Genomic DNA, 58422 nt, shown 5'->3' on the forward strand with positions numbered 1-58422 from the left:
GGGGGGGTACGCTCACTTTCGCTGCAAAGAGCTTAAAGTGAGCGTAACCACTGGATATCGAGGATGGTAGTTACTAAGCTTGATACGTGTATGACGTCACAAAGACAAGTTTATCTGACTAAGTGACTTGGGATAAATACTCGGCATGGTAAAACTATACTTTCTACATAAGACTGAGAAGTACCGGGTTTTGCAACTAAATTGACCTCTGGGGATATTACAGGGATAAATTGTATGACACAACAGATGCTTTTGATCCCTATGATAGGTATTGGGTAGGTTGTTATTCCATGTGTTACCCTGGTAACATCGGGGATGAAGTATTGGGTGTGGAAGAATAGAACAGTTTATCTCTGTAGAAATAAAGAAAATTCCCTGAATACTACACCTCCCGATACAAAACTAAAACTGCTGATAACTCTTCTCCACAGAAACTGTCGCCTTTCTATATTTGATTAACGGTATATAGCACGTTCATGTATTTCGACGATAACGGTTTCTTTTCGGTATAGATATAAATTTTACATCTGGTCTGCCTATGGTCCGCTATCTTACATGTATGTACCCCTTTGTCGCCTACAAATATATTTTCAACTCGGTTTAAAAATGAAGACAACCGGACTTTTAATGGAAAAGTTGCAAATCAACAGTAAGATATAAAACGCGTCGATAGTAGCTCATTTACCATTTGTCACGTGATTAGTTGAATATCAGATATCCCACATGAAACTGGTTGTAGCCTTTGTGTTTGACCTTCGGGGTTGGAATTCATTGTCGTCTCATAACTTAAATATTGAAGTGGGTAGACGGAACAACGTTGTTCGACAGAATAGATCATGGACTCGCTGTGCTTCCGGTGATATAAAAAACTAATTCCACTTCATCCTAAACTGTCCATTATATCAAGACCTGAGATGTAAATATATAACAAGCGATTCCATCACAGAAGTACTAATGTTTTAAAGTTAACGAACTTAGTCACACAGAGCGACTCACACAAATTTGACTCACACAGAGCTACTCACACAGACCGACTCAAACAGAGTGAATCACACAGTGACTCACACAGAACGACTTACTCATAGTGACTTAAATAGAACGACCCACTCAATACGACTTGCACAGACCAACTGTATGTTTCATTAGGGAAGCTGTAGCGATAATATAACATCAATACCCTTATTCAGGTAGTCAGTGATTCATAACTTCGAAAGTAAACACGTGTTAACTACTTTTGCATAAAATTTTGAACACAGACAATAAATAAGGAGTCATACATGTAGGTTGTTCAAATAACATACTGCGCTTTTTATCACGCACACTGGCACGTGCATCTTTGTGGCTGAGTGATACCATGCGCATTGATATCTGTCTTTGTGGCTGAGTGATACCATGCGCACTGATATCTGTCCTTGTGAATCAACGCACACTGCCTGTCTTTGTGGCTGAGTGATACCATGCGCACTGCTATCTGTCTTTGTGAATCAACGCACACTGCCTGTCTTTGTGGCTTGGTGATACCATGCACACTGCCTGTCTTTGTGGCTTGGTGATACCATGCACACCGCTCTCTGTCTTTGTGAATCAACGCACACTGATATCTGTCCTTGAGAATCAACGCACACTGCCTGTCTTTGTGGCTTGGGGATACCATGCACACTGCTCTCTGTCTTTTTAAATAAACGCCCACTGATATCTGTCCTTGTGAATCAACGCACACGGCCGGTCTTTGTGGCTGAGTGATACCATGCGCACTGCTATCTGTCTTTGTGAATCAACGCACACTGATATCTGTCCTTGTGAATCAACGCACACTGCCTGTCTTTGTGAATCAATGCACACTGTCTGTCTTTGAATCAACGCACACTGTCTGTCTTTGTGAATCAACGCACACTGCCTGTTTTTGTGAATCAACCCACACTACCTGTCTTTGTGGCTTATTGATACCACTCACAACCACATATTCCGTTTTCAAAGACCACATCCACCCCGATCCTCCCTACGGAGGAGCGAGTAATCATGTAACAATACATATCATAAACCGGTCTTATCCGACACCCCGTTGGACAGACCATATTAGTCATTCTAGTCGGATAGGTCAAACACAGGTTTAGCTGTAATTAGGAAGTTGTACTTACGTCCCTGACACTCCTCGGCAAACGAAACATACGAAAACGAGGCAAGAATCTATGATTTCAAACTGTAAACAGTTACAAGTTGTTTCCGGTAACAGTTGGAACGGAAATACATACAGCTTACTTAAACCAATTCAGTGTGTGGCATTGGCTACAGGTAGTAGCCGAAGTGATAGACAAAATGTACGTCATATATACGTGATTGGTAGTACGATCGCGTCTTTCACGCCTGGACAGCTATCGCGGGGGGTAACCTTTTGTGAAGCTGTACAGGGGGCAGATCGTACGGCGCTTTAGTGAGTGACGGGTTACTGTCCATAACGTCCATAGACTTCTGGGCATTCTCCAAAAGAAAGGAGCGTGTGATGGCTTGCTTTTTAAGCGGAAGTAGTGGTTTCGTAGGCAAACGTTGTTTAAAAATGTCACCAGCGCGACTCGGTTCCGCTGTAGACGGGGCTCTCGTACTATTATCATCATTGTCGTCGCCCTTTTTGTTAAGCACATCTTCATCAAACAAATATCTAGACGTACGTTTTGGTGGACAAATGAGATCCAGTGAATTCTTGTTTCGTTGTATGATCCTGTTGTATCGTCGACGGTTTTCGCTGATTAGAGCCTTGGCTTTTCTCTCACGCACTTGATCCGGTTTCATGTACTCTACCATGTGTTTGACTTCATGCCGGAGCGCTGTGCCCGAGTAATCATCATCCAGTGCCTTTTGGTAGTCGACGGCGTGCGTCAGGTTGTGTTTCTCCACCACGAGCTTGTATGCCAGAGTGCGTTTTAAGCTGTCCATAATAACTTGACGCTCGCGTTCCCGGCGCCTTAGGTCAATTTCCGCGTGACGATCGAAAAACCTTAATTTGATTCCCTTAAGTCTGTTTTCAACATAATTGAAGGCACGGATCCGCTTCTTGCTCCCCTCAGTCATACGGTTGGTCGCCATAAACCGAGAGTTCTTATTAAAGGCACTATTGTCAGCCATCATCGACAACTTCCGGTTGTGTACTTGCGGCATTCTGGGAAAACACAAATGAAACATTCTTATCATTTTTAAGCAGTAATTACAAATATTTTAGGTACTGTCTGCTACAAATACAGCAAATATAATGGAATGTATTATACTTAATAGTGTTCAGTTGTCATACTTACCGAACAGCCATTGACGTAATAGCTGAAGAATGAAATAGTTTACAGTTTTCTGGTAAGTAAATAGTGTGAAGGAATTTATCAAATTCCTTCGACTTTTTTTATTATTTAACAAGTGCAAAATGTCTGGCTATATGTGTCTGATATAACGTTTACTGTATTTTATAGAAACTAGAATTTTAAAGTGACGAATTCTCCCCCATTCATCAATTGCCTTGGTCTGAGACCCACTTCCTGTGACGTTGGTGACTTGAAGATGGCCACACAGAGCGACAATGACGTCACACACCTGTGAGGTAGCGTCTTAAATCACCTCAAGTTCATATCCGTGCACCCCTGATAATTATCACGTTGTATCCAAAAATCAATTACGACTCCGAGAATTTCATACTCGGGATACATTTGAGAAAATTATTGAAATGTTTAAACCTAAGATACGTATCGGCAAAGGGTTGTACATTTAAATTAGACTTAACGACTTACGTCAGACCGCGAACCACTATTAAAGTCCCATCAATAACGTGATATAACGGTATCAGTCGTCACCTACAAACATCTGCTCGTGTAGGTGTGAACAAGAATTGTGAGCATTGATGTACCAAGATAAGTTTCCCACATAAAGTCATGGAGTTAAAGGTGAACGGAAGTACAATCCTATATACTGTACGGGGGAGAAAGGACGCTGGTTATACTAAACTCGGCCCGACCTTCATTTGCACTAATTTGCTTTTTAAGTGGGCAGTCAAAAAAGGTAATCAAAATAAAATAAAAAATACAGTTAAGATATTAAAGATTAAATTTCTATATTATGAGCAAACACGTAGAGACGCTAATTTCAAAAAGTCTAGCGTTTTTATTAATTACATGTACGACCAATATCGCACAGGGACCTGAGAATATTCTAAGGTCCCTGTGACATGTATTGCTAAAGATTGAGTGTTCTCATTGTTTTTTCTTGGATATGGTTTGATGCTGCTGTTTTTAGAGATATATTTAGTTGTAAGAAGTCTTATTTTACACATGTACATATCTCAATGAAATATCACCACCTAGATACGGTATTATGACTGGCCACTTTATTATTGCGGTACCAGGTTAATCAGCAGATACCAACGGAAAGAAGGAGCAGGGCAGAGAATAAAGAAAATATAGAGGCCTAGATTGTGCAATTTCGTATCTTTTGTTTTCTCACAAACGATACATGTATAACTTCACAAAATGCACATGACGACAACTAAAATTTCGCGTGTTAATTTTATGACGAACATAGATAGTAATTTAAACTACAACTTTTATCCTCGTCAAAAATCAGTTATTAGATTGAAAATGTGGTCAGTTTACGCATTGTGCACTCGCTAGCGATCTCAACGACGGTCATTGTATGCGGTCCGTGACACAGATTATCAAGCTCGCCTTGAACTTAACACACTTACACCATCCAGTCAAATTTACCAGTCTTTGATACTAAGTAATCCAGACACTGTGACATATGATTATCTGGTTACAATCGCTGCCATAGAACATTGGCTTTGTTCTATTGGAGATTGGAGACATTATTCCTAAAAAATGAAATCGAAGCCTTGCAAAAATTAAAAAGATCGGTTTTCATCTTTAGGTATGTCAGTATAAAGGACTTAATGCACGTACTTCGACTATATCAGCAACAGTTTACCCGCTAATTGACAGTTTTTCTAAAGGTTCATAAAATCGAATTAAACTTATTGTTGTCCTGCCGAGTAAATAATACATGTGGTTTAACGGGTACCTATAGCCCCAATGTACGGTTATACGATCTGACACCGAAGTCTATCAGGTTTATAAAGCGATACAAATTCGATATAGATTCCATAAATCATTCCAACACTTTTAGAATTATAATACATATGTATACGTAGATAAACTTCACGGTTTAGTGGTATAAAGATCCGGCATCGTTAATCACTTCTAGACGAAAACTAAACTAAATTATCGATTATATCATGATCCCGGACCCAATGCGCTGCTCTTCGGGCTGATCCCGGGGCCTGTATTGTGATCCCGATACTGTACTCTGATCCAACGTACGCACTCTAGTCCCGGGGACTTCCCTCTTATCCCGGGGCAAGCACTCTTATCCCGGGGCAAGCACTCTGATCATTGGGCCACACTCTGATCCCGGAATTGCACTCCGATCCCTTGACAAGAACTCGAGACTGGTAAAATGTACCACAGGTGATTGTCGTGATAATCCTACTATTATCTTAAATGGCGATAACATTCTTACTTCTAAATTCAACTAGATTTCGTCCAGTATGAAATCCCACCTTTCTATCGAAAAGTAAAGTCAAATATGCCATTGATTTCAATCACGAATCAATCTGAATCTGTTTAGAATTCATAAACTGAACTACATGTACACTTACTCTGCAGTTTGAAACGATCCAAATGTTTTTTTAGAGGAAACTTACTGCTAAACCACGTGGTTATGATGAAGAAAGTTACTACATGTAACGATCAGTGCGGTCCTAATAAGGAAAGTTACTGCTAAACCACGTGCTTCTTATGAGGAAGCTTTCTGTTTGTTCTGCTGAACCACGCAGTTCTGATGAGGAAGCTTTCTGATGAACCACGCGGGTCTGATGAGGAAGCTTTCTGTTTTTTCTGCTGAACCACGCGGCTCTGATGAGGAAGCTTTCTGATGAACCACGCGGTTCTGATGAGGAAGCTTTCTGATGAACCACACGGTTCTGATGAGGAAGCTTTCTGTTTGTTCTGCTGAACCACGCGGTTCTGATGAGGAAGCTTTCTGATGAACCACGCGGTTCTGATGAGGAAACCTGATGAACCACGCGGTTCTGATGAGGAAGCTTTCTGATGAACCACACGGTTCTGATGAGGAAGCTTTCTGCTGAATCACGCGGTTCTGACGAGGAAGCTTTCTGATGAACCACGCGGTTCTGATGAGGAAGCTTTCTGATGAACCATGCGGTTCTGATGAGAAAGCTTTCTGATTAACCACGCGGTTCTGATGAGGAAGCCTTCTGATGAACCACGCGGTTCTGATGAGGAAGCTTTCTGATGAACCACGCGGTTCTGATGAGGATCCTTTCTGATGAACCACGCGGTTCTGATGAATAAGCTTTCTGATGAACCACGCGGTTCTGATGAGGAAGCTTTCTGATGAACCCCGCGGTTCAGATGAGGAAGCTTTCTGATGAATCACGCGGTTCTGACAGGGAAGCTTTCTGATGAACCACGCAGTTCTGATGAGGAAGCTTTCTGATGAACCACACGGTTCTGATGAGGAAGCTTTCTGCTGAATCACGCGGTTCTGACGAGGAAGCTTTCTGATGAACCACGCGGTTCTGATGAGGAAGCTTTCTGATGAATCACGCGGTTCTGATGAGAAAGCCTTCTGATGAACCACGCGGTTCTGATGACGATCCTTTCTGCTGAACCACGCGGTTCTGATGAGTAGGCTTTCTGATGAACCACGCGGTTCTGATTAGGAAGCGTTTGGCTGAACGAAGCAGTTCTGATGAGGAAGCGTTTGGCTGAACCACGTGGTTATGATGGGGCAGCTTTCTTCTTAGGAATGGAGTGTGCTACTGAAATACGTAGTTTTTATATAGCGACTTACACACGAAGAAAGAGGATGATAAGGAAGCTAAAAAGGCTAAGTATTAAACTATGTTTAACTGTCTTTTAATACGAGATAGGTTAGCGTTTATAATACACGAATTATTGCTACTAAAACACATGTTCATGGCTGAAAGGTAGGAATAAAACATGTCTATCGGTCAATATGAAAGGAATTGTTTGGGGCAAAGGAATAGAAAGATCCAATTTTGTTTTATTCGTTGTAACTATTACTTTACCCTTACACATTTAAAGTTAACCCTGCCCAGATTAACGATAATCCCGTATAATGGTATTAAATCTAATAGGCTCCTTCATTGTCACATTACACGCCGGTAACTGTGTGGGTAATAGGGATTACAGGGATTACCAGCTAGACCGGTTATCTGTGTGACACCCCTGTATGTACATATACAGATTATATGTAATATCTCGGTAAGAAAACACATGACCTCAACACGACACAGATCTCCTAACCCGCGCGTCCACACAAGCACGACATGTATTACAGCACTGTAGTGTGTACATTGTATCAAAGTACTTATATCAATCCCATGTAAAATTTATGCCGTTGTTTTAAAAAATCGGTTATCAAAATGGTTAGAAATAAATGAATTACTAGCAGATGAACAGAACGGTTTTAGAAAGAACAGAAGTTGCTTAGACCACCAGTATCTATTATACTCTGTTTTGAATAACAGAAAGATCAAGAAAAAATCCACTATTGTATGTTTTGTTGATATGGAAAAAAATGTGATTGCGTGAACAGGGATCTTTTATGGGCTACGCTAGAACATTGTGGTATAGATGGTTGTTTTTTAAATGCTATCAAATCTTTATATTTTAACTATGAACGTAGAATTAGAATAAATCGTGTTTTAACCCCACCCATGGATATGAAGCAAGGTCTGAAACAAGGTTGTAATGCCTCGCCAACAACTTTTTTCTATGTACATAAATGATTTAGCAAAAGATATTAATGATTTGAAATGCGGTATAGATATTGAATCGTGTATTATCTCCATACTACTGTATGCTGATGACATTGCACTCATTGCCCCCGATAAAAATTCGAAGCAACGGATGCTAGATGTTTTAAATAAATGGTGTAAAAAGTGGAAGATCGAAATTAATCAAGACAAAACTAACATAGTCCATTTTAGAAATAATTCCATCCGTATTAACGATTATAAATTTTCATGTGGTTACATAACAGTAACTTTGAATAGCAAATATAAGTACTTAGGACTTTGGTTTGAGGAACATTTAGATTTGCATTTTGCTGTCAGAGAACTCTGTAAATCTGCTAGTAGAGCACTTACACCTTTATATATAAGATATTCACATGCCGGTGAAATGTCCTATGAAGTATTTAACAAGTTATATAAAACTTTAATTGAGCCGGTTCTTTTTTTATGGGTGTGGATTATGGGGTATAAATAAATACCGACAGGTTTCTGTCATACTACACAAGGCAAGTAGATATTTTCTAGGAGCCTACCGTTGAGCAAGTAACTTAGCACTCAGAGGTGATATGGGATGGCACTCTTGCAATGTAAGTCAAGTTTTAGAAACGACACGTTTATTTTCAAGAATAAAGTAGTATGATGATAAAAGACTCATGAAAAAGGTGCATCTATGGTCCGTTAGTCTGAAAAAATCTTAGGATTCTAGAATTTTGAAAATGATTGATGAGAAAAATTTGAATGAAATTGTAAACTCAACATTTTCTGTTAAACACAAGATTAGAAGAGTGAAAGAAAAAGCTTCTTATTTCAGATGCTGATGAATGGTACGAGTCTATATGGAATGATAGTGGATATATAAATGGTAACAAGTTGAGAACTTACAGAACTTTTAAAACAAATTTAATACCGGGTTCATATGTCAAGCTTGCTAGACAAAAAAGCAAACGAAGAATACTTTTTAATTTTAGAAGTGGCTCTCTACCTCTAGCAGTGTAATTAAGGGTCATAGAACAATGTCAGTGGAAATATGCTAATAAAGCAAAGTGTGAAATTTGACAGGGTTAACACTATATACTGCCGTTTTAATAAAAAAGAACAATGACATAATTATGTTTAAATATGGTTCCCACAGCAGCGCTATTTTTTTCTTTTTTTTCTTTCTGAAATAGTGTTGTGATTGCAAATAACAATGATAATGTTATTCGAGAATAAGTATAAAAATGACATCGAAGATTGACATACAGGAAATGGATAAAAAATAAATGTATATGTACTTTGAGACGAAATGTTTTAACCATTATTAGAACTGAACGTAAACAAATAGAACAATCGCGGTACTGGAACGGCGTCATCGCTCAAAGCATGTTTCAGGGAAAGTCACTATTTTCGTTAAATGCAATGTAAGGACTGTATGTGGTACACGTGCTAACTATTTTGCATTTGAGTTGAGAGAAATTAAATTAATCCCCACATTGGGAGTAAAACAGTAAATCTCCACTCTCTGGGTAATACTCTTAAATGTCAGTTCCCCGACAAAGCCTTAAGAATCTTACAGTAATCACAGTAATGTACAATTATATTGAAATCACAGTTATATAAAATTGTCATATAATCACAGTAATGTACAATTATATTGAAATCACAGTTATATAAAATTGTCATATAATCACAGTAATGTACAATTGTCAGGTGATCACATGTACAGTTATAATGAAATTGCCGTGTATTCACAGGATATAGTAAACATGGTATCGCGTCACAGTTTTGAGAATTCTACTACTCTAACATATTTGCAGTTCTGTAACTTGTATTACAGCTTATTTAGAGACAATTGTTACTGTAATCAGTATACTAAATAATATGGTTAGAGATAACAGGGAATGTAACCAGTAGATAACTTGATTAGAGTTTATAGATACTGTACTGTAAAGCTGTTATCAGTATATACTAGCTTGATAAGAGTTTAAAGGTCACTGTTATCAGTATATACTAGCTTGATTAGAGTTTAAAGGTCACTGTTATCAGTATATACTAGCTTGATTAGAGTTTGAAATTACTAATGAATAATTGTTTCAGTATGCTAATTCGGTTAGAATTTAAATTTAATTGTAATCAGAATATTAACTTGGTTTGAGATTATAATTACTGTAATCAAAATACTTACTTGGTTTGAGATTATAATTACTGTAATCAATATACTTACTTGGTTTGAGATTATAGTTACTGTAATAAATATACTTACTTGGTTAGAGGTTATAGTTACTGTAATCAGTATACTAACTTGGTAAGAGGTTTTAGTTAATGTAATGAGTATACTAACTTGGTTAGGGGTTATAGTTAATGTAATCTGTATACGAACTTGGTTAGAGGTTATAGTTAATGTAATCAGTATACTTACTTGGTTAGAGGTTATAGTTAATGTAATCTGTATACTAACTTGGTTAGAGGTTATAGTTACTGTAATCAGTATACTTACTTGGTTAGAGGTTATAGTTACTGTAATCAGTATACTTAATTGGTTAGAGGTTATAATTACTGTAATCAGTATACTTACTTGGTTAGCGGTTATAGGTATTGTAATCAGTATACTTACTTGGTTAGCGGTTATAGTTACTGTAATCAGTGTACTTACTTGGTTATATGTACTGTAATCAGTATACTAATTTGGTTAGAGGTTAAACTTATTGTAACCAATATAATATACCAACTTGGTTAGCGTTTAAAGGTTATTGTAATCCGTTTACCAACAAGGTTAGATATTTTAATTAAAGTAATCTATATACTAACATGGTTAAAGTTGACAGGTTATTAATATCAGTATACTACCTTAGTTAGGTAATGTAATCAGATATTATAGATTAGATATTATAATAACTGTTATCAGTAATACTAACTTTTGTACAGACCCGTACACGTTCGCTGTTCCACTTTCAGCGTACCGTTTGCGTATCATTTCCGTACTGTTTGGGTAGCACTTGCGTAGCACTTGCGTATCACTTGCGTAGCATTTCCGTAGTACTTCCGTACCATTACCGTAGCATTTCCGTAGCACTTGCGTAGTGTTTCCGTAGCACTTCCGTATCGTTTCCGTAGCACTTGCGTCTACATCTTTCCATTTAAAAAGCATTTGTGAAACGTTCGGTCGAAAATTTTACGGAATATATATTTGTCGAAACGAATTGTAAAAAAAAATCATTATAAACGGCATAACGTGAAAATTATTACAACTATCATAATAGACTGAAGGAAAAAAAACCCACAAAAATGACGGTTTACATATACATGGACGTAACAGCCCTCCTCCCATGGGCCTACTGTGTGTTCCCCACACCAGCAGCTAGGCCTTAGGGGTAATTTAAATAACAGGCATACAGCTGGCCATGTGGTAATGACCTGTCTCATAAACAACTTTAGTGTCCGTTATAAAGGTTGTTAGGGCAACATGAACACCCGCTGACCGATACATTTCTTTCAATATGATATCTATATACCTGAGAAACTAGGCAGTGATAATGCATTGACCATTCACCTGTGGTCACTTTGGATTCTGATGTGCTGTACCTGATCAAGTTCACATTCTGTGATTTCAAGGCAATTAAGTACATGTCAATTAATCCAGTTCATTGTCTATCCATCACGTACAGCTGTATACAGGTAAATCAGTTCAAGGTAAAAACCTACAGGTAAGATACTTTGGCTGTCCCTCGATCAGGAAATGACAGCCCCAGGCACAATTTCATTTCACAACAGTGCCTTAACCAAGGTTAACTAATATTTAACTTGGAATTCCTAATTTAATAAAAAAAAATGTCACTTATTAGGATATTTAACTTCTCACGTAGAAGATTTGTTTTAAACTAATCTATTTTTTTTAAATAATCTATCATGAGTTCTGTTATCAGAGAGCAAGGTTGAATACTAACCCTAATACGTAACAAACATTTCATATCAGATTATTGAAAATGATGATATTTTTCAGTAATCATTAAAAATAATCATTATGAAGATAACTTTATTGTCATCATGTGACTGAGTTCCTGAGAAAATAGAGTGTGATTCCTTGATGTCTAGCAGAGATGTATATATTACAATACGTCTCTGTCTATAGTAAGTTTGTTAACGGAGTGCCCTCTCTGTGTGTGGTAATTATAAAGGTGTCAAAAATCAGTCAAGCGGTTCCGGGCTAGTGTACCTATGAACTTACATGGTTCAATGAAAACGATAATTGACCTTTTACAGCTGACCAATTAGTACCACTTAGCGCCTTTAGCAAGTTACACAGTGGACAGTATATATCAGAGGCTGGGAATAACCTGGCCTAGGGTAAATTTGGAAATATTATATTAACGACAACAAGACTTATTAAAGAAAGAAAGAAAGGTTTATTGATACTTTTAGAGAAGAATGTTTAGAAAAAATAGAATATTCTCAAAAGATTTTTTTATAGATATATTTACGATCATTTTGATCTACAAAACGACCTGCGTAAACACATACAAAAAGAATATCTGAAAGAAATAAAAAAAAAAAAAATCTCCTCATAACTTAAAATTAGAAACAGGCGATATCAAAACATTGAATCGTCGAGTGTGTATGATGTTGAAGACAATGTCATTCTGATTTGTGAGCAATTGAAAACTTATTATATTAAAAAGCCAAGCATATTTAAATTGAAAGGATTATTGAGTGTGAAAAATACAAAAGAAATTAGGGAAATATATAAAATTGCAAATTCGAGAGGAACCTAATTATCAAATATAGGTATAGTTTCACTTGTAATTGTGTTGTGAGTGTGTGTAATGTTGTGTAATGTTATTTTGTATTTTGCACAGTTAATATCACAAATTTTGTTACTTTGTAACTGGTGAGTCGAACAACTCAAAGTAATAAAGAACTTGCACTTGAACCAGGTGATGAGGCAAAATATGAAATATTGTAGCACTTACATGTATTGAGCACAGACAAACAAAATGTTATGTGGTTTTGCTACTCATCTATTGTGGTGTTGTCTGTAAAAAGTCTGACAACGGTCAGAGACGTATACTTTAAGCAAACATTTTCACTTGATTTTGTGTGCGCTACCATTCCCCATCGCCATTTTCACGAAAAATTACTTAATTATGGAGGCTCGTCAATTTGAAATTTCAGGAAAATGTCAGCCTCTTCCCTCAACGCCATAACGTTTTCATGTGGAACGAGAGACAAGAGATTGTGAGCATCCTCACATAGATATGCATATATCCCCCCCCCCCCCCCCCCAAGTGATTTTTTTTTTATAAATGAGTGATAAATGTATCTATTAAATAAACCCCTCCCCCTACCCACACCCATTTACTTTGCTCTACTCTACCATGACTAATTGCTCCTGGAACCTGATTAGGAAGCTATCGCCCTAAGCCCACACCCTCCTTGATCCACAATGTTTGATGTACAAACGGAGAAATACATATTGTAGATATATTGAAGTTTGACTTGATCTCAGTCCCTATGTTATCTGACATCAGACCCCTATACCCTCTGTAGTACACACCCATGGCAGACAGTCATAGTTTCTCCTGTACCAGGATTCAGACAGGTAAGATTTACCTGTAGAAAAGTCAGTATAAATACCTAAACTTTTATGATCGATAAAGAAAACCAATATTCTTATTAATACTAGAGGTACATATCATGAATGTAAAAATTACATACATTTAGTACATATTATTTTTCTTATTCATAATAGTTTCCTACATGCACGAGCTTGCCTTTCAAACTGAAAAAAAATATAATAACTCCCGTAACAATATACACGTACAATGTATACTTAAACAAGAATCAACTACATTTTCATAATAAAATAAAAGATGTATAACAAAAAAACTTGATTATCTGTGAATGAAGTTTAATTAATAGACATGGTATAACATGTTTACATTTCAAATCTCCGATGCATGTGTTTGCATGTACTAATAATTAAGCATGTTATCGGCCTCCAAATCCTACGAAAAATCTAAAAGTGTATGGAAGTATTAAATTAAAGACGATATAAAAAATAGCAATAGAGGTACTGGATCCTTAACACAGTAGTCTGAAATTATACCATTTTTTATCATTATTATTAGGCTTATTCATTATTACGTTTCTCGTTAAAAAAAACGTAACAAGTTTACTTACTGTCAATATTAATTAGTCTTTTGTTCGGTAAGCAGGTGGAAATACTTCTGACCATAACTGATTATTATCTGTGTGTCGCGTTGATCTGTTAGCGTACATCAGGTCTTTGTGATGGATATATTACATGTACCAATATTTGATCGACCTTTATCTTTATAAATCACGAGACATTCCTGTTTGTTTCACACTCGTCCATTATGCAAACGAAATGGCAAAATTTAAATCATTCTTATGTGCCTCGATCCTCGTAGCCTACAGTGTGCTGACGTTTTTTCCTATGCGGGTATGTTCGTTTCGTTTTAGATATTTTATGTGGTTCCGCTTTTTATGTAAACCCGTTCTTGTCACCCGTTTTTAAGCGTCATCCGTAGCACTTCCGTACTGTTTGCGTAACACTTGTCTTCCGTACCGTTTGCGTAGCACTTGCGTACCATTTCCGTACCGTTTGCGTAGCTCTTGCGTACCATTTGCGTAGCACTTCCGTACCGTTTGCGTAGCACTTCCGTACCGTTTGCGTCAAAGATGGAACAGCGAAAGTGTACGGGTCTGCAGCTTACAGATTATTGTAATCAGTATAGCCACAATGTAAGATAGTATAGTTTCTGTATTCAGTTAATTAACTTGGTTAGCTATTATAGTTACTGTATTCAGTTAATTAACTTGGTTATATATTATAGTTACATTGTAATTTAATCAGTATGCTAACTTGGTTAGATATTATAGTTACTGTAATCAGTTTATCAACTTGGTTAGATATCATAGCTAATTTAATCAGTATGCTGACTTGGTAAGATATTATAATTAATTTAATCAGTATTCTAAATTTGTTATAGCCCAAGATTAATTGTTATCAGTATACCACCGTGGTGAAACCTAGTTATTGTAGCATCATTCTGTTATAAGTATCCCAATCCATTAGAGAGTATAGCCATACCCACTTGGTTAGGGATACTAGTTGCTGTAATCAATATACTAGCTTAGCAAGGAGTGATTGGGTTATTGTCATCAATGTAATATGTATACTAACTTGAGCTGTAGCTTCTGTAAGTCCGTGTATATGTTGATGATCCGTCCACTGACCGCTGTCCACCACTCAACTGACAACTCGGACCGATGGATCCTCTGGCCCCTACAAGTCAGTATACAAGGTTAGGTTGCTAGCCGCATCCCTGTCATGGTATAGTAGTAGATGCCAGTATCCGGAAGCCGTGACCTGCTCGGGTCTACCAACTGTAAACACCCAAGTGTCAATACATATACCTTAGGTACACAATGACCAAATACTGGTATTTGTTTCCTTAAGGACATTAAACGGTGATTGAGTGTTACCTACTACAGAACCCGTGGTCGGCGCCCTGTTGTGATTAAGGTGTAGGTCGTAATCCCAATTACAAACACGACCTAGTAATCCATACATCCGATTATACAACTCAACTGTTTATCAAATACCGCTTTATATAACAGATTTTAAAATTGGAAGTCGCCTTCATTGAAAATAGTCAAATGTTTTGTATTCGCCGAGGAATGTTGAGTGCACGGATCATTATGGATATTTTCCAAATATACCGAATTAAAACTCGTATTTGGGTCAGCTATATATCGACAGTAACATCACCCGAGCGTGACGTGGACCTGCTTCTCACATAATTAAATTTTATTTATTGAAAACACACGGAATTAATGTTCATATCATATTCCTGTCGGTTCTGTCAGCGCGAGAAAACAAACTTATACCAACTGAATTAATTTAAACATATTGTGACACGTTAATACCGAGTTGTTTCAGTCAAACATAACAAAAACCGTATCTCCTAATAATTTGAAATTTGAATAATTTGAAGATTCATCTACATAAACGACGTCTGTTAAACGTCATATATATTCTGAGAAAAACAGCTATCGAACCCCCTCATAATCACCCTACCTTAAATTGTAAATAATTAAGAGAATATAAGAGACACGTCTTATGACATGTAACAAGAGAATTAGGATCATCCATTGGTCAGTTACCATTAATCGTTACGTTTGGTTGAATGATGCACACCTTGTGGTGTGCAAATAGGGAATGTCCAATATAATTGACCCCGGGTGTAACGATCTCGCGACCGCAGTGACACGCCCCCTCAACTTCCGGTAAGCCGATACAATGTATATATATACCATTTACAGTATCAATATGTTTACCGATAACCTCGCGTTAAGGACATGATATCAATGACTCTCGACGAACCTCCCCGAATGTCGCCGTGTATGTCGGTACTGGGGAATCGGGCACAAAGATATATCAATCGATTAGTCATACCAATGTTGGTGACAAAGACTTTCTATGAAGTTAATGAACTATTTACTGTCCTTGGAGTACATTGCCTGTTTATAATGGACCGGGGCTGTACAGAGTTAATGAATATTATGTAGGATTTCCGTTTATAATAATATTATTCCATTTAAATGTCATATTATATTGATTAGTCTAAACGTACAGGTAAAATTACAGGTATGACCCTGATCATGATCTGTTAATACCGAATACCCAAAGTAAATGCTCTGCCGAATTCAATAACACCTATTTCCATCTTACTTAAGTCATAACTAACGCTTCAGGACGAAAACTGTTTAGCTTAATTTATCTCGTTTGTACATGTAGTAATATATATATATATATATATGTACCAACAAATGCTTGCCTGCGTTAAACAAGGCAGTGCTTTGTACGACAAAGAAGACCACAATCACGCTAAACATTTAACCCTCAAAGTGGAGAAAGATTACATTTGTCTCATTGTAATTCCAATGTGATACATTTGTTTCCAGACTCATGTTTACGTTTGGGTTTGTAATTTATTATGTCATCTTCTGCAAATAAACCATAAACGAGATAACAGCGCACTTGTTGGCTTTCTGGACATTTTTGTCAACTGGAAGTCGTTTATAAATAGCAATTACCCTACAGCATGGGACAATATACTAGACGTAGCTCTACATTTAACTATAACGCCGAAACAGGTTGGAACGCTGTATTGTGTATCCGTCAGGGTTATAAACATTGTTATTTCTTCGAAAAGTTAAATTTACAATGATGATTAGAGGGACGACATAACGATGATTTAATTAATTGCAGATTATTGGAGCCACAAAACGTTGATTAACAGGGCACAAGATCATTTGTCTCGTTATTTCTAGAAAGAAGTTGGTCGCTAAACAGTGACTTACTTTATCTGTTAATGCATTAACTTTTGTTCGTTATTTCGTTATTTTGCTGAAAAAGACGAATGATATGCTGGATGAAAAGACGTCGATAACTGTTATTTCGTTGCGAAATATCGAAATCACGAAATGACATATATAACAGCCACCTTGTTTCCTCTGTACATAAAGCTTATAAAGCTACCAGGGTATTTATCTCAGTTGACTTTTGGATGTGACGTTAAGGATATAAGCTTGTGTTGTAAACTTGCTACTATTTAAAGACCCATCAATATGCTCAAACCTCGGCATTTTTAGTTCAGGATACGCCTAAAGTTACGCCCACGCAATTCACACATCCCTAAATCCCACCCGTATCACTATTTGACAGATTTAGATTATCTTTTCTGGCGGATCTGAACCCCGATTTAAATGTTACTGTCACTGAGACTGTTTTTGACTACGTTATACAGGTCAAGTAGACCTTATTGTACTCAGAAATACACAAAGTTAATGTTTTATGTAGAGCGCTGATAGAACGTCTGTTATGTACATAGTACAGTGGGGAAAAGACGAGTGAAATGGGTTAGTATCTGAGGTGGTCATAGAGAATTGGAAAAAATATTTTGAAAGAAAGAAATCGAGAGGTAGCTGTAGATTTAATACAGGGAGAATATTTGAAAGTCGGCATAGACCTTGATTTCAATTGAAACCATCTAAAATATTTTCTTTCTTTCTTTAATGATAGTCAACATCGACTTTGGGCCATAGCAAATATCACTCGTATAGAATATGGTTTCTTTCTTTATTTTTAGTAACAGCGACCTTTTCCTTGGCTTATACATGTACACTCAAAGCAATGTATGGGGAAACCAAGAAAATGTTACAAATGTAACGGAAAAGTGATTTAACAGACCAATGGATGGGGAAACCAAGAAAATGGTACAACTTGATTCAGGCAACTGTTAAGAGAAATCGTATATTATGAAATATAAGCTGTATCAAAGTCTTGCTATAAACGTTTTGTTACTGTATAATGCGATTGAGATCTATGTCTTTTACTTCACAATGAGTTATAATCTCATTTCATTATATAATATATAGTACTCGTTCTACCTTCATGTTGAGGTTGTATGATTGACTTTGAAGTTTTGTTATTTCCTAGAAATTTGGTTAGATTAAGGCTTTATTTGTATTATTTCATAAACAACTAAATTATGCAACTAAATTATGCTTTATAAGAGTCCGCTAAGTTATCTTAGGAAAACCTTAAAGTTTTCCCAAACTGATGACAATTTCATAATTTGTAAATATTATGTATGGAATTGAATCTATTGCATATGTTCTCGGCCATTGTACAAGATATTTGTAAAGTATTTATATGTATGTGTATTTCTGTACGCCTATATGCAATGTGCATTTGGTAATAAATTGAATTGAATTGAATAAGCATAGGCCGTGATCACTTTTAGCTCACATGGAAGGAAATGATATCTTGGATAATTATAGATGTTCAATGATTTTTATGATAGTTATAAGATACTTATAACATCTAGGAATTTTGATTAATTAACTGATTAATTAGCTGTTAAACACCACACTCTTAGTCACACATTACATTCTTACATTTTGTATTTATTTAATAAATAGTTATATTAATATTTTTAAAGTTCCAGAAAATGAAATAACACATTTCATATTATCATCTTATCAGCAGCACAAGGACTACAAAATGGATATATTTAATACTGAATATATATATTTATATATATGATTAATATTTAAATAATTTCAACATTTATCATAACACATCTGAAAAAACTTATATAATATGTTTTTAATTAAATATGATAAAACACCACCTTAGATAGAAGGGTTAACCACAGGTAACAACACATGTAAAAACAGGTAAAAACACAGGTAAATACTGCCCACACTACTTAGAAACAGACTATAATCCTTCTAACAACATTATTCCCCCATGTTATTTTAAAAAGTGGGGGAAACGAGAACCGATTAGCACGTGTTCAATTGTGACGTCATTAAAATGTGTCACCTGTAATTTTGACGTCATCAAAGGAGAAATCGATATTCATATCCCACGTGTGTTTTTGTCTAACCTACTGTGAGTGTCGGTAGAGCTGTGACTGAAATAATAGGATGGAAGAAAAATAACCATCCCCTAAGGGTGTAACAGAGAAACCTCCAACCCTCGGGGTGAGTTTTATTGTTGTCTAACCCTCGGCTTCTATACTTGTAATAACGACACTTTAGTCAAAATAAGGGGAAAACATATTCCGGCCTATTTTTATACAAGTCCAAACCAACATAAAATGAAAGGAATGTTCACAATTTTTAATATGAAATTGTTAAAAAGTGTAAGCTTATTTGTTCAAAAATTAACAAAAGTACTCTTGTGTCTCTATTGTATAAGTTTTTCTTTTGTTTGCTAGTGACATTTTATATAAGTTGGACACTGAATTATTTGTATGTAACTACACGTATATATATTATTATGTACCATGCTATGATATAGAATGTTCTGCCTGTCATTCACTTAAACTATGTAATACAGTGTATATACATGACCTCTTATTACACATATTATGTGTGTCTGAGTGAAATAAAAAAAAAAAAGAAAATGGTACAAATGTAACGGCAAAGTGATTTAACAGAGCAATGTATGGGGAAACCAAGAAAATGGTACAAATGTAACGGAAAAGTGATTTAACAGACCAATGGATGGGGAAACCAAGAAAATGGTACAAATGTAACGGCAAAGTGATTTAACAGAGCAATGGATGGGGAAACCAAGGAAATGGTACAAATGTAAAGGCAAAGTGATTTAACAGAGCAATGGATGGGGAAACCAAGAAAATGGTACAAATGTAACGGCAAAGTAATTTAACAGAGCAATGTATGGGGAAACCAAGAAAATGGTACAAATGTAACGGCAAAGTGATTTAACAGAGCAATGGATTGGGAAACCAAGAAAATGGTACAAATGTAACGGCAATGTGATTTAACAAAGCAATGGATGGGGAAACCAAGAAAAGGGTACAAATGTAACGGCAAAGTGATTTAACAGAGCAATGGATCGGGAAACCAAGAAAATGGTACAAATGTAACGGCAAAGGGATTTAACAGAGCAATGGATGGGGAAACCAAGAAAATGGTACAAATGTAACGGCAAAGGGATTTAACAGAGCAATGGATGGGGAAACCAAGAAAATGGAACAAATGTAACGGCAAAGAGATTTAACAGAGCAATGGATGGGGAAACCAAGAAAATGGTACAAATGTAACGGCAATGTGATTTAACAAAGCAATGACAAAGAATATTGTGTTGATGTATGTACACTTTCACTGCACTTAAGTTTTGATCCATAAAAATTGGTTCCGTATTCACGAGACCATTCTAATTCTCTAACTCAGATCCTGTGCTCAAGCCTAAAGATTTATTTCAGTGATAGATAGATAAAACAACATCACATTTTGATTTGGAAGTATTTTGGAGAGACTTCAATTCGGATGCTGTTTAAATGATAACACTTGACCGACCGTGTCACACGATTAAAGCGAGTTACAAGAAAGTTGGCATCACCACAGAATTATTCCATGAACATGGGAACGCTTTTATAAATAGGAGCCCAGACTGGTAACTGGTATTGACACCAGAATGACGACACTAGTACTGGCGTACCTTGATCAGTCATGCCCTACATATACATGTATATGTGACCATTTCATAAAACACTTCAGCTAGTTTGATATTGGTCGATTTTAATCAATTCTGAATATTCGTAAAAGAATGTGGTTGTTAAACCGAAGTACCCGTTACGGTACTTCATCGCGGATGAACACACCCAGTTATGTCAAAAGAAAAGCCCTTGTGGGTCAGTAAAAAAATAGATGTTAAATGTGAACCATGAATTATCCTCCGCCATCTTGTATATTGTACTTTATTATGAATCATGTGTGATGTAACTGTATAACCTATATGCTGTATTGCATTTGGTAAATACAAAATTTGAAAAACTTGTTGAAACACAAAATCAAAAGGCGCCAGTTTTCAAACTGCCACGTTCCATAGCCCGGAATGTTAACCAGCCAAAACGACGGAAAGTCTTTATGATTTATGATTATGTCTTATCATTATTTCTACCGAAATTGTAGGAACTGGTAGTTGATAAACTGGTTACACCTTAGTACAACATGATCACTAATAACGTGTACACACCAATGGAAACGGCAACTACCTAACAACAGAGGAACCGACAATAACCGGAACAGCTGTTACCTATAACTAATAACAGCTACAGTTTGTGACCGGTCTAATGTACTGAGAGAACGTCAATAACGGTGGCCAGCCCACCTACATACACAGAACGTCAGACTGTTCACATGTCAAATGTCTGTACGATAAGAAAGGTTCTTGCTCCCATGTTTTCAAAATACGGTCGCCATAATTTTTTACTCCGTTCGACTTTTCAAAACGATGATTTTATGCAGATCTGACCTCTTTTTCTTCGTTCTGGGTATGGAGATTGTTAAGTGGTTAAAAAGCGACAAAGGACAGTAACCGATTCACGATCGTTATCACCGTGTTATTGGTACTTCTTGTGGCATCAAATGAGGGTCACCGTAGTCTGAATCAGTAGAAGTCGATTGTGTAAGTTGCATGTATATGTAAATAGACTTCGGAATTTGCAATACCGAAAACAAGCTTACAAGGAATGTTTCAATGTACAGTGCTCAGAGATCAGTCTTGTGGTCTTAGATACGAACAGCTCGTCGGTCACGCCAGTCCCACATTGGTAGGTGATAACCCCTGACAACATCCACGCGCCCCTGTCATGTGACGTCATTCTTACAATAAAACGCCACTCGCGGGCTGTGTGGACAGAGGTATCTGTCTGAGATCTGTATCTGAGACACCACTGCCAGTTGGAAATCGGTTATTCTGTCGTGCTGTGAATATTAACTTCTTGTTTCGGTTTGACGGTTGAAATTATAAACACTAGTGAAACACATTTGACAATAGCAACTGTGGTAACAATGGGATCAACGAGGACCGTCCTGTGTGTATGCGCGGTAGTGGTATTGGTGACAGCGATGGAGGTATTGGGCGAGGATCCACAGCTACCTTGCTCTCCCTGCTACAACGTCACGTGCGGTGATCCCCCGGAGAGTTGTGAGCTGGACAAAATTCCGTGTGGATGCTGTCCGACGTGCGTCCGACTTGAGGGTCAGCTATGTGAGGCTTTCTCTCCAAGGTAGTGTGCTTAAGTAGCTTAGTTTGACTAACCAGCAATTTGTGTTTACATTGTTTTTTACAAAACGTAAGTACATGTGTATGATCCCATGTCACAGGGAACCTGTACTCTAGCCTACTGCTAAACGCAGCCTTTGTTCACCATATTCTGTTTGAATCCTTGATAGTTAAAATCAGAAGTTGATACAATTAGTTAAGTAACCAATCGTTGGTGCCTTAAAAATTGCATGTTGCTCGTCACTAGCATCTTGTGTAACAATTCAGTTTATTTTAACACATGAGGTATCCATGATTATAATGTGTGTGTGTTTACTGGAGGCGATATGTTGGTGTAACTGCCACTTTGCGAAAGCGCGGGTCTGGTGTCAGTTTCGGAGGTTTACTTTACTGGAAGACCATGCCGAAAGCACTCGGCACCGTACTCCACCCGGTTACATTTACTGACAATGGGTAAATCAGTCGTTCAGCTTACCCTAGAGACTAAACATAAGCGGGGAACATGTACACAGTTTGAGGACGTTTGTATGTCACGACATATAGGGTTGGTTTGGTTGGGTTTAATTTTGTTTAGCGTCCTATTAACAAATAAGATCATTTAAGGACGTGGCTCCATGTGTGTAGTGAATGCGTGATTGCGTGTGTGTATGCAGGAGACAGGGTATGTTGGTGTACTTGCCTCCTTGTGAAAGCGCAGATCTGATTCCGACTTTAAAGTGCTATCTCACTGAAAAACCATGCCGAATGCACCTAGCACAGCATTCCGCCCGGTGACATTATACTGACAACGGGTGAACGAGTTGGGCATATAGGGACTGATCCCATGACGTTCTTCTTCAAAATTATCTAAACGCGAGCTAATGCCAACACGGGTGTTACGAAGTCCCTACCTATTGTACTAGACAGGATACATGCACCGCTGGGCTGCGCACGTCACGAGCTGATGTCATTATTGGCGTATCGGGTTAATGTTACTGGAGGTGACATCATTGGTAGCACTGACCAAACATGTGTTAAAATTAGCAAAATAATATTTTTTCCTATCTTTAGTGTATATCCACATAAAATCAGCTTGAGATTGAAATTCTGCAGACATAACCATAGAAATGTAGGGGACAAACAACATTCAGTCAACTGTTATTGTATCAGTTGAAACTTATAGACGATGCATTACATTATTTAAAAAAAAATATATATTAAGATTAGATACTGAGGCTTTACTTGATCAACAATAATTTTAAAAAGGTTGTAATAGCACGCAGGCGGCTAGTACTGTACTTGTTATAATAACTGAACAATCGTTATTATCTTCATGTAAAATAAAGGTATCCTTTTTATTTCTCTGATTAAAGTAGACACACTTGTATGTTCTTAATAATAATATGTATGTAACTACAATCTACATAATTTTGAAACAGACTATAACCAAATTGAGATCAGGTGTGAAAGTTGAAATGTATGCTAGGTGAGACAAGGTATTATAGAAATGTATGCTAGGTGAGACTAGGTATTATAGAAATGTATGCTAGGTGAGACTAGGTATTTTAAAAATGTATGCTAGGTGAGACTAGGTATTTTAGAAATGTATGCTAGGGGAGACTAGGTATTTTAGAAATGTATGCTAGGTGAGACTAGGTATTTCAGAAATGTACAGTGTGCTAGGTGAGACTAAACCGTGCAATGTTGTAGGTGTGGCTTCGGTCTGAAGTGCCTCACCCCCGGGGGCTTCTATGACGGGCGGCCCCCATGGTACATGCAATTCCTGAGAGGGGTGTGTGTCAAAGGACCCCAGACACACCCAGATCCCGTCCTAGAGCAAGGAAAGACTTCTGCTCCGATCGTGTCGGCCGCGGGTAAGGTTTCAAGCGTTATAGATAGATTTTGACATTTCCTAACTTAGAGGGATCACCTTATAAACGTAGAATGTTATATAATTATTTTTTAAACATACATATAACTGTATTTGAATTTTAAAACTACCATCTTATTCATCTGTTTTATGGATTCAGGGTTTGGCAATTACTCGATGAATATCAAAAGGGTTGGACATCACAAACAAATATGGTCGAGTTGTCTCCGGAAAACATTCAGTTGAACACATATCATTTACATATCTGGTCAAGCCATGCCCGGACATTCCACGTCACTCGATTGTTTAATATGACTTCACGTTACCCTAGGAGCTCAGTGTTCTTAAAGATTCAAAGTCAATATCTAGCTTCGTTTAAATATGACGCATTATTTAAATCCTTTCGGTCCTCTATGAGATAGTTTAGTACAAACGCGGAATTAGATTGCTATCTAAGTCCGTGGTACGAATTATTTGTATTTATTGCTTTTTTTTACCAACATCGAACCAGTGATTTTTCCACAACGAGATTAACTTTACTCCATTAAGCCATTTCCGGTTTCAATAAGACGAAGAAACTGTGCTGGTGATGCCTTTGGATAGGTCTTATTGTGGGGCTAAGATACTATTTACTCAAATGAATGATTAGTTTCGAGTTACATTTAAATATGGGCAACTTTCTATTAGTAATGATACGTGGCATATATATATATATATATATGGTGGTTTCGCAAAAGTTGTTTATTTCAAACTTATAATTTTTCGACGGAGAAGCCGAATTGTTTTTTAATTAGTTCATGGTACAGATTAAACAATTGTTTTAGGAACTTAATGTAATAGTATGTAAGAGTTGTCTCCCATTGACCTGCTTTAGTCCAACTTCTCATCTGAAACGTGACTATACACTGTTACTTACAGTGTGTTTATCACGTGACGAAAATTATCAAAAGTTACTGGTAGTTATTCGTTGTCAGAACGCTTATCAATATTTGTTTTTCTCTTTCTCTATCTGCATTTGTTATAAATTATGATTTCAGACACGGACGACAACGTGTAACAGCCGAGCAGTGTCCGCCATACCTTCGATGTACTCGCCTGACTTTACATGTGTGTGGAGTATGTCGTCTCTCCAGTCATGTAACATTGTTCTCACCTATTCAATGATCAAACCTTTACTCAAATCCATCGTCTTGTCTACTTTCACCTTGCATGTAACGTACACAATAAATCATGTTTACCTTTATTCTCGTCTGTTTTCTTTGTTGTGAATTTGTGCCACCCTTCATTTAACTGTGCTGTGGCACCACGTGCTTATCATAGAAACAAAAGTCTGACTAACTATCGTTTCAGAACTACGTATATCTTTATTATGATAAGTTTCAGTGCTGCAGTCATACAAAATATAACAATGTTTTATATATCCATAACGGCACACGTATCGAATACAAATGATAACCGGTAAAAATGAATAAACAACATCTATAAAAGTTATGTCTACTGCAATTGGATGGAGTTACGTCTACTGCGATTGGATGGAGTTACGTCTAAAGCGATTGGATTGAGTTACGTCTACTGCGATTGGATGGAGTTACGTCTACTGCGATTGGATGGAGTTACGTCTGCTGCGATTGGATGGAGTTACAGCTGCTGCGATTGGATGGAGTTAGGTCTAGTGAGATTGGATGGAGTTACGTCTACAGCGATTGGATGAAGTTACGTCTACTGCGATTGGATGGAGTTACGTCTACTGCGATTGGATGGAGTTACGTCTGCTGCGATTGGATAGAGTTACATCTGCTGCGATTGGATGGAGTTAGGTCTAGTGAGATTGGATGGAGTTACGTCTACAGCGATTGGATGAAGTTACGTCTACTGCGATTGGATGGAGTTAAGTCTACTGCGATTGGATGGAGTTAAGTCTACTGCAATTGGATGAAGTTACGTCTACTGCGATTGGATGGAGTTACGTCTGCTGCGATTAGATTGAGTTACGGCAACTGCGATTGGATGGAGGTAAGTCTAATTCGATTTGATGGCGTTACGTCCACTGCGATTAGATGGAGTTAGGTCTACTGCGATTGAATGGAGTCTACTGTTACATGTGCACAGAGATATTTTCATCATACCTCATGCGTAACATAAGAGTCGAGGATCGCTTATACGATCCTTCAGCAAACGGATGTATTCATTTCACTAATTCCTTCATATTACCATGGCAACAAACGTCGAACATGACAGCAACAATAGTATAGTCAGGAGTTGTGATATTGGATACCATCGGGGTTTTCTGAACTTACAAGTTAATAAAAGATACATAATAATTTAGTACATGGTTTACGTGTGATGCTCGTTGACACAATATTTCCACTGGTTCTGTATAGACTCATTGCATTCAAATTTTTTTTTTCGTCATTTCAATCGACTTTTACCGCAAAGAATGTTGTCTGTTATCGTTGGCTATCCTTGAAATCCCAGAGTAACGCCGACCTCCGTTTTCTGCATCCCTGGAGTACATCATGTAGAATTCGAAAATACACAATCAGCTATCTGATTGGTTTCAAGAAAAAAACTAATCGCAGGGCTCATACCTATCATTTAAAGATTACAGAGAGCGAGAACCAACTCCAAAGCCGGGTACTGTTACCGTTACGCTGCAATTTGATTCCTGTGATGTAAATCTGAGGATCACACTAGTCTACTTGTTTCGTGTAGATGTATAAGGTATAAGGCCGACAATTTCGTCCTGACATATTCCAGGGGTGCAGAGAACAGAAGTGAGCGTAAAGTATGTACATGTAGCTTTTATAAACTAACTGCAAGATACTGACTAATAACGAACATACTTAGCAGACTCCACCAGACATCATGGCCAAAAGCTGCTGCCTTGTTGATGCAAGGACTTACAGTTGGTTTGGTAGTGGGGATAATTGGGGGAGTGGGCGGATTCGGTAACTTCTTTATTGCTTCAAATGTAGTTTTATAGGGAGACTCAATGTTATAGAATACTAAAGGTTTCCCAAGGGGTGCCGAAAGGTTTGAGTACTTTTTAAAACCGGCGTAGTCGCCCCCGTCCCATAAGTTTACCCATGTCCCTGGAGGAAGGTAACAATCCCCTGCAGTGGCCCCCTGTGTTACTATCGGGGCCACAACAAGGTCGGGGCCGTACATGTACTGGTACTTGGCTTGGAAACTGAGAGTTGTGTTGTCTGAAAAGAACATTGGACGCTGTACTGGCGTCCCATTTCTTACGTACTCCGCCACGGCAGCTCGGGTGTAGTTGGCTAGAAGGCTATGCGCTCGAGACAGACGCGCAAAGTGCTGCAGCAGGTATGGATTTGAGTACACTTGTACGTTTGCCTCAGGCTGATTACCTAGGAAACAAAAAATATATTTGACTGTTATGGCTATAGCGTTACTACTGTGATGTGTGCAACTTATGTATACCATTTCTCAGGTTTGTCTCGTTGGATATTATCATCAAGTTAAGTTGGTATCAAGGCGGACAGAAGAACAGAAAAACACCGCGTCATATTTAGCATGACTTTTCACTAACTTACCTTCGTGCGTGCGCATGTACGGCGTAAAGACAGCCATTTCGCCAGATCGGATGAGCAATTCAGGCGTGCGTTTTAGTCCCATGCTTGCAAACGTGGTATATCCCCCAATATCGAAGTGGGTCATTCCTATTCCCGAAACCCCCGCAGACAGAGCAGCCACAACAGTAGAGGGTAGGCCATCCGCAGGGTCAAAGTTCACGTTCTGGTCCCCCGCCCACATCAACGTCGTGAAGTTGGAGATACCTTATATTAAAAAAAAGCCTCAGATGATACAATGGAAGCATAATTGTCTTCAGCACCATGTACACGTTATTATCAAATGTAAAATGTATCTACCTTGTCAGAGCTTCCTCTCATTGTTATCCTTTTTTATCGTTACCTCCTATCGTTATCCCTGTCAGAGATACATGTATTATATTGCCAGCTGGTAGGTTCATAGAACTGCGTACTAAAACAATTACTAAATCTGTAATAAGTATAATTGATGTATAGTCTCCGAGTACCTACATATGTACCAGCAAATTACTGGAATACGCTAACCTGCAGAACACCTCGTTACCTGTGTTCGCTATGTATACATATCTTTAGTTGTTCCGTAAGATGGGTAAATGTGTACACGTGACTTACCTGTTTATCTACATCTTACATATGTACCTGTATTTTTCCACAGTTGAGTATAAACTTTTTAATCGAGTATCCGAACCTAACTTCACACAAGAATTTGTTACCTATATAACGGAGTATAGGCTCCGTACATGGCTACCTGTTATATACTGTTTCTTATCCAAATAATTGAATCTTACATTTTGGTACCTACTCGAGTTGTCTTTTTTCTATCCGAGATTTGATCTATACCTTGTGTTTTATAACAGAGTAGCAAATCCTTACCCGAGTGCCCTGCTCTCATAAAGAAGACGATCTCGCCTTCCTTTCCTGATTCTTGTATTGCAGCCCTGTTCATCCGGCCCCAGTAGATCGGCCACATGTTGTGAAGTGTTTCGCCTGATTTGGCGTTATGAAACAGAGCCGTGGTAGGGAGGTATTCCCCGAAATCCGCCATCCATCCTCCAAGGCCGATATCGATCATGTTCTGCTTTAGGATTGTCTCTGTAACCAAACCACGAACGATAACATTTGGTGACCAGCTATACACATGCTGCGAAATGCCAGTTAAGACGAACTTTAATTAGTTATCAACGTGTTCTTAAACAAGGTAATGGGATACACAAGGTCTAGTGGGATACACAAGGTCTAGAGGAATACACATCGTCCAGTGGGTCACCCAAGGTCTAGTGGGATACACAAGTTCTAGTGGGTCACCCAAGGTCTAGTGGGTTACACAAGGTCTAGTGGGTTACACAAGGTATAGTGGGATACACAAGGTTTAGTGGGTTACACAAGGTGCAGTGGGTTACACAAGGTCTAGAGGAATACACATCGTCTAGTGGGTCACCCAAGGTCAAGCGGGATACACAAGGTTTAGTGGGCTACACAAGGTTTAGTGGGATGCACAAGGTCTAGTGGGATACACAATGTCTAGTGGGATACACAATGTCTAGTGGGTTACACAAGGTTTAGTGGGATGCACAAGGTCTAGTGGGATACACAATGTCTTGTGAGTTACACAAGGTATAGTGGGATACACAAGGTTTAGTGGGATACACAAGGTCTAGTGGGATACACAAGGTCTAGTGGGATACACAAGGTATAGTGGGCTACACAAGGTTTAGTGGGATGCACAAGGTCTAGTGGGATACACAATGTCTAGTGGGATACACAATGTCTAGTGGGTTACACAAGGTTTAGTGGGATGCACAAGGTCTAGTGGGATACACAATGTCTTGTGAGTTACACAAGGTATAGTGGGATACACAAGGTTTAGTGGGATACACAAGGTCTAGTGGGATACACAAGGTCTAGTGGGATACACAAGGTATAGTGGGCTACACAAGGTTTAGTGGGATGCACAAGGTCTAGTGGGATACACAAAGTCTAGTGGGATACACAAGGTATAGTGGGATACACAAGGTTTAGTGGGATACACAAGGTCTAGTGGGATACACAAGGTATAGTGGGTTACACAAGGTTAAGTGGGATGCACAAGGTCTAGTGGGATACACAATGTCTAGTGAGTTACGCAAGGTATAGTGGGATACACAAGGTTTAATGGGATGCACAAGGTCTAGTGGGATACACAATGTCTAGTGAATTACACAAGGTCTAGTGGGATACACAATGTCTAGTGAGTTACTAGTGGGTCACACAATGTCTAGTGGGATACACAAGTTCAAGTGGGTCACCCAAGTTCTAGTGGGTTACACAAGGTCTAGTGGGTTACACAAGGTATAGAGGGATACACAAGGTTTAGTGCGTTACACAAGGTGCAGTGGGTTACACAAGGTCTAGTGGGATACACAAGGTCTAGTGGGATACACAAGGTCTAGGGGGATACACAAGGTCTAGTGAGTTACACAAGGTATAGTGGGATACACAAGGTCTAGTGGGTCACACAATGTCTAGTGGGATACACAAGTTCTAGTGGGTCACCCAAGTTCTAGTGGGTTACACAAGGTCTAGTGGGTTACACAAGGTATAGAGGGATACACAAGGTTTAGTGGGTTACACAAGGTGCAGTGGGTTACACAGGGTCTAATGGGATACACAAGGTCTATTGGGATACACAAGGTATAGTGGGATACACAATGTCTAGTGAGTTACACAAGGTAAAGAGGGATACACAAGGTCTAGTGGGCTACACAAGATCTAGTGAGGCTACACAAGGTCAAGTGCGTCACCCAAGGTCTAGTGGGATAAACAGGTTCTAGTGGGTCACCCAAGTTCTAGTGGGTTACACAAGGTCTAGTGGGATACACAAGGTTTAGTGGAATACACAAGGTCTAGTGGGATACACAAAGTCTAGTGAGTTACACAAGGTAAAGTGGGATACACAAGGTCTAGTGAGTTACACAAGGTATAGTGGGATACACAAGGTCTAGTGGGTCACCCAAGGTCTAGTGGGATACACAAGTTCTAGTGGGTCACCCAAGTTCTAGTGGGTTACACACGGTCTAGTGGGTTACCCAAGGTATAGTGGGATACACAAGGTTTAGTGGGTTACACAAGGTGCAGTGGGGCACACAGGGTCTAGTGGGTTACACAAGGTATAGAGGGATACACAAGGTTTAGTGGGATACACAAGGTCTAGTGGGATACACAAGGTATAGTGGGATACACAAGGTGCAGAGGGTTACACAAGGTATAGTGGGATACACAAGGTATAGTGGGATACACAAGGTATAGTGGGGTACACAAGGTGCAGTGGGATACACAAAGTCTAGTGGGTTACACAAGGTTTAGTGGGATACACAAGGTCTAGTGGGCTACACAAGGTTTAGTGGGATGCACAAGGTCTAGTGGGATACACAAGGTCTAGTGGGATACACAAGGTCTAGTGAGTTACACAATGTAAAGTGGGATACACAATGTCTAGTGGGATACACAATGTCTAGTGAGTTACACAAGGTATAGTGGGATACACAAGGTCTAGTGGGATACACAAGGTCTAGTGAGTTACACAAGGTAAAGTGGGATACACAATGTCTAGTGGGATACACAATGTCTAGTTGGATACACAAGGTCTAGTAAGTTACACAAGGTCAAGCGGGATACACAAGGTTTAGTGGGCTACACAAGGTTTAGTGGGATGCACAAGGTATAGTGGGATACACAAGGTTTAGTGGGATACACAAGGTCTAGTGGGCTACACAAGGTTTAGTGGGATGCACAAGGTCTAGTGGGATACACAATGTCTAGTGGGATACACAATGTCTAGTGAGTTACACAAGGTAGAGTGGGATACACAAGGTTTAGTGGGATACACAAGGTCTAGTGGGATACACAAGGTATAGTGGGCTACACAAGGTTTAGTGGGCTACAGAAGGTTTAGTGGGATGCACAAGGTCTAGTTGGATACACAATGTCTAGTTGGATACACAATGTCTAGTGAGTTACACAAGGTATAGTGCGTCACCCAAGGTATAGTGGGATACACAAGGTCTAGTGGGATACACATCGTCTAGTGGGATACACAAGGTCTAGTGGGATACACAAGGTCTAGTGAGATACACAAGGTCTAGTGAGTTACACAAGGTACAGTGGGATACACAAGGTCTAGTGAGTTATACAATGTCTAGTGGGATATACAAGGTCTAGTGGGATACACAAATTCTAGTGGGATACACAAGGTCTAGTGGGTCACCCAAGACGAGCAGGTCACCCAAGGTCTAGTGGGATACACAAGGTATAGTGGGATACACAAAGTCTAGTGGGTCACTCAAGGTCTAGTGGGATACACAAGGTCTAGTGAGACACACAAGGTCTAGTGAGTTACACAAGGTATAGTGGGATACACAATGTCTAGTGGGATACACAATGTCTAGTGAGTTACACAAGGTCTAGTGGGATACACAAGGTCTAGTGAGTTACACAAGGTATAGTGGGATACACAAGGTCTAGTGGGATACACAAGGTCTAGTGAGTTACACAAGGTATAGTGGGATACACAAGGTCTAGTGGGATACACAAGGTCTAGTGAGTTACACAAGGTATAGTGGGATACACAAGGTCTAGTGGGATACACAAGGTCTAGTGAGTTACACAAGGTATAGTGGGATACACAAGGTCTAGTGGGATACACAAGGTCTAGTGAGTTACACAAGGTATAGTGAGATACACAAGGTCTAGTGGGATACACAAGGTCTAGTGAGTTACACAAGGTATAGTGGGATACACAAGGTCTAGTGGGATACACAAGGTCTAGTGAGTTACACAAGGTACAGTGAGATACACAAGGTCTAGTGAGTTACACAATGTCTAGTGGGATATACAAGGTCTAGTGGGATACACAAATTCTATTGGGCTACACAAGGTCTAGTGGGTCACCCAAGACTAGTAGGTCACCCAAGGTCTAGTGGGATACACAAGGTCTAGTGGGAAGGTCTAGTGGGATACACAAATTCTATTGGGCTACACAAGGTCCAGTGGGTCACCCAAGACTAGTAGATCACCCAAGGTCTAGTGGGATACACGAGGTCTAGTGGGATACACAAAGTCTAATGGGACACACAAGGTCAAGTGGGATACACAAGGTCTAATGGGTCACCCAAGGTCTAGTGGGATAAACAAGGTCTAGTGGGATGCACAAAGTCTAATGGGATACACAAGGTCAAGTGGGATACACAAGGTCTAGTGGGCTACACAAGGTCTAGTGGGATACACAATACACATCGTCTAGTGGGATACACAAGGTCAAGTGGGATACACAAGGTCAAGTGGGTCACCCAAGGTCTAGTGGGATAAACAAGGTCTAGTGGGATGCACAAAGTCTAATGGGATACACAAGGTCAAGTGGGATACACAAGGTCTAATGGGTCACCCAAGGTCTAGTGGGATATACAAGGTCAAGTGGGATACACAAAGTCTAGTGGGATACACAAGGTCTCGGTGGTCACACAAGGTCTAGTGGGTTACACAAGGTCAAGTGGGTTACACAAGGTCTAGTGGGATACACAAGGTCAAGTGGGATACACAAGGTCTAATGGGTCACCCAAGGTCTAGTGGAATATACATGGGATACACATCGTCTAGTGGGATACACAAGGTCAAGTGGGATACACAAGGTCTAATGGGTCACCCAAGGTCTAGTGGGATATACAAGGTCAAGTGGGATACACAAAGTCTAGTGGGATACACAAGGTCAAGTGGGTTACACAAGGTCTAGTGGGATACACAAGGTCTAGTGGGATACACAAGGTCTAGTGAGTTACACAAGGTATAGTGGGTCACCCAAGGTATAGTGGGATACACAAGGTCTAGTGGGATACACATCGTCTAGTGGGATACACAAGGTCTAGTGGGATACACAAGGTCTAGTGAGTTACACAATGTCTAGTGGGCTACACAAGGTTTAGTGGGATACACAAGGTCTACTGGGCTACACAAGGTCTAGTGGGATACACAAGGTTTAGTGGGATACACAAGGTCTAGTGGGATACACAAGGTCTAGTGGGATACACAATGTCTAGTGAGTTAGACAAGGTCTAGTGGGATACACAATGTCTAGTGGGATGCACAAGGTCTAGTGGGATACACAAGGTCTTATGGGATACACAAGGTACAGTGGGTTACACAAGGTCTAGTGGGGATACACAAAGTCTAGTGGGTCACTCAAGGTCTTGTGGGATACACAAGGTCTAGGGAGACACACAAGGTCTAATGGGTCACCCAAGGTCTAGTGGAATATACAAGGTCTAGTGGGATACACAAAGTCTAGTGGGTCACTCAAGGTCTTGTGGGATACACAAGGTCTAGTGAGACACACAAGGTCTAATGGGTCACCCAAGGTCTAGTGGAATATACAAGGTCTAGTGGGATACACAAGGTCTAGTGGGATACACAAAGTCTAGTGGGTCACTCAAGGTCTTGTGGGATACACAAGGTCTAGTGAGTTACACAAGGTATAGTGGGTCACCCAAGGTATAGTGGGATATACAAGGTCTAGTGGGATACACATCGTCTAGTGGGATATACAAGGTCTAGTGGGATACACAAGGTCTAGTGGGCTACACAAGATCTAGTGAGTTACACAAGGTACAGTGGGATACACAAGGTATTATGGGATACACAAGGTACAGTGGGTTACACAAGGTCTAGTGGGATACACATCGTCTAGTGGGATACACAATGTCTAGTGGGCTACACAAGGTCTAGTGGGTCACCCAAGGTCTAGTAGGTCACCCAAGGTCTAGTGGGATACACAAGGTCTAGTGGGATACACAAGGTCTAATGGATCACCCAAGGTCTAGTGGAATATACAAGGTCTAGTGGGATACACAAAGTCTAGTGGGATACACAAGGTCAAGTGGGTTACACAAGGTCTAGTGGGATACACAAGGTCTAGTGGGATACACAAGGTCTAGTGAGTTACACAAGGTATAGTGGGTCACCCAAGGTATAGTGGGATATACAAGGTCTAGTGGGATACACATCGTCTAGTGGGATATACAAGGTCTAGTGGGATACACAAGGTCTAGTGGGCTACATAAGGTCTAGTGGGCTATACAAGGTATAGTGGGCTACACAAGGTATAATGGGTCACCCAAGGTCTAGTGGGATATACAAGGTCTAGTGGAATACACAAAGTCTAGTGGGATACACAAGGTCAAGTGGGTTACACAAGGTCTAGTGGTATACACAAGGTCTAGTGGGATACACAAGTTATACTGGGTTACACAAGGTCTAGTGGGATACATAAGGTCTAGTGGGATACACAAGGTCTAGTGAGTTACACAAGGTATAGTGGGATACACAAGGTCTAGTGGGATACACATCGTCTAGTGGGATACACAAGGTCTAGTGGGATACACAAGGTATACTGGGTTACACAAGGTCTAGTGGGATACACAAGGTCTAGTGAGTTACACAAGGTATAGTGCGTCACCCAAGGTATAGTGGGATACACAAGGTATACTGGGTTACACAAGGTCTAGTGGGGCACACAGGGTCTAGTGGGATACACAAGGTCTAGTGGGATACACAAGTTCTAGTGGGATACACAAGTTCTAGTGGGATACACAAGTTCTGCTTGGATACACGAGAGCACTACTGGAACTAGGGGGTGAAGGTATACCAATGTTTATACTACTGATACTATAACTTTGCTGAATACAGGAAAGAATTACCTATTTTTGCTATCCGCCATCCCCGAACCCCTCCATCCCACAACACAGTCTTAGTAATTCCCCCAATTATGCTTCATTCAGGAGAAGATGCTTTCGGTGGTAGTTTTTGATGCTGGTTTTCCGATTTCGGTGGTGTTGTGTGTCTGAGATTGTCTCAAGTACATTTGTATGTCTTCTCGGTTATTATTAGTCCCCCACCGGTTCCCAACGAAATTGGGAAACCAGCAACATAAACCACCTCTGAAAACATTCTCTCCGTACACAAGCAGATATGATACTGTAATACTAGCCACCTCATGTTTCATCAACACTGGAAAATGAGACTTCTTTGTACCATTACACAGCCAGGACTAACCCTATACCATCCACCTTATCCGAATTAGTGAAGGTAAGATGAAAGTACAGGAACAAGATAGACAGATATTAAACGTAAGTAATAAGCCATTCCTCAGAGATAGTTCCAAGCGTAGGGCCATACAAAAATGGAATACACCGATGTCCAAAATCTGAAGAAGGGTTTTTTTACGAGTTCAGGATTACCAAGATGTAATTGCTGCCTTGGAGAGCTTGTTCTCACTGTTGTTTCCACGACACAGGCATCCCTAATATAGTGTAACACCCCTGCAGGTGGGGGATCGGGAAAATAATACACGTGCTGTTACCCACTGCATGTAACGTAGGAGGCGACTAATGTATGGACCCCCTGAAGAGTTGGGGACTTTTTTATGGAAACAAAAGCGACCAAAATTAATCTGCTGCGCCCATTGCCATATTTGGGATTTTTATCTTTCCTTCTACTTCTAACTACCTTTTATTTTCTAGCGCCTTGCTTGGCAACACCTCACTTTGGGCCTTAATGTTTAGCGTCATGGTCAAGAGGACCATGTGGAAGATTAGCCTTTGTCTAAACATGTATTTTATCCTCAATGAATAAAGTTTATTATTATTATTATGTCTGCCCAGGTGAGAAAGGCAATGGGTGCTGTCCCCAGGCCGGGACATACCAAAGTCCTTAAAAATGGTAGTTGTTATTCCCTGCTTAACGTTCATCATTTAGGATAACGGCAACAACTGTGCTGGGTGCTTTCGGCATGGTATTTCAGTGAGATAGCACTATAAAGTCGGCATCAGATCCGCGCTATCACAAGGAGGCAAGCACACTAGCATACCCTGTCTCCTGTATACACACACGCTAGCACGCATGTACTACACACATAAAGGCACGTCCTTAAATGATCTTAGCTGTTAATAGGACGTTGATCAAAATTAAAGCAAAGCAATCAAGTTCACTCCGTATCATTTATGAACGACTTTTATAACTTTCGCCTGACAGAGGTTTACCAGACGGCGTGAGCGAAGCTTGTATAATTCTCATCTGAAAAAAAAGGTGAGAGGCAATTATCGCAACCTGTTATCTGGTTTTTAATCAGACCATGGACCAATTTGACAGGAACTAAATCCTGTATTATCAGCAGTATGGATTCCATGCTTGACGCAGGTACCCATGGCCATAACGAAAACGGACCTGGGACGTCAGACGGACTTTATAATAGTAGACTTAGGTGTTCCGCATAGACGTCTGCTATACAAGCGTGCATTTTATAGGGTAAGGAACAATGCATTTATACTGTTGAAGGATGTCTTTTTCAAACGCATTTCAGATGTTTCCTAAGAGGTTACATGTATACATCTGATTCACTTGATGTTATATGTGGGAAACCCCACCGGGCAGTATTAGGACCACAGGACCACTACATTTTCCTATAAACTTGTACATAAATGATCTAATAGAGGCGACGAAATAGGAAAATGTAAGATTCTGACGGCTTTCAAGATTATTAGGAACGTCCCAATACTCCTTTACGGGGAAACAACAGCCTACTGCCAACTATAAATAAATTTAAACTTTATCAAGTTTACAACAATTACTGAACAAGTTTAACAATCATTGACAACTTGACACACATGAAGGTCCGTGCACTTAACATAGGTTTACCAAGACTAGAGAGATGCATGGATTTCACGTGCAAAGTTAACAATTAGTCTTCCCGACCTGGGAACAGAACCCATTGTCTTCCTCAGCCGGGAGAACGTTTAACAGTAAAGCCATAATGTGAGGTATTGCCAAGCAAGGCGCTAAGACATAATAGGTAGATAGAGGTAGAGAAAATATAAAGATCCCAACTATTGCATTGGTTGCAGCAGATTTATTTTCGTCGCTTTAGCGAATTCCCAATTCTGCAGGGTGTTCCCGCATTAGGCGACTTTTACGAGACATGCAGTGGGTAACAGCAGGTGTATTTTTTTCTCAATCCCAGACCTGCAGGGGTGGAAAACATATGGGTAACGATAACATTTCTGATAACAAAGATACGTACCTTTATACCAAGAGAAGGCATCGGGATAGGTGAAATCGATAGAACCGCAGAAGAACTCCCCGAAATTTGTAAGGAGGGTTTTACTCGTCCGGGGATCTTTAATGAAATAACCTTTGGCATCCGCCTCCTTGAATAAGTCCCCATCTCTGTTGAGGTTCGGGTTAACATAGGCAAGAACCCGGATGCCTTTTCCCTTTAGATCGGCAATGGTCTCGTTCCATTCTGATATATAAAGAGAACATTATGTTTTCGTACAAGTAATTTCTCGATGCAGTTTATTTATAAAATATTGATTACTGATAAAATATACGCACTGTCGTAAAGCGTTGTGTTGAGTTTCCAGTTCCAGAAGACTCTCTTCCCGAATGAAGTATGAATATCTCCAGACCAGTCCTGGATCCAAAGTCCATTCACCTGTATACCGGCGTCCTGGACTGTCTTTAGTCTAGCCAGCATCTACAATTAGACTGTTAATTTTCAGCATTTACAACCAGATGCAAGTTGTCAAAATAACCAGGGCGTCATATATTACCACATGGTCTAATGTCGAAAATGCGAGCCCCTATCTACCGTCAGCACCCCTGCAGGTCGGAGATCGAGAAAAAAATACACCTGCTGTTACCCACTCCATGTATCGTAAGTGAACCCCTGCAGAATTGGGGATTTGCTTTGGTGTCCTCTATTTGTGGACACAAGGCGACCAAAATAGATATGCTGCACCAATTGCAACATTTTAGATCTTTAACTTTCTGTCTAGTTCTGTTTACATGTACGTTTTATTTCCTAGCACCTCGCTTGGCAATACCTCGCTTCTAGCTTGAGTGTTGAGCGTTCGCCCAGGTAAGGAAGGCAATGGGTTATGTCCTTCAAAATGGTATTTGTTATTCCCTGCTTAATGTTCTGTATTTAGGATAATGGCAACAACTGAATTACCCGTTGTAAGTATAATGTGACCGGGCGGGATTCTGTACAGGCTGCCTTTGAAATGGTATTTCAGTGAGATAGCACTATAAAGTCGGCATCAGATCCGCGCTATCACAAGGAGGCAAGTACACCGACACACATACACGCATGCATGCATACACAAATGGCGGCACGTCTTTAAATAAGCTTAGCTGTTAATAGGACGTTAAACAAAATAAACCAAACCAAACACTGCATATACCTACTCGCAGGTACTAAAATAAAATTGTCTGGGGGTAAGAACATCTTTAATCAGCGGGCAATTTCGAATTTTCCAGTCAACATCTATAGTTATATGTTAATTGTTAGCATATTCGATCACCTAATAGGCGGTCAAAAGTACAGCCCGAATCAATTCAAATAAAGAAGCATTTATAGACTATACAGAACAAACAGTCCTGTATTTACCAGTAAATTCGCACTGTACGCACCGTGTCCGTTCCTCCCTGGACCCCTATTGTGATGCCTGACGTCACCCAGTCAGGCAGGGCGGGCATGCGGCCCTGGAAATGAGACAGGGACTGCACTAGCTCGAGCATGGACGTTGCTGACTTGAAGTAGAACTTGCCCACATCGCCTTTGATAAAGATCTCGTGGTAGGCGGGGGCGCTGAAGTCGAGGACCATATAGTTGGGGTCTGAGTAGTGGAGGTAGTAACGACGGGAGCTGACGTAGGACGGCTGGGGGTAATATGTCGTGTGAAAGGCACCTCCCCCTCCTGTCTTCAGGTCCGCATAGTACGTCACCAGGTTACTCTTATCCCTGCCAACACCTACACAAATGTGACGTCATAAGTTTACTCTCATCTGAGTGATGAACGTCATTAGTGTACTTCAGCTTATGTCATATAGTTCAAATTGACTTAATTAAGTTCACCTTCTAGACTGAAGTCCATCATTGCACAAGGGGCACATTATGTAACTAAGCAGCAAAACTTTGAAATAGATTACCTACCTTGTTCCCTGGTCCAGATAGGATATTTGAGGTCGTCCGCGCGCAGGACCGTAACGACTTCAGGTGGAGTGTATGTCCTCTCGCGGAGGTTAAAATGTGAGAACTGCTCTCCACCGCCGAAGACCATCTCTTGTGGATCCGCCACTACCATCAGCCACAAGAACTGGTAATCGGTACTCCCCACCATGTCCATAAACACCACGAGGTCATTGTCGGGAGTAGACTCAAACGTCACGTTACACTAAAACAGAGTGTTAGCGCTCACGTATAAGTATGTGAAGCTTGAAGGCGGCAATCTCATCTTTTATTTAGCATTTTTCCGATAACGATTGTGAAAAATAAAGCTTCAGAGGAATTTAAAAATGTGTTTTTGAAGTAAATCTTGTGCTTTCTAAGACATTGTCTTACGCTATTCTTCAAGTTCTGATAATGTCAATTAAAAGATTTTGTAATGACTTTCATGTTCGGTAGTGTTTGCATTATGTATTGTACTAACACGACGACAGTTTCGACAACAACTATTTCACCGCTATCATACGGAAACAAAATTACATCACTATTTACACGTGAGATGATACCCACCAGGTAGTACCGTACTATTACAATGTCGTATACATTTGAAATACTATTACAATACTATGACACACCTGTATGATATTAATTACATCGCTGTCATATATATGTCAGAGGATATCACATTGAGATACGAGAGGTAAAACCTTACCATAAACTCATTAGTATCACCGAACTTCAACAGCACGTAATCCTTATCCGTTGTAGTAAGATGTTCGTAATGTCGGAGGGGAATTCGGGCCTGTATCACATTCTCAATGTGGAAATTTCCCAGTCCGCCGAGGAAGGTTGTGTATCCCTCCCCTACGTATATCATTGGATTCGTGGTTGAATGCTGAAAAATCTGAATATTTCGCGAAAAAATATAGCACGTTTTCAACAATAACTTCAACAGCAACAACGCATTGGTAGATAAATGACGTAATAACTTCTCTCTCTGAGTTCAAATGAAATTATAAATACAAAACTACTAAAAGCAACTGAAAACACAATGAAATACCACAGTTTCGGATTTGCTCCAGCTTACATACATCGGGGTCCGCATTCATGAAACCGTTTAAACATTAACCGATTCTGTGCTTCAGTGATATTTCTTGTTCTGGTGATAAGAAATATGTCAATGAAGTTGATTAAATTTGCGAAGACTTCAAACCAAATTCCGATTCAAATGTCTATATTTTTGAAGTTGGTTTGAATCAATGCCCGAACACCAGAACTGTTTCATGAATACGGATCCAGATGTATGATGATTTGATATTGCTAGTCAAAGACGAGCTTAGGGCGACATCAGGGGCCTATTTATTTATGCAGAACAACCAGTACGTCCGTTATTAAATGTAACATTTTCGGGCATATAACCTGGCGGACCTGCACATGTTTATGCATGCCTTCCAAGGCTTTGTCAAGGCTCGCCTGAAAGCAACATCAGATTACTGAGTCCGACCTTATTTCATAAATGAGCAACTGGTCCAACACGTTCAATCGTTTGGACTGCGATAAACGAAAAAGGCCCAGGTGTCCAGGTTCATGCTTCTGTGATACCGATAATACTTTAACTTGTCACTGTCACAAATCAACTAGATGTATGAAAATATCGCATTCTGTTTTGTTTCCATTGTGCCATGTTGTAACGTTCTCTTTAATCTATAATGTATAGGAGAAGGAGAAATGTAGCGGGTCAAACCGATTTTCGAACCCAGAATCACTAAGATTTCACTTATCTCGACCAAGTCTAGTTCGATGTAAATCTACCTGATCCCCTTTCCCGTATGATATGGTCTTTCACGAGCGGGCTGAAGTAAGCAGGGGGTTAGTTATTTAGAGCTCGTTATTCCAATAACTAAACAGCTGCTAGAAGTGGATTCGTTATTCAATATTATGACTTAGTAATTCTAATCTCCTTGAACACAGTAATCACTAGCAATACAAAGATCAATTATTGCGAGTTTACTGATTTGAATAAAAAAAAAAAACAAGAGAATCACCGAAGTATCTACAAAACCATAATTCGAACTAAAATCGATAAAATGACGGTACAATATGAACAAATGAAAGATTTACATGGAGACCCTTGTAAAAGTTCAAGGATAATAAGACCAGGTGTTCCAGAAGGTTAGGCGTCTTCTGCTTCATCGATGACACCCGCCTTGTAAAAATCTAAGTCTAATCCAAGTAATGTCACGTCCTCACATCGAGAAGCCGGGTATAAACAACAAAACCACAAGGCACTGAAATGAGCATTATCAAAAATAACAAAACCACAAGGCACTGAAATGAGCATTATCAAAACCAACACAACCACAAGGCACTGAAATGAGCATTATCAAAAACAACAAAACCACAAGGCACTGAAATGAGTATTATCAAAAACAACACAACCACAAGGCACTGAAATGAGCATTATCAAAAATAACAACCTTCAAACAGACAAACAAACACCAAATTTCTTTGCGAGATCCCATATTTTTTTCATCAACCTGCATCTTTGGAAACCGTGTTATAAGGTTGGCCGTCAGGAGTCACGGAAGTCGTACTATTCGGAGCGAACTCTTGAGTACTGAATCAACTGTCACGTGTAAACACCTTAGGTAGCTAGTTTAGTTATTTAACTCCTCCTTCACTTACCGTAATACCATTGATTGAGACGGTGAATCCATTCGGATTAGTCTCGCTGAACTGATATCTCTTCTCACCGGAAACGACAGCGGAAAGGGAGCTTACTACCAAGATCGTGGATAGCACTGCTCGGAATGATGCTGTCATTTTAAAAGATCTAAACAGAGAATGGAAGAACAATTTTATAATAGATATCACTGTATTGTTATTTTTCGTAGTAAAGCAATGATAAAACGAAGGTTCGTATCATTTAAGTTTCATACAATTGTGGCTTTTTCCGAGAGATAGGAAAAATACATAAATTATCCTTATTTGCACTTCGCATAAATGACACATGTTCCTTTGTTTATTATTTCTGTAACCTACATTAAAGAAACATTCAGCGCGTACTTGCGCCATCCTCGCACGCGCCTTCGGTGTTAGGTTAAGCTTGAAGATTCAGCGCGTTCATAGTTAATAGTTTTGAACCCAGCAACACGCTTGGTAACCAGAAGTAATTCTGTTTCGTATAAAAACTGATTATACACCAATTTATTCCTCATCTGAACAGGACAGCAGGGACCTCACTTTTGTAAGAATACTCTTAAAGGTCACTATCTTACATCGGTAGATGGTAGCGGTTATTGTAAAGAAAAAGAATAAACACATAAGTGACAATACAATATGAATCAGTGACAAATCAGGTACTGATAAATGTGGTCAAGTACTGAGAAATTGGGTCAACTACTGACAAATGGGGTTAACTTCTGACCAACGGGGTCAACTACTGGCAAAGGGTTCAACTGCTAACAAATGGGGTCAACTACTGAAAAATGAGGTCAACTACGGAAAAATGAGGTCAAGTACTGAAAAATGGGATCAACGACTGACAAACAAATGAGATTAACTACTGACAAATGGGGTCAAGTAAGGACCAATGGGGTCAACTAGTGACAAACGGGGTCAAGGAAGGACCAATGGGGTCAACTACTGTCAAATGGGGCCAAGTAAGGACCAATGGGGTCAACTACTGACAAGTGGGGGCAACTACTGACAAATGGGGTCAAGTAAGTACCAATGGGGTCAACTACTGACAAATGGGGGCAACTACTGTCAAACGGGGTCATTAAGGACCAATGGGGGCAACTACTGTCAAATGGGGTCATTAAGGACCAATGGGGGCAACTACTGTCAAATGGGGTCATTAAGGACCAATGGGGGCAACTACTGTCAAACGGGGTCATTAAGGACCAATGGGGGCAACTACTGTCAAATGGGGTCATTAAGGACCAATGGGGGCAACTACTGTCAAATGGGGTCAAGTAAGGACCAATGGGGTCAACTAGTGACAAACGGGGTCAAGGAAGGACCAATGGGGTCAACTACTGTCAAATGGGGGCAAGTAAGGACCAATGGGGTCAACTACTGACAAACGGGGTCAAGGAAGGACCAATGGGGGCAACTACTGACAAATGGGGTCAAGTACGGACCAATGGGGTCAACTACTGACAAAGGGGGGCAACTAGTGTCAAACGGGGTCATTAAGGACCAATGGGGGCAACTACTGTCAAACGGGGTCATTAAGGACCAATGGGGTCAACTACTGACAAATGGGGTAAAGTAAGGACCAATGGGGTCAACTACTGACAAACGGGGTCAAGGAAGGACCAATGGGGTCAACTACTGACAAATGGGGTCAAGTAAGGACCAATGGGGTCAACTACTGACAAATGGGGTCAACGAATGACAAATGGGATCAAGTAAGGACCAATGGGGTCAACTACTTACAAACGGGGTCAACGACTGGCAAATGGGATAAACGACTGCAAATGGGATAAACAGCTATATGATGAGATGACAATCAGTATCAAATGGAAACAATATAGTTGATACTAAACAGTGACTCTCATTGGCAAATGGAAACAACATATTTGATGCTCAACACTGGAAATGACACTAAAAATAGTAGAAAAATATGCAAATAGGTGGTGTAACTAAAGTATACGTTATATCCAAAATCAAGCAGCCTTAACAAGACCCTCCTACGGATCCGATTTAATTTTCCGCAAATCACATTGACGGTTTGAGATTTTTGACCAACCATTAAATTATTAAAATCAAAGATAGTTTTGGACATTTATTTTTTAAGGCATTGCGTTAACATATTAAATATTGAGATCGTTAGACAGATGGCAATTTATATTCTTTTAGAACCTGTTAAGAACAATGGTTTAAATAATCCTTAATCTTACTTTGTTAGAGCATTAGTCTAAATAAGGCTACATTATGTAAATCTTCCCTCGTTAGAACAAGAGTTAAAATAAGGCTAAATCTTACATCGTTAGAGCAAGAGTATACATAAGGCTAAATATTCCCTCGTTAGAGCAGGTGTCTAAGCAAGCCTAAATCTTACCTATGTAGTTAGAACAAGGGTCTTAAAAGGCTGAAGCTTGCATTGTTAGAGAAAGGGTCTAAATAAGGATTAATCTTACCTCGTGACAGCAAGGGTCTAACCAACATTGTAAGAGCAAGAGTCTGAATAAGGCTAAATCTTACATTGTTAAAACATGGGTCTACATAAGGATGAATTTAACCATGTAAGAGCAGGAATCTAAATAAGGCTTAATTTTCCCTCGTTAGAGCAAGAGTCTAAACTAAGCTAAATCTTACATCGATATAACAATGGTCTACATAAGGCTAAATCTTGCCTTGCTATATCAGGTGTCTAAACAAGCCTAACAACTCTGTCCTAGTTAGAACAAGAGTCTAAATAATGCTTTATAACCTCATTAAGCAGCAGAAATCTTCGTCGGACCTTGCGTGATAGCCAAAGTAAAAGTAGTACACATTATTTATTGTGTTGGATAACGGGAGTTAACACAATAAATACATTATTTATAGTGTGAGTCAGCTGGAGTCTAAGTGGATACATTATTTATAGTGTTAGACAGCTTGAGTCTAAGTGGATACATTATTTATCGTGTTAGACAGCTGGAGTATAAGTGGATACATTATTTATAGTGTTAGACGGCTGGGGTCTAAGTGGATATATTATTTATAGTGTTAGCCAGATAGAGTCTAAGTGGATACATTATTTATCGTGTGAGACAGCTGGAGTCTAAGTGGATACATTATTTATAGTGTGAGTCAGCTGGAGTCTAAGTGGATAAATTATTTATAGTGTTAGACAGCTGGAGTCTAAGTGGATATATTATTTATAGTGTTAGCCAGATAGAGTCTAAGTGGATACATTATTTATAGTGTTAGACAGCTGGAGTCTAAGTGGATACATTATTTATAGTGCTAGCCAGATAGAGTCTAAGTGGATACATTATTTATAGTGTTAGACGGCTGGAGTCTAAGTGGATATATTATTTATAGTGTTAGCCAGATAGAGTCTAAGTGGATACATTATTTATAGTGTTAGACAGCTGGAGTCTAAGTGGATACATTATTTATAGTGTTAGACAGCTGGAGTCTAAGTGGATACATTATTTATAGTGTTAGACAGCTGGAGTCTAAGTGGATATATTATTTATAGTGTTAGACAGCCGGAGTCTAAGTGGATACATTATTTATAGTGTTAGACAGCTGGAGTCTAAGTGGATACATTATTTATAGTGTTAGACAGCTGGAGTCTAAGTGGATACATTATTTATAGTGTTAGACAGCTGGAGTCTAAGTGGATACATTATTTATAGTGTTAGACAGCTGGAGTCTAAGTGGATACATTATTTATAGTGTTAGACAGCTGGAGTCTAAGTGGATACATTATTTATAGTGTTAGACAGCTGGAGTCTAAGTGGATACATTATTTATAGTGTTAGACAGCTGGAGTCTAAGTGGATACATTATTTATAGTGTTAGACAGCTGGAGTCTAAGTGGATACATTATTTATAGTGTTAGACAGCTGGAGTCTAAGTGGATACATTATTTATAGTGTTAGACAGCTGGAGTCTAAGTGGATACATTATTTATAGTGTTAGACAGCTGGAGTCTAAGTGGATACATTATTTATAGTGTTAGACAGCTGGAGTCTAAGTGGATACATTATTTATAGTGTTAGACAGCTGGAGTCTAAGTGGATACATTATTTATAGTGTTAGACAGCTGGAGTCTAAGTGGATACATTATTTATAGTGTTAGACAGCTGGAGTCTAAGTGGATACATTATTTATAGTGTTAGACAGCTGGAGTCTAAGTGGATACATTATTTATAGTGTTAGACAGCTGGAGTCTAAGTGGATATATTATTTATAGTGTTAGACAGCCGGAGTCTAAGTGGATACATTATTTATAGTGTTAGACAGCTGGAGTCTAAGTGGATACATTATTTATAGTGTTAGACAGCTGGAGTCTAAGTGGATACATTATTTATAGTGTTAGACAGCTGGAGTCTAAGTGGATACATTATTTATAGTGTTAGACAGCTGGAGTCTAAGTGGATACATTATTTATAGTGTTAGACAGCTGGAGTCTAAGTGGATACATTATTTATAGTGTTAGACAGCTGGAGTCTAAGTGGATACATTATTTATAGTGTTAGACAGCTGGAGTCTAAGTGGATACATTATTTATAGTGTTAGACAGCTGGAGTCTAAGTGGATACATTATTTATAGTGTTAGACAGCTGGAGTCTAAGTGGATACATTATTTATAGTGTTAGACAGCTGGAGTCTAAGTGGATACATTATTTATAGTGTTAGACAGCTGGAGTCTAAGTGGATACATTATTTATAGTGTTAGACAGCTGGAGTCTAAGTGGATACATTATTTATAGTGTTAGACAGCTGGAGTCTAAGTGGATACATTATTTATAGTGTTAGACAGCTGGAGTCTAAGTGGATACATTATTTATAGTGTTAGACAGCTGGAGTCTAAGTGGATACATTATTTATAGTGTTAGACAGCTGGAGTCTAAGTGGATACATTATTTATAGTGTTAGACAGCTGGAGTCTAAGTGGATACATTATTTATAGTGTTAGACAGCTGGAGTCTAAGTGGATACATTATTTATAGTGTTAGACAGCTGGAGTCTAAGTGGATACATTATTTATAGTGTTAGACAGCTGGAGTCTAAGTGGATACATTATTTATAGTGTTAGACAGCTGGAGTCTAAGTGGATACATTATTTATAGTGTTAGACAGCTGGAGTCTAAGTGGATACATTATTTATAGTGTTAGACAGCTGGAGTCTAAGTGGATACATTATTTATAGTGTTAGACAGCTGGAGTCTAAGTGGATACATTATTTATAGTGTTAGACAGCTGGAGTCTAAGTGGATACATTATTTATAGTGTTAGACAGCTGGAGTCTAAGTGGATACATTATTTATAGTGTTAGACAGCTGGAGTCTAAGTGGATACATTATTTATAGTGTTAGACAGCTGGAGTCTAAGTGGATACATTATTTATAGTGTTAGACAGCTGGAGTCTAAGTGGATACATTATTTATAGTGTTAGACAGCTGGAGTCTAAGTGGATACATTATTTATAGTGTTAGACAGCTGGAGTCTAAGTGGATACATTATTTATAGTGTTAGACAGCTGGAGTCTAAGTGGATACATTATTTATAGTGTTAGACAGCTGGAGTCTAAGTGGATACATTATTTATAGTGTTAGACAGCTGGAGTCTAAGTGGATACATTATTTATAGTGTTAGACAGCTGGAGTCTAAGTGGATACATTATTTATAGTGTTAGACAGCTGGAGTCTAAGTGGATACATTATTTATAGTGTTAGACAGCTGGAGTCTAAGTGGATACATTATTTATAGTGTTAGACAGCTGGAGTCTAAGTGGATACATTATTTATAGTGTTAGACAGCTGGAGTCTAAGTGGATACATTATTTATAGTGTTAGACAGCTGGAGTCTAAGTGGATACATTATTTATAGTGTTAGACAGCTGGAGTCTAAGTGGATACATTATTTATAGTGTTAGACAGCTGGAGTCTAAGTGGATACATTATTTATAGTGTTAGACAGCTGGAGTCTAAGTGGATACATTATTTATAGTGTTAGACAGCTGGAGTCTAAGTGGATACATTATTTATAGTGTTAGACAGCTGGAGTCTAAGTGGATACATTATTTATAGTGTTAGACAGCTGGAGTCTAAGTGGATACATTATTTATAGTGTTAGTCAGCTGGAGTCTAAGTGGATACATTATTTATAGTGTTAGTCAGCCGGAGTCTAAGTGGATACATTATTTATAGTGTTAGACAGCTGGAGTCTAAGTGGATACATTATTTATAGTGTTAGACAGCTGGAGTCTAAGTGGATACATTATTTATAGTGTTAGACAGCTGGAGTCTAAGTGGATACATTATTTATAGTGTTAGACAGCTGGAGTCTAAGTGGATACATTATTTATAGTGTTAGACAGCTGGAGTCTAAGTGGATACATTATTTATAGTGTTAGACAGCTGGAGTCTAAGTGGATACATTATTTATAGTGTTAGACAGCTGGAGTCTAAGTGGATACATTATTTATAGTGTTAGACAGCTGGAGTCTAAGTGGATACATTATTTATAGTGTTAGACAGCTGGAGTCTAAGTGGATACATTATTTATAGTGTTAGACAGCTGGAGTCTAAGTGGATACATTATTTATAGTGTTAGACAGCTGGAGTCTAAGTGGATACATTATTTATAGTGTTAGACAGCTGGAGTCTAAGTGGATACATTATTTATAGTGTTAGACAGCTGGAGTCTAAGTGGATACATTATTTATAGTGTTAGACAGCTGGAGTCTAAGTGGATACATTATTTATAGTGTTAGACAGCTGGAGTCTAAGTGGATACATTATTTATAGTGTTAGACAGCTGGAGTCTAAGTGGATACATTATTTATAGTGTTAGACAGCTGGAGTCTAAGTGGATACATTATTTATAGTGTTAGACAGCTGGAGTCTAAGTGGATACATTATTTATAGTGTTAGACAGCTGGAGTCTAAGTGGATACATTATTTATAGTGTTAGACAGCTGGAGTCTAAGTGGATACATTATTTATAGTGTTAGACAGCTGGAGTCTAAGTGGATACATTATTTATAGTGTTAGACAGCTGGAGTATAAGTGGATACATTATTTATAGTCTTAGTCAGATAGAGTCTAAGTGGATATATTATTTATAGTGTTAGACAGCTGGAGTCTAAGTGGATGCATTATTTACAGTGTTAGACAGCTGGAGTATAAGTGGATATATTATTTATAGTGTGAGTCAGCTGGAGTCTAAGTGGATATATTACTTATAGTGCTAGACAGCTGGAGTCTAAGTGGATGCATTATTTACAGTGTTAGACAGCTGGAGTCTAAGTGGATATATTATTTATAGTGTTAGACAGCTGGAGTATAAGTGGATACATTATTTATAGTGTTAGAAAGCTGGAGTATAAGTGGATACATTATTTATAGTGTTAGACAGCTGGAGTCTAAGTGGATGCATTATTTACAGTGTTAGACAGCTGGAGTCTAAGTGAGGCTGAAACTAAAATTATTCGACAGCATGATTTCTGCATAGAACTGAAACTTATACCTCATAAGACGTCGAGACTCCGTATAACTGAAACTTACCTCATAAGGTAGCGTGGGACTTTGCAGGCTGAAATTGACCTTGTTTGGTTGTTACCAGGGGTTCGCTGAGGGTTGATATCACAGGGGTCTTTAATTTGGCGACTGTGACCAAACGGGGAAGTGTGGCGTCTATCGTGTTATCACTGACCCGTCGTGTACAACGCGTCCACCTATTCTGGTATCAGTGTTTCCTGATCATGTATTTTAACTAGATATCACTGGCGTTTATTTTTAAGAGATACCCATCCTATTAGCTAGTCGATCAGTCGAACACATATCGTGATCTTAACTTTGTTCTACCGTCTCAGCGATGTGTTCCTTCTATTTACCTAAGATAAATAAAGATAACTAAGTTTGCTCAGACTTAAGAAAATCTGTGTTGACTGCACACGCTGATGTATAAACTGTATAATGTTTACCTTGTTCTCCGACCATCATACAGCTTTTAAATACCGTTTCGAAAGGGGCTGAATATCGGTATTTGTAGGTAATAATGATATAGAATACGAACAGTATGATATTATTAATTAACATAATGTAATATAACCTTTACTAATTTCATTGTCTGCACTGTCGCTATTACTTTGCTTACATATATATATGTATAGTCAAGTTATGAGCATCGAGCGAACATTTTTATTCGGGTCCAGTTCCTTGTACCATGCCATCGTTATTACATGTTCTTTTGTAGCTGTCCGAATAAATGCCGCTCCTATCACGGGGATCACACTAAGTCTGAAACTATTTCTTATTTTTCTAGCAATAATGTCTTTTGCAAGGATGGTATTGGTTAAGAGTTAATACTAGTAAAATGTAAAATAATTGTATAACTGAAATATTATACCGACAATAAAATAAAGTTTAAACTAAATAGTTGAAACACTACTTATCTTTTACATAATGAATTATTGCCAAAATCCAGTGAGAAAACCTCTTTAATAAAAAAAAAATGGCAGTTCAAGCTTACTGAGAAATTATCAGATTATTGTATTAGCGAACCTTACACGTTGCAAAGATTGATCAAATATATAGGTCAGTGATAGGACTTCGTGAAAACGTGTGTCACGTGGTTACTTTGCTCTCTGATAAACGCGGTCACAGGTGTAGGGTGTGTATATGTTGGACAGGTATAAACTTAAGGGACAACGTTATCGTTGTATATTGATGTTAAAGTAGGGTATCGGATTGAAAACGCTGATACCATTTACCTTCTTGACAAAGACACGACCCAACAACGTTTATGTACGGAACTTTCTGACGATAAAATTACGGCGTGCTCTAACAGATACATGTAATCAGCTGTACAAAAAGTCAACATGATGGCATCCCGGCATAAACAGTAGTTACTATAGGAACACTGCGTGTTTTAAAGGTTCAGGTTGTTTTGGGGTTGTTTTTTCGACGGAACCATTAAAAATGGTTTTGGACTTCTGCGTTAGTCAGTGTTGACAAAATTAAGAGTTTTATTTCGTTTGATCAATTATTTCATTATATTTTATATTGTATACGAATTTCTTTTTAGACACGAAAGAAAGAGGGTACAATAGCCTTAAACTTCTCGAGTATTAAGTCGTTCAAGATACAAGATACAAGAATCTTAAAGTCGCATACATGTAAACAAGAAACATTAGCTCTTGAGAGCTTTTATTGCGACATAACAATAACAAATTATATTACAAGTAAAGGGTGATAACCACATATATTTAAAAAATGCAGTAATAATTATCACAGAAAAAGAAAGTATCATATCCCAGGTTTCTAAGTGATTGGGAGTCCCCTACCCACAAAGGCCCCAGGGATATGACCCTTTCGAAAACAATTAATATATAAAATTAGTGTTAATATGAAAAGCAATGAATGTGATCACAGATAAGTAGTATTCAGAATAAGTCAATAAAAGACATGGTTAATAGTGAATGAATATACTAGCTATGTGAGCTAGGGGCGGGGCATTACAACAACAAAAAGTATGGGTCGTTACCTATTGGAGTTATACATATGATTTACCTCCAATTTGCCATGTTCCCAACTTATAACACGTGTATGACACCATACTGCCCAATGTACAAATGTAGGCGTGTCTCGTACTGAAAACAAATCTAAGTTTCATTACAAATCATTCACAATTATATATATTCCTACTTTCATTCCCTTTGTGAAAGAAAACAGACGTGAGCTCACGGATGATTGTAAGCATTGCCGAATCTGTTTGCACTAACGATAGATAAAGTCTATTTACTCACCAGACCAATCGGAACTTAGAGTTATCCCCCGTTGAACGATAAACACAAAACTACATACATTTCCCTTGTCCGTTACTCTCGATCTCATGTTAAATATGTCATTGTCTTAACTCTCAATCCCTTGTTAAGTATGTCATTATCAATCTTAGCTTTCAATCTTTTGTTAAGTTTGTCATTATCGCACCTCTCAATCTCTTGTTTAAGATGTTAGTTATCTAAGCTCTCAATCTATTGTTTAAGGTGTTAGTTATCTAAGTTCTCAATCTCTTGTTTAAGATGGTAGTTATCTAAGCTCTAAATCTCTTGTTTAAGATTTTAGTTATCTAAGCTATCAATATCTTGTTTAAGATGTTCGTTATCTAAGCTCTCATTCTCTTGTTTAAGATGGTAGTTATCTAAGCTCTCAATCTCTTGTTTAAGATGTTAGTTATCTAAGCTCTCAATCTATTGTTTAAGATGTTAGTTATCTTAGCTCTCAATCTCTTGTTTAAGATGTTAGTTATCTTAGCTCTCAATCTCCTGTTAAATATGTCATTATCTTTTCTCCTTCTCGAAATTCCTTAGGCTACGCCCTCTTCCGCACATAACGTAGGTGAGGTGGCTCTTCTCTGTAACCAGATATTGTGTCTGTACGGGCGGACATTACTTCAACAAATACAGTCTTTGTAACAGATTGAGTAATAGTAAAGAGAATGTCTATTTGTACGGGTTTAGGTAAGACAAATGCAGAAGATTTAATGTGATATAAACAGGTATTCATTTTTTTTTTTATTTTTTTTTTTTATTTTTTTTTTTTGTAGCGTTATTCTATATATAATATATATCATATTATGCATTACGAGAACATGATATATTTTGGCATTCCTTTTCTTTATACTTAATTATGTTTTCCAATACATATAATGATAATAATGTGAAGTATTTTTGTGTCTACTTTAGTGCTTATAACACAGAATGACTTATATAAAAATAAATTTTGATCGCGCACGCGCAAACATGTGGTGCCTTGTTTTTCTTTCAGCGAGAATCCGAAATAAAAGCAGAAGTCATAACCACTGACGCTTCAGCCATTGGTCATGTAGATGTACGTAGAAACGGTTAGAAATGTACATGTATGCGTGTAACATCACAAAACAAAGATAAAGCGTCAAAGACAAGTAGCACACAACTACATTGACTTGCAATACAAAAGAATCTGTTGGAAGAGCATTGAACATGCATCTTTGATTGGACAAAAATAACATGCATGCGCCTGCATTATTGTCCATAAAGATAATTACTGTATCAACCATGAAAAGTGACGTCACCTCGTCGACGTGGTTGATGAATATTGAAAAACAATTTCGAATGAACAGTCGTAAAGGAACAACATGAAATTTCGTCAGACTGAACGGATTTATTGGTATTATTAGTTAAACAGTTACTCGGATTTCTCATTAACTTTTAGTGAAAGTCTTCACGGTGCTGGGGTGCTGTGCGACTCCTCCGATGGGATGCATTTAGGATTGGTGTGGTGCCCGTTAGGGAGAATAGTGGTGCCCTCGCACGTGAGCCCTTCGTCACAGGGACAGTAGTCGTTGTAAATCTCGCCGAACTTCTGTAGGAAAACGTGACAGGTGAGGCCCTGGTACCGCTTGGGGCGACACACCCCGGAAGTATGTGAGAAAATGAACCGTTTGTGATTGGCTGACCGTTTATCCGCGTCAGCTACACAGCACTCCCAGTCTCCGCAGTCTGACTGGGTATGGCACACCTGTTCCGTCTGGCCGTCCACTAGCTGAGGAAATGTAAGGACAGACACACGTCATTCCTGAATAGTTAATAAACAAACGTACAGTACCAAAGCAACGCAATAGGACTAGTTCTACCCTCAAGTAATGACATTATCGCATGTCAAGCGCTGTGATATACAACTTTTAAATCTGCATTGAAATTTCATTTTTTTATGACATGTATTTAATTTTGAAATCTTGTATATTTGAACGATTAAAATGTAAACTAGCTAAAGTCTTAATCTGGTCATATATTTGGGGCAATGTTTTGGTGACTTAAAAGCAATACAGTCGCAGTCCGAACCGGATAGATACACACACCAATATCACAGAGAACCCTTGGCAAACACAGGAACTGTCACCACAAAATATATAAAACATTGTTATCACACACCAGCTGTGACAGCCTAATGTCAGCATCAACTTCGTTTAATTTAGACGATTGATGGAACCATAATTAAACGACACACCATATGACGGCATCAAACTACCACCACCGGTGATATCTCTGGGTAACATTAATTGGGAGGATTTGTCACAAACTGATGGCACAAAACTCAGACGGACAATGACAAACCCGTGTTTCGATGACACATTTCTGAGTTATCAATGATAATCTCCTTAAAAAACTAGTCTCTACAATCAGCAGGTTTATTATTGTGAGTTACTGATTTAAATAACGATTTCCCAATAACTAACCCGCTGCCAAATTGAGTCCGCTAGCACTGACCAAGGAGGGGGCGGTAGACTTACCAGGACGACGGCTAGTAGAGCTAAAACAGCTAGAATCTTCATGGCTAAGTTTGTTATGGACTTGTACTACTGTGAGTCAGTTATGTAGGACTTGCTGTTTGGGAAAGTGCGCACCTGTTGTTCCCACAGGACCAGTACTGAATCACACTATCTATATTACATGTCCGGCAGTACTGCTAAGTAGGGCGGACTAACTCTGGCGGTGACGTCGGTACATTTGGTGTTTTTATGTACATGGACATACATTTCTGAAGTTCAATGTTCTCTGTGATTATTGTTATATATTTGACCTCCAGGTTTCAGACGTTCCCAAGCACACAAATAGTCTATCTTATTATGATACGGATCTACCTGTAAGCATGCACGTGATGACCGCTATATCACTCAGTACACAGTAGTAGATTTCACTTATTTTTAGATTTACATGAAAAGATATGGGGTCTTCATATTGGAAATACCAATTCCTGTATTGATTTTACATGTACAAGCAGCATTTTATCTATCGAAACAGACTGAAGCTGTTTTAACAGTGAACACTTTTCATGGATTGTCCTTGCAGGTAGGGCGTAATAGTTGTACCTGATGCCCCCATTGCATGATCGTAAAAGGCGACTAAATTTGGGACCTTACCTTTCTTTCTAACCAACTTTCTTCTTTCTTCCTAACGCTCCCTTGACAATGCCTCACGTTTGTACGGTGGCTAATATGTGCCATTTCGTTGTTTCGTCTTTCGTCGTTGAGAGTTCGCCCCCGGATTTGGGTTCTGTCCCCTGGCCGAGACATACCAGAGTCTTTAAAAATAGTAGTTTCTACTCCTGCTTAAGTATCAGCAATTTAGGAGTGGGGCGACTGGTTTGCCCGATGTCAGTATAATATGACAGGGTGGGGTGTATGTTTCAGTGAGGTAGCACTATAAAGTCGGCATTAGATCCGCGCTATTACAAGGAGACACACACGAACATATCACAGCCTCCCAAAACACACACGCATACACTACACGCATGCATCTTGCACAAAGGGGAGACCGTCCTTAAATGAGCATAGCTGTTGATAGAACGTTTAACAATACTAAACCAAACCAAACCAAACCAAATCCTGGATTCACATATTTGCACGCTACAAAGCAGTATATCACAAGCTCCGGCTATGTGGAACATGGACACTCTCATTTGCTCTCAAACTATATTATATTAAACAAATCATATCGTATGGCATAATTTATGGTAACTTTGCTAGATATATTTCTGAACAATATATAAATATCTACATCTACTTCGTCCTCCCTCTTTCTATTAGTCTTTCTTCATGTTTGCATTCCAAAACCTTTAGGTGTATCATTGTGTGCTATGTACTGTTATCAAATGTTAACGTCGAAAAGGTCTTTGATAAGCTGGTTAAACATTTCTCCGATTTGTTTGCGGAACGGTTTTGCAATAAAATATATCAGTTAAATTAACGTCAAAGCTTTAACACAAGTTTGTATACGTATCATGAAACGGGCGACTTCGTAAAGAGAAAGGTTAGACAAAATATAATAAATTTTGCAGCTGAATCATCATCCTTTTTGCAGGAATATGTTTCGTAAATAAAGTTTAGGTACTATGCACGATGACGAATTTTTCAAATGTTTCTGTAAAAAAACCTCAATTAAAATGTTTATATGACTTCATCAGCAACATTCCATGTCAAAATGAAGCACGGCAGTTCGTAACTTGTAAAATGTAAAATATAAATCCTTTTCATAGCATATTTTAAATTATTCATTCTAAAATGTCAAGAAAAATAAAGTAATTGGCAGGCGAAAACTCAATATTGTAACAGCAGTAATGTTTATCTAATTTAGCAGTTGATGTATTACTTGGGGCCTGTTCATTTATGCGGAACAACCGTTTCGTCTGTTTCCAAATTTAACCGCTTTTGGTACAAATCCTTGCGGACCTGCAAACGTTTATGCAGGCCTTGCAAGGCTCGCCTGAAAGCGGCATCAGATTACTGGCTCCGACCATATTTCATAAACGAACAACTGTGCACCAACCGGTCCAGACGTTTGGATCTCGATAAACGAAAGCCGGCCCAGATCCCTTCGCATACAGGACACCGTATATGATAAGAGTTGTCTATCTTGAATGGCAGCAAGAAATGTGTTTCCTTGCCATTGTTCTTTTACATTGTCGGCCCTGTGTGAACTAGATTCAAAATCCCGGTAAAAAAACGACCCAAATCCGACCACCGGATTGGAAAGCAGCGTGTGGCCTTATTTGGCAAAGTAAAATGTTATTTAGATTTTAACACTCTTTTTGAGTTTCATCCTTTTGATCACAAACCTTTTCAACTTATCAAAATTTCAACTAAAGTAAAAGTTTTCTTCTCTATCTTTAAAAAAAAAAAAAAAAAAAAAAAAAATTTTTTTTTTTTTTTTAAAAAAAAAAAAAAAAAAAAAAAAAAGTTTTATTAATTAATTAAAGGAGATGGCTATGATAGGTTGTAACAGCTTGTACTCAATCCCTCGTTTAAATTTATATTGGGATTGAAATATATATATATGCTTGATAAAATGAGTTAAAAAGAGAGATATTTGCACACATTCCTCAACGTGTACACTGATTTAGTGGTTAATGTCCATTTTAAATTGAATACATTAAAACCTTCTCGCATCTAACAAAATGCAGCTCCTGTTTTTTGACAACGTATACATTTTATGTGAATTGAGAGACTGCCTGAAGATAACATCGGTGTTACAAGGGGAAAGATGATATCTCTTAATTCGCCTCCCTCGATAACTTCGTGGTTACAGCCTACAGGTTTTGTTACAGATATGTATAAACAGATACCCATTCACACTTACAGTAATCAGAGCATGTACACATATTTAAATATGTAGGTTTGGCTATTCAATGTTAGTATTAGGGACTCTCACATCACAACCGACAAATAAAAAGGCCAACTCAGCACTCGAATAATTAAAAGCAGAATTCACGTCATTCAAGGCGAGTAAACCTGCACTACCGTATGTGGACCCGCACGCTTAAAACACATAGGAAATAGAGATGAGAAATACACGTAGAGTTATAGAACACTGATTTTCGCGAAGGACTGAGAAGGTTGCGATCGGCCATCTGCTGTATTTGCGCAACATTTTGTTATGGTCTGTGACCCTCAATCTAATACCGGGGTGTCACAGAAAATCCGGAACGCTGTTTTTTTTTTTTAAAAAAAAAAAAGAATGACCGAGTGATCGTCGAAACATCCGACATATTCAAGCTTTCCAGTCATGTTTGATTGACAGGTTAGAAAACAACACTACAGAACACAGGTTAGAAAACAACACTACAGAACACAGGTTAGAAAACAACATTACATAACACAGGTTAGAAAACAACACTATAGAACAAAGGTTAGAAAACAACACTACATAACACAGGTTAGAAAACAACACTACATAACACAGGTTAGAAAACAACACTACAGAACACAGGTTAGAAAACA

At 38.7% G+C, this 58422-nt stretch overlaps 4 protein-coding genes across 4 annotated transcripts; 1 reads left to right on the forward strand and 3 right to left on the reverse strand.

Moving 5' to 3' along the window:
• Positions 1–2090: 2090 nt before the first annotated feature.
• Positions 2091–3153, reverse strand: LOC110458145. Its single transcript, XM_021509733.1, has one exon. It carries the CDS (start codon positions 3151–3153, stop codon positions 2359–2361), a length of 795 nt encoding a protein of 264 aa, XP_021365408.1. The 3' UTR covers positions 2091–2358.
• Positions 3154–22073: 18920 nt separating this feature from the next.
• Positions 22074–25571, forward strand: LOC110458163 (perlustrin-like). The gene is made up of 3 exons (XM_021509768.1): positions 22074–22485; positions 24171–24334; positions 25368–25571. The coding sequence occupies exons 1-3, from the start codon at positions 22268–22270 to the stop codon at positions 25385–25387; spliced, it is 402 nt and encodes a 133-aa protein (XP_021365443.1). The 5' UTR covers positions 22074–22267; the 3' UTR covers positions 25388–25571.
• A 109-nt stretch (positions 25572–25680) lies between these two features.
• On the reverse strand, positions 25681–50328 carry LOC110458146 (sulfoquinovosidase-like). Its single transcript, XM_021509734.1, has 10 exons — positions 50169–50328; positions 42619–42766; positions 40646–40837; positions 39922–40162; positions 39399–39739; positions 38319–38460; positions 38005–38226; positions 28776–28994; positions 27888–28130; positions 25681–27701 (listed from the first exon to the last, which is right to left on the reverse strand). The coding sequence occupies exons 1-10, from the start codon at positions 50171–50173 to the stop codon at positions 27133–27135; spliced, it is 2322 nt and encodes a 773-aa protein (XP_021365409.1). The 5' UTR covers positions 50174–50328; the 3' UTR covers positions 25681–27132.
• Positions 50329–53792: 3464 nt separating this feature from the next.
• On the reverse strand, positions 53793–55071 carry LOC110458164 (venom protein 164-like). The gene is made up of 2 exons (XM_021509769.1): positions 54937–55071; positions 53793–54188 (listed from the first exon to the last, which is right to left on the reverse strand). The coding sequence occupies exons 1-2, from the start codon at positions 54976–54978 to the stop codon at positions 53868–53870; spliced, it is 363 nt and encodes a 120-aa protein (XP_021365444.1). The 5' UTR covers positions 54979–55071; the 3' UTR covers positions 53793–53867.
• Between the last annotated feature and the right edge of the window lie 3351 nt (positions 55072–58422).

The sequence above is a fragment of the Mizuhopecten yessoensis genome, unplaced genomic scaffold (genome assembly GCF_002113885.1).
Source record: "Mizuhopecten yessoensis strain PY_sf001 unplaced genomic scaffold, ASM211388v2 scaffold9465, whole genome shotgun sequence".
Taxonomy (NCBI): domain Eukaryota; kingdom Metazoa; phylum Mollusca; class Bivalvia; order Pectinida; family Pectinidae; genus Mizuhopecten; species Mizuhopecten yessoensis.

What these genes read in the sequence shown, in the direction of transcription:
- LOC110458145 (XM_021509733.1), bottom strand. Translation starts at nt 3,153, where the DNA reads ATGCCGCAAGTACACAACCGGAAGTTGTCGATGATGGCTGACAATAGT.
- LOC110458163 (XM_021509768.1), top strand. Translation starts at nt 22,268, where the DNA reads ATGGGATCAACGAGGACCGTCCTGTGTGTATGCGCGGTAGTGGTATTG. An exon ending in TGTGAGGCTTTCTCTCCAAG is followed by an intron (nt 22,486 to 24,170) that starts GTAGTGTGCTTA and finishes GCAATGTTGTAG; the next exon opens with GTGTGGCTTCGGTCTGAAGT. An exon ending in TCCGATCGTGTCGGCCGCGG is followed by an intron (nt 24,335 to 25,367) that starts GTAAGGTTTCAA and finishes TTATGATTTCAG; the next exon opens with ACACGGACGACAACGTGTAA.
- LOC110458146 (XM_021509734.1), bottom strand. An exon ending in TATCTGGACCAGGGAACAAG is followed by an intron (nt 39,740 to 39,921) that starts GTAGGTAATCTA and finishes ACATTTGTGTAG; the next exon opens with GTGTTGGCAGGGATAAGAGT. An exon ending in GTACATGCGCACGCACGAAG is followed by an intron (nt 27,702 to 27,887) that starts GTAAGTTAGTGA and finishes TTTGTTTCCTAG; the next exon opens with GTAATCAGCCTGAGGCAAAC.
- LOC110458164 (XM_021509769.1), bottom strand. Translation starts at nt 54,978, where the DNA reads ATGAAGATTCTAGCTGTTTTAGCTCTACTAGCCGTCGTCCTG. An exon ending in CTCTACTAGCCGTCGTCCTG is followed by an intron (nt 54,189 to 54,936) that starts GTAAGTCTACCG and finishes ACATTTCCTCAG; the next exon opens with CTAGTGGACGGCCAGACGGA.